Below are 71279 nucleotides of genomic sequence, written 5' to 3' on the forward strand. Positions count from 1 at the left end.
GTTATTGAACAACATAATTTATTAATCTACAACGTGACGGTATTTAAAATCAATTAAATAGTAGCTAAATAACTTAGGATTAGGATAGGATTTCCAAAGCTTGGTTCTATGAAAAATCCGAACAGTTTTCGACCATGGAGGGGGTTGTTTTTCACAATGAAACCTTACATCAGTCGTATTTGAGTTATAAGTAATTACTACCCTTGTAATTTGATGAAGTTTACAATTGGCTTCTGAGTGAAGTTAACAGTTGATCGATCTACTGCACTGATAAATAATAAATTGTTATAACTATTTTCTTCCATTCGTCGCAATAGTCCCAAGAAAACAAATTGTAACCACAATTGCATACTTTCGGGCGTTTATCTTGGAATGCTTCGTAGATGAGCATACGAACACACAACATGATTCATGCAGGGGCAAGTCGTGTTAAACTTGGCGCCGTTACGACACAATCAATCCTCCACTACGAAGCCTCTCGACAGCCGTACCCACGTGGTGGGTATGGCTCAGCCGGACTTACCCACCTTTTGCAACGCAAACCCGGATCCAACCGGCAGCAGGGTTATCGACCGTAGCGCGCTGCACAATTCTCGGCATCAATGGTTGCGATTTGCTCCGGGAAAACCCCCGGACACTACGCTTCAATGTTCACCCACTGACCCAGTGCCCTCCTGTCCGCATGCTGACTTCACGGTCCAACCATACGGAAAATGATTCACACGTTCACATTCAGACAGAGGACGGTCTAGTCCGTGTGGTTTCGTTGCGTCTGTTGCTGGTTGTATTTGCCGGTATTGCATAATCGATTGATGCTTGACGTGTGTGCGGTACGGAGGACGTTCGTACGCGATGGCGCGTTTATGTTTGTTCATGTTGATTTTCGTACTTTCCGATTGCTCGCCGTGCCGTGTCTCTCCTGGGGAACGCTAGTAACGAACGCTGAACTAAATCTTTCCGCTGGCATTGGTTGTGATTGTTGGTCCCGGGATGCTGCAGTACGCTGGTAGGGCTCGCGCGACATTATGCAATCGCAAACCATGGCTTCGGTACGAACAAAACGGGTTCCAACACCAGCTGAATGCGTATCAACGCCAACGCTTCACTGTTGTTCGGTGAAAGCCAACGCCAGTGTTAGGAAGTGAGCACAAAAAATCAACCGCTGGTTGATGTCGACTTTTGGTCCACCCCGTACGTACGTACAATCAGGCAGGCAGGTCAAAAGTGAACCTCCCAGAACGCTCCTTTCGGCATGCGATACGGTTTGCTTTTCATCAGCTGAAATTATTATTCATGAACTGACGAATGGGTGGGTAGAATTTGTTATCAACTTGTCGAATATATTTACCCCGCGACCGAGATCCGACCGAGATTGATTGCGTACGTGCGGCTGTGGGGGTGTGTTTTGCTACTGGACCGCTGATTGAAAAAACGTGCGTCGGAAAAACCAACCAATTGCAACATTACCGTTTGCGGGTTTTGTTTGTATAAATATTGACAATGTATCATTTCGTCGATGTACATCAAATCATTCCGTTCGGTATGACACGCAATTTTGTAGATTCGTTTGTTTACCTTAATATGATCAGAAATTTATTGGAACCATCATGAAGCAGCTACTATTGATTCGCGATATTTCGAAGCCAGAATTACGATATTCGCCCTATATTCGCCCTATTCGATCATCGCCCTAGAGCCAAACGCTCGAAGGATGCTTAGAATGTTAAACAGATCGACTTTCCCCGGAAAGGCGCAAACTTTCACTCTCCGATAAGTCCTGTCCGAAACAAAGATGGTCCCAAATCCTTACGGATTCCAGCGCCAAGATTCGAGCCATGCGGGCCAAGTTGTGCGATGAGTCATCTTTGAACGTGCCAACTATTTACCCATCTCCCTTCTACCGGACCAAGCCGTGACCTACATGACGCGCGCCACTGTTGGCAGCATCTCCCGGTTGGTGCCCAAGCAAAGAACCTTGGCCACACCACCTTCCAAAACCATCGTATGGGACTCCCTCCCGGACGGTGCACACAACCGCCCAATGCAGCGCGTTCATTGACGGCAGCAAACCCGACAACAGCCAAACCGAATGAAGTATAAAACCGAATGAAGTGAACTTTCGACCATTCAGTTTCACTTTCGCTCTCGTTCGCAAAGTCTGGCCAATTTTGCTCTAGTGTGACGGCGGCCCGTAACCCACTCACAGCGCTGGGGTAAGTATTTCATTTGGAAAACGGACTGTAAACTCTGCTACACCTGAGCCGGCCGGGGATGATATATTGTTCGTTGTATTTGGGGATTACCTTTCGACCAAGCGCGGCGAATAATGTGTGGCGAAAAAGGAGCAGTGTAGTGGCATCCACAGTATATTTCCCACGTTCTACGAATTTTCGTGCAAAAAAGGGACATTTTCATGTGTGCGTGTGTGTGAATTTGAGTTATCTCGTCCCAGGGAACCCTAGCGAGGATTGGAACCAGTGCTTTTCTGGTCTGCAACTGATCCCTTCATCGTGAAACTTAATGAAATGAAAATAATAATACAAAAGAAACAGCTGTGAGCAAGGAGACACGAACCGAGTGAAGCAATCCCTTGAGAGGCGAACCCGGGGTGGAAATGAAAAGCATGAACATTAAGGAGCAACAGCTCCCAGTGTACGAAAAAAAAACAACACAAAACAACAACGAAACTGTGTAATAACACACAATGCTGGGGTGGAAAATGTATAGAAATGGCGGGAGAAGAGCAGAAATGAAAAAAAAACAACGAAAAAGCACGCAAAAATATATAAAAAAAAAGAAACACGCGCACCGTTGATGAAACGAACGATACAACAAAACAGAAGCACCAACCACCATTCCCGTGCAAGCTAGTGAAAGATTGATAGCCCAAACGTGACCTTTCCGGGTGGTGCACAACCCGTACGGGTGGGTCGTTTTCAGTGCCCGGTTTCGGTTGTCATTTTTGAACGCACGGAACCATCTTTCGCCACACACACCTAAAGGGGCTCGTAAAGGCCCCACGGGCACTTCATAATGAACCGTGCGGATTGCTCCTTTTTTTTTTGCACCACGGGATAATTAATTTCATCCATCGGTGGCGAACGATCCTTCTTGTCATAGCGCCCAGACGGGCGCTTTCGGTTTGGCGAGTGACCCGGTTGCCAATATCGGGAAAATAGAAACACTCCTGGCGTGGGTGACTCGGAAGCAATGGGAACCCCAGCACAGACGGGGTCGCGTAATTTATGTACTTTAAATTTATCGGTCCACGTTCGAGGGGATGTTTACACTGCTGAAAGCTTTAAGTGGAAAAGCGTTTGGAGGTTTTAGTCGTTGTTTAACGCAACAAACACTGACGAAGCTGTTGCTGAAATCTGGCGAATGGTTTATATTGATTTCTTCGCAGCACTGTGCCCTGTAACCCACTAGCTGTAGCTTCCCTTTCGTAGGTTCCGACACCGACAACCTGCATTTGGCCTAGAAAAGGCACCCACTAAAACAATGCTGACCTTCCCGGCACCTAAGGTGAACGGGCAAAACAATGATAGATTGCAGTCGATGATCATCAAAATTCCGCTCAGCTTTGGGACATGACCGAGAAAACAGTGGCCCATTTATGTTTTTTTTTATTTTTTGCTGTTGATCGGAAGCGTGAGTTTTGGGGCAGTGAAGCGGGCCTAATAAATAGGACAAATCGTTTCACAGTTGTCGTGTGACCACGCACGCTTCTCACGTAATCGCATCGACCGTCGTACGGCATCACACGTACCCCCGTAGGTTAGCCGGCGTTACAGGATGGTCTGAAGAAGGCAAGTGTTGTAATGTTAAGGCGTTGGTGCCAATTGTTACTGCTTCGTTTTGCAGATGAAAACATTTCCGAATGGTGGTGCTTTAAGCGGACATGGAATTGAATTTTTAAATCTGGCGAAAATTTGTTCCCAAAATGATAACAAACCACAACAACACAAAATTTTGCTTGCGGTAGTGTATGAGTTAATAATTCAAATAATTCATAACAAATGAAGCTACTTTGTTGTATTAAGTTAAAAAAAACATTGATGGAGCACCCAATGCTACAAGTGCGTTATTAATTATGCAGACCCATTTTCAGGGTTTTTGAGGTCACGTGATGTGATGTTGGACCCATGTGCTGGGTTACTTGTGGGAATTTGCCATTCGTGGAAATGGATTATGAAGCCTTCACATTTTCGGCAACTCTGGGAAGGTTTTCATCAAACACGCATAACACATTGCGAATGAGTGAAATGAGCAAGTTATTCCCCAGAATTTATTTCCGATAGCCAAACCTACAGTTGCACCTGTACAAATTGAACTCCACAACTCTGAAATCGTTGACAGAGACAGAACAGCAAACTTCAAAGTGACAAAGCACCAGAAAAACGTACTTGCACAACTCGAATAGAATTCGTAAGTGAATCCTCATGCTCCACTGAACTCAAAAACTACGAAATTGTTGTCAATTTCACAAAGTTTTACACATTAAGTGACAACGTTGAAGCAACACAGTTTTAAAATTCTATTCAAATTGAACCTGAGAGTCTGCTTCCATTTTCTGTGACCCTGCAAACTTTCTTGATTAACAGGCAGAAAATTTCACTACCGAGTTAATTTAGATAACTGTAAACAAAAAAAACTGTGGAAAAGGATTCCAGGTCTACCTCCAGAAATTTTAGCTTAACTTGTTTGGAATTCAGAATTGGTTGAAGGTTTATCACTTGAACAAGAAAACTATTTAAATAACACATTTAGAGTAATTTTCGAATAATTATCAAATGTAACTTGAATAAACAGAGGTTAAAGCGAGATCGTTTTCAATTTTCATCAAGAATTTGGTTGATGTTTAAATCGATTTTGTATGAAACATTTCGACTTGACGGACGAGTTAGTGGAGAAAACTTTGCACAAAACAAATTTTAATGTAGAAGAAGATTTTGATAGCTGAAAAACTTTCCCGTATGCTTTAATACATTCCTACAAAATCATAAATAATTGAATCTACTTCTATCACTAGATCACTCATGTAGTCTATCAGATATGCGGCCTGGCCGTTCTACCGATAATAAAAAAAAACAACTTTAGAACCCTAATTGGCCTCATACCCATGGTGAAGGTTTGAGCATTAAATGATTTAATTTCATACAATTAATTATCGTTGATGCGATGCATTGATTGTAGCAAAATGTTACATTTGTTTTCAATTACAACGTACTCCAACGCATCATACCTCAAACCACGTAATGGGACGGAACAATCTGTTAAGCACTCGATCAAAGTTTTCCGCCGTACCGAACATCCCGGCACACATACCGATTCTTGCCGTTATGGAATTATCTGCTCAAACCGGTTTTGAAGCTTTCCCATCTTCTCCATTTGTTTGCCCGTTTCCATCCGATCGTCCGACGGTGGTGCGGAATGCAACGGACCGGCGAAGGAGATGATTGCAACCGGCTCGTTTACGACCGCACACGTGTATTTCGTACCGCTTGTGTTTCTGCGCTTGCATGTGATTGCGCACCGTCTAGAAGCGGCCTGTAGCCAATCGAAACTCAATGAAAATTAATGAAATTAACCAGCTCACTGAGGCCGATTTTCCACCGAATCACTCGCGGAAATAGCTTGCCGGGCTGCGCGGTGGGTAGAGAGTGGCCACCGTCCCTCGCTCCAGCCATCGCATCGGGGCGTGGGTTGGATCGTTGTTTTTAAGGTAGCCCAGAGTTCCTTTCTCCTTCGCAAGCGTGCTACAGCTTTGCGACTCTCTTTGCGACCAGTACCCAGTTGCTCTCTGTCTCTCCCGCGCCATCCGGGACCGAGATCGACCGCGGTGGGGTTGTTTTGGCGCACCCATTCGTGGGGTCTTAGTGCGTCGGTTCAGACACGGCTCCGTCGAGGTCGTCACCAGTTTGCGAGCGTGCGTGCACGTGATGGAGCGCAGGATAAAGCAGCATCAACCGGCGCACCGGATGTGCTAATGCGTACGTGAGACTAGAAGCTCCCGGGAAGTGCATCGATTTGCATCCTTGGGTGTACGGCTTTTGTGCAGACTTTGGTGACCGCGACTTTGCCGATACGCGTGCAAAGGTTGCAAAGCGCAAAACCGATGACAATTCGAAAGTGAGCAAGTGAAAGTGCAGCCAACTTTCGGGCCTGTACGTGACACGTGAGTGTGAGTGTTTGCAGTTTTGTTTCCCCGGGGGGTGATAGTGGGTTGCTTTGACGTGGCGTGAACTTGAGCCGTGTGCCACGTGTCTGCCGAACGGATAGCTGTTAGTGGTTCGCAACCTCCAACCCTTAAGGCGACACATGGAAAGGATGTTCTTGTGAGGCATACGAGTTCTACCGCTCTGTTTGAACCCCTCACGGACACACCTTCCTAGCGGGCGAATGTGGGCAAGTGAAAGTGAATCGTGCTAGATTGGCTGTTTGGTGAGCGGTCGCCGAACGAATGCTCTCGGTATGTGGGCCGTTTTCCATTTCATTTCGTTACTCAATCAACTTGAAGACTGAAGTGTTTGACCGGTAGAAAATAGCCCAGAAACGTTATGGGACAGTATCGAAACAGGGTTACTAGCGTGATAAGGAGTCTCTGCCATGAGTGGTTATGCTATTCCCCAAACACAAGTGCACAAGTTTCGGCAAACATAATCAACTTCATGGACATGGACATTTCACATAACCGATCGAGATAGTTAGTTTTAATCCCATGTGCAACATTGCTTTACAATTTCCGAGCGGAAAAGTTGACTCCGGGCACGTTTTTGATCGACGGTTATAAAGTGAAGGGGTAGTTTCCTTGTGGAAAATAAGGATTATAGAGCAAAAAAGTTCATTACCTCACTTGCGATAAAAATTGTGTGTATAGTAGCAACAACAAAATAAAACCGGTTCGAATCTGGCTATGTAGGTTATGTCATAAACTGTTGAGAGCCGGTGATGTATTTAAAAAATGATCGAAATTTGTAATATCACGAGTTAGGAAAATTCGATTGATTGGCAGCTAAATTGATTTCCAGGTTATTGGCTTCCCCTTTTTTGTTAATTTTTGTATGTTGGTCTTGCTCAGCTTATACTCTTCCAATAGAACTTTTTCCTAGTTTCAAAAATAAAGAAAACGTTATCAGATTGGTAGTTAGTGACGTGGAAACATAGTGACGTCGTCAGAATGACAGTACATCCAGCCGAGCTGATGGGAAATAGGTCCTATCCCGTAGCGATAGATTCCATACAACGTAGTTACCTAAAATAGTTGAAAATGGCTTCATGCGTTAGGGCAGGAATGATGTCATAAAAAAATAACGATGTAACCATATCGACGGAATTCGAGTCGAGTCGTGTCACCATTTTTTATTCATTGTACTCATCTCGTAGATCATTCCACCATGTTGACCTACAGTTGAGCTAAAATGTATGAACATTGTAATACCAATGTTAGATTTTTACCAATCTCCCCAACATGAAACGCAAGTCCACTTTGTTTGAATTTCGGCGCATATTCTCTGAACCTCAAATATGATGTTTGTAACAGCATATCGATACGGGTGCACCGTTATTCCGGTCGGAATCTGCTTGTCTATGACCCTGCGGCGTGAGTAAGACTTTAGCAACGATATTTAGTACTTGTTGACCATTCCATGGAAACGGTGGATATTGCAGCGAAAGGAAAACACGAGCGAATGCGAAGCAAATACCTAAAGCCCACCAATAACTGCGTGTTCGATTTCGGCCAGCACATACACGCACTCCGGGCTCCGGGAAAATGAACACATCATGCTGCTGTCGGTTGATTGCACCTGATGTTGTTAGAATTTTTTTTTTTGCTCTCTTGTTGTCTCCACAAACACGATAACATTTCTCGTTTCGGAACATAATTATGAACCACACATTGCACAACCACACATCGCAAACTTCCACCAATCCACCAACCAAACCGCACACGGTACACTAAATCTGTCCACCGAGTTAGTTGTTGATGCCACCCGTTTAGTTTCCCCTCTCTTCTCGGGCAATGGAACGAGCTCGAGAGAAATTCGTATTTCAAGCACTGCGCTTTCTCGGACACTGCTCCATCGCAGCGCGGCAGCAAACATCTGGATGCGGGGTGGGTGGGTTGGTTGAGCCTTACGGAACGGAATACGACCGATTACACCGATTCCGTTCGTTGCGCGAGGCTCTACGCGTTTTTCCCCCTGCACGTTCCGCTTTTCGCGCTTATCGATCGCGTGTGGATTTGGGTTGCGACCGAGTGCAAGTTTTCCACAACGCTCCACAGCGCACAGTGGGTTACCTCGATCGGTCGATCGGCCGATCGATCGCAAGGGGGATTCGGACGCCTCGGCTGACTCAAATGGCTTGCAGGTTACTGCGTGTTAACAAGTGGTTCATCTTTGCCAGCTCTCACGTGTGCTGTTCGCTATCGTCACGCCTGATGACGTGCGTGGTTGATGGGTTTATCGGAGCATTAAGCTAGGCTGGGCCCTACCATCGAACCTTGTTCGATTGTTGCACTAATCACTAGCTGAGAGTCTCGGAAAGCGAGTGCACAATTGGGGGAGCGAACGAACAGGCTCAAAGTGGACCACCATTCGTCGGGAAGGGACCAAGGGCTTGCCATGGGAAAGTAGGAGACAGTTGATTCGTACGACCCGCACACGACCGATCCATTCGGTACTCACACCGCTCTGCTGTTTGGATGTCCTTTACAGAAATGCATGTCCTCGTGAAGCATTCACATCGGGGCGGAACGTGGCTGGGACCGGTCGGTGTCTTGGCGGTTCTGCTGCTGGCGTTCTGTGTCTCTCCAGGTCTACCGGAGGGCATCAAACTACCGGACCAAACATCCAGAACGAACGACGGTGGGCCATCAGTGCCTGTCCAACAACAGCCGGCGGTTGGTGAGGAACGGAGGCAGGGTAAGAACCTGTTGGACTTCATCGGTCTTGGAACGGGTGGCAATGTGGATCCGTATCTCGCACGCACCAACACCCAATGTTTGAATGGCGAGCTCGCCGAATGCTTCAAGTCCCAGGCACTCAACACTTTCGGCGAGTTCTTCGATAAGGATCAATACCAGTAAGTTATATTGTCAGATTATCCGTTTTTAAATTATGCTTAACCTCAATCCTCATCTCCGTTCTTTACCATGTCACATAGACTTACCAGCGATGCACGCATTATACGACTACCGGAAACACAGCTTCGTTCTCTGGCACAGGAAGGCTACGAGTTTGTAGGCGAGTCCCGTCACAGTGACTCCGAGTGGGAGCTCCTGTACAAGTATGCTCTGCGCCGGTTGGAACGATTCGTCAAGTCCACGGCACTGGAGTTCCAGATGCCCGACCAGCTCACGGAGGAGGGACGATATTCTGCCCGCTTTATCGACGAAATTTCGGACGAAATCGACGTGATCGAAGACAAGAAGGCACCACTGTTTACGCGCCACCGGCTAAAGAAGATCTTCATTCCACTGCTGCTGATACTGAAGGTGTTCAAGCTGAAGCTGCTACTCTTCCTGCCGCTCGTACTCGGCCTGGCCAGCTTCAAGAAGCTGCTCGGTTTTCTCGCCATTATTGTGCCGGGCGTGATCGGCTATCTGAAGCTGTTTAAGCCACACCAGAGCTGCTGTACGAACGATATCTTCTCGGGCGGATATCAACCACAGTATTCGCCACAGGGTCTCGGTTCGATCGGCTACAGTCCGTACAAAGAGTACGCTGGCCAGCACTACTCGCGACCGGACGGAGGTTATGCTTCCCCGTACAGCAACTACTATCGCGAATCGGGACGGACAGATGTTCAGGGAAGCAGTGTGAAGTTTGGAGATGATCTCGCCTACCAAGGCTACTCGGAGTATCGCAGCAGCGGCAAGGATGTAAAGGCAGAGAACTGAGGAATGAGCGCGCAGGGAGAACCGTGTTGTCATATTGTATATCATGCATCCAATCGTGTTCATCCGTGCATGTTAATGCCATGCTAGTGTAAATATTTATGACATGTAAAATAAATTAAATATCCATTCCACGAAGCCGTGTTTGTAATGCTATCCAGCAACATGGGATTGTAAATTTTAGCCCACATTTGATATTTTAACCAACTACAACTTCACCGTCGGCACAATGTTTCAAAAGTGTGTTGTACTTATTAAGACTTAAATACAAATTCAACAATATTTTCATCTATTGGAATTTGGAATTGGAAAACGATTTTGATTTAAAGAGCTACAAAATAGTGCTAGAATTCATGTTTTCCTGAAAGATATTAAAAGCTAGTTCACTTTCGTAGAACCAGGCATGGTTCTTTAGAAAAGTCGGTAAGACACAATGCTACCAAGCACTGCTCCACTGGGAATTCAACGCTAATCTTAATCAGTTCGCAGAAGGAATTTAAATTGAAGCACTTCCATCAGCCACCATTATCGCGGCAAAAAGGTTCGGCAGTAATTGTCCCTTCCATCAGACAGTCTAGCAATTAATCTCGTACCTTAACTCCATTATATTGCAAAAACACACTCCCTTTCCAGCGAATACCGGCTCCCTAATGATCCCCTCATTGTGCCCAAATTTATGACCAAACAATCTACCGGACCGGATGATGAGGTATCTTAGTTTCAGCTCGTAATCGATACCGAGCGCAAATTACATTGATCAAACCTAACCCGGGTGAAGCGAAAAAAACAAAACGCAACCACCCGGTAATCCCATTCAGGGTAAGATTTATTTCTTATTTCCATTTCGATGGTGTTGCGTGGCACGGATAGGTTTCCGGCGAAAGATCTGGGAAATGGATCAAACACGCTAACCCTCCTTTGGCCCCAAAGTCAAAGAAGCGATTCGTATTGCCTCATCCATCTCCAGCCCTCGTCATATTTCCCGATGCCATTTATCCTTGTTTTGGTGTTGGCCATTCGGTTCTTAGCTTTCGGTTTTCAATGCTGACGCTGACGACGTCGGATGCGCCACCATAATCGATCCATCAGCCGTTTTCGGGTTCACCACTCGATTCGTCTATTCCGCCAGAAGGCCAGAAGGATCTGCTCGTTAGTAATGGGGTTTTGCGTTCCGCGTACGCCAAATCAATCAGTCGCACGAATCGATCGATTTGAATCCATTTCATTGCACTGCCATGATTTTGATTTCTGCTCATTCTGCCAAGCTAAGAGAAAACATGCGGCGCGTTGTTGTTGCTGTTGTTGGCACTTTTACAGCGGAAACGATGTCCACTGGGTGTCCATCGAAAGTGGTATCACCGGAACCGGTTGCAGTGAGTGAGGGGAGGGGGAAATGAGTATCTTGTGACTCTGGACCGGGCTGCCCATCCTGCTTCAAGGGCAGCCTCGATTTGTGGACATACGTACGCACCCAGCTCTGGTATTCGTGGTGCAATGGCAACAAGGCGTCTTAAACGAACGCAGAAGAAGTAGTACGAGCGACGATGGTACGCATTAAAATCGTGATTTATCAATGAAAGCTGCGCCACTAGCGAAGCATCATCCACCGTACTGAGCGAAGAAAAAGGGCCCACCGTGTCCCCCATCTCGAGGGCTGGGGGAAAAAGTGAAAAACTCGATCCGTTATTACACGACTGCTCCGGTTGCGCTGTATTCGCTTGGGCTATGGCTTGCCCTCGGACGGAAACTACCGTTTCCAGCACGGGAAATGGTGATGATACTCATGATGGTAACAGAAGGAAAAAAAAAACAACCGAAGGAGTCGTTAAGCATCGCCGTACTGTCAGAAAATGGTTTCGATTGAAGCAAAGTGGTGGAAAACGCGCTAGGGGTTGTGAGAGAAAAACCAATAACGATACAACCCCCGGGCGGGCGATGGCATATCGGAGGGCACTCGACCGTGCTACGGATGGGCAAGGATTGAAGCGCTTTCCCTGGTACAGATTGTGGCTGTTGTTTTTTCTCTTCTCTCGCACATGTTTTTATTCCTGTCGTTCATTTTCCTCGGGTCATACGAACAATTTCGTTGAGCTTTAACACCAACACACCAAGCGTGCTGTGCTGTGGAGCATCTTAACAACGATTATTGCACTGTTTACTGCACTTGCACGTGCACGCGACAGCAACATAAAACTTACGCCATCTTGTCATCCTTGCCTATACACTTTCCTCCCTTTCGTTCACACCGCTAGAAGGGTTTTTCGGATTGTATAAACAAAGAACACCTTCCATGGGTGATAGATGCGACAAACGAATTGACACATTAACCCACCGGTGCAGGGTTTTTCTTCCAGACGCCGTAACGGCTTTATTATGCTTTCAAAAGGTCTGGTTCTCAATCAGAAAACAAGCAAAGAAGTTGAAGGAATAAAAACCATCATTAAATTAGAATCTATCATTAGAAAATAGAAAGCTATCTATTAGTAAATCTTTTCGAGCGATAGAAACAAAAACCAATGCGACAAACCACATAAACGTTAGTGGAGAAGTGACTGAGACTACTTTGCTCTGTGGACTGTTTCGTACGGAGAGAAAGTACCCTTTTTCCGTTGAACGTTGCGGCTTTGCCCGATCTTAATGGAAAAATATTTCCAAGAACTAGAACATACCAGGCGCCATAAAACATGTTTCAAAAAGAATGTTTTATCAGTGTTTTTGCAATGCTTTGTTTTCATCGCGATTGCCCCGAGTTCGTACTTCATATTCCCGTTTTGTGCGCAGTGTGTTGATTTTTAATTAAAAACAAACCGTTCATCTGGTACACGTTGAAGCTGCCAAAGGATAACAATAAAACAGAGATAAGTACGTTCCTAGAAAGCTGGCGTATAAATTCCACTAGAACTAGCTTTAACAAAATGTACTCAATGCAATCGAAAATTGCATACTAATGAACATGGACTCGCTCAGTAATGCGTCACCCATGTATGGGCGAGGCGGAATGTTTTCCCGAGCCAATGTCTACCGATTATGGCTGACGCTCTTGTGTATAATAAATGCAACGTGTAATACATTTTTCATCTGCATTTTTTATATGGAATCAATAGAAAAAGCCACTTAGTGATTCTGGAGATAAGTATTTTATTTTACAAATAAAAATAAAGCGGAGCGCCAATTATCCAGATAATGCAGCTCGGAAATGACAGATCCAAAAGAAATTTGACATATTCCCCAACATAGCAACTTAGTTGACGGAAGGAATGAAAGAGCCAATTTTATAACATAAAATGAGTTCAAACTCTAGAAAAATACAACTACACTTTAATTTTCAACAATTAAACATACAGGAAAAATACGTTACACACCCAAAACCCCTATCCTTGATGGATTATACGGATTATGAATGGATTATAAAATGTATCTTCAAAAGGAGAAGGCTGTTTTAAACGAGTTATCCAGTAATCCGTTAATCGCCGAGTCTCGATGAGAACGGCGCTCCACTGTCGATATTTCGTAAGTTTTAATCGCACGATGTAAAATAAAATCACCACATTTTTGGTATTTATGGTCAGCTACAAAAAGTTATTGGAATAGCGTTGATTTCTTTTGTTCAGATTGAAACGATTTTTTCTATTATTTTAATAACTTAATATATTTTAATATTTTATAAATAATTTTTCGGTATTTATTGCATTTTTTTTATCCGGGAAATTTGTTTTTCTGTGACATCAAACATGAATGCCGATCACATCGTACTACATGACGATCATTTCGTGGAAGTTTCCCGTTTTATTCTTGTAGTTTTGAAGAACAATATAAGCCCAATGGAAATCATTTTTTCTCGATGTAGAAGTATGTATGGTTTTTTTTTATTTGCAAAGGCGATAGTGATGCTGAGCGTGTAAAATATAATTACGTGTATACAAAAACAAACCCGATGTTCTGTTTGATGCAAACGAAAGTGCACCAGCTTGCAGTTATAGAATCGCCCCCGGCAGTGCATTCATCAACCGTTTTCACTTCCATTCTTAGCGACGAAAGGGAAAGATGCGCCGTTCCATTACGCAGAAACGTAATTCCATTCGCTGTAAAACACGCTTTACACACGCGTGCAAACCAACCGGGCAGGGTCCAACTACGGTATGGCGGGCGGACAAAAACAGCAATTTCAACCGCGCTGCACTTTACACGGTGTAGCGCATTAAAAAGCTCACCACGCGAGCATAAGAATTACCGCGAACGTCCCGGATCCCGCGCCGGATGTGATGGAAAGTGGTTCGGTCCGGTTGGGTGTGGGCCTGTTGCACATTTTCCAAACCACACCAGCCGTTCTTGCGGACGATTTCCCAGAAAGGAACACGGTGGATTTCTAAACGAGTTTCCCCGCCCCAACTGGTGGGTTGGCCTTCAGTCCTGGGTGCCCTTTCGCTGCTTCGCGGTGCGTAGCTGGCGAACGAACGGATGCGTAGTGGCATCCGATCGGGCGAGTTCCGCAGGATGTTTGACATGCATTTTTCCGACCCGCAATCCCCCTCATGGCAATGCCGGCAAAGGGAGAGGGGGAGAAAGGCACGAGGGGCAAGGTGTAAGCATAATAGGAAAACAATTTCGCTTCCACCAGGCCGTCGTGCGAGTTGCCGTCTTTCAATCTTCCCATCAGCGACAGATGCAGCCTCCATTTTGCGAGTGTTGTTCGATTTACCTCCAGCAAGGGGGGTTGTTCCTCCTTGCTTCGTCCGGCCCTTTTTTCGCAATGGCCCCGTTTAGCGTGCCTGATCGCGTGAACGCTAAGCCACGAACTGGCTGCTGGAGGAACCGGTATCGGTGAGAAGATTTAAAAAAAAAATGGTCAAACGAAGCAAGTTCTTCTGCCCAGTGGAATACACCACCGTACACACTGTCAGCTACCCGTGTCCTCATCTGCGACGATCGTTAGGCTTATAAATGGGAGACTGCGGCCATGGGGCACAGTTTTGTTTCGTCTCCGTCAAGTTCAAGATGTGCACCGGTTGCCCTGGGTCGTACGAAGACGTGTAAAATTGTGCCTCAACTGGAAGAAAGTGCCAGCAGAAACGTGTCACTAGCGTCACCGAAGGAAACTCACCTTGTTCGCATCGTTCAACTCGTCTCAAGTGCATCGGCTCGAATATGACGTACGTTGTGCGGGTTGTTTTAGTGTGTGTTCTGGTCGGTTTGATCGATTCTAACCCGGCCGTCGATAGTGGCAGCAATGTCAATCATTTGGTGAGTGATGCCGGACGCAAAGCGAACAGCAAAAAACCCAACCTCTAACCTGATTCTAACTACATCTCACGAAAATTCTGTATTGGTGCAACGGGTGAAAACTGCAAAAACAGGAATCGGAACACGGCACGCTCAGCAAGGCGGCGCTAGAGGATAGCTTCATTCGCCGGCTTGGTGGCAAATGCACGCAGAAGGACAACAGTTCCTGCGTGATGCTGAAGTTGGTTACCTACATGAACCGGATGCTGAAAAAGTCCACCATTAACCTCGGGGATAGCTTCGAGCTGATGAAAACACGGTACGTTATGCTTCATGGAGTGCATTTGATATGGGCAGCATCGTTCGTAAACAGATTTAACAGAGCAAACAGACTTAACACATTGACCTATTGAAGATTGGGTTTAACCTAAGTGAAAGATTATACTGTCTTGTTTGTTCCGCGTTGGGGAGATTTTCATTTGTCTCACGTCAACACGTCCGTGGAAATTGTTCCTGATGGCCTGCAGAATGGATGTCATTCAAAACGAAAAATCTAACCTTCCATGTCGTTGGAGTCGTTAGAGTTGGACAGAATTCCCGAGGGGACTGTTGTGGGACTCAAACAAATATGGATCTCTCTCTCCGAATGTTGCCAATCAACCTATTTTCCCCTACAGAATTCAACCTTTTGACAGATTCTTTTCACTTTCGGTAAACCGTTTTCTGTTTTTTGTCTGCTCACAATGGAAACCATCCCTAATGGTCCTTGCTCGAAAGCATGTCCAGGATCAGCATCTAGTATGCCATGCAATGCCGCCCGGGGTCTTTGTGTAGCGAACACAATACACTAACCATGCCGTACGGTCGCTCTCCATTCCAGCTCGGACGAACAGCTATCGGATGCGGACGCGGACGAGCTATCGGTGTTGGCCCGTTCGTCCAGTTCGGACGACCACAAGCTGAGCGTGATGGTGGCAGACAAGATTTGGCGCTTCATCCACAGCCGCAGCCTCCGGTGGCGGGCAACGAGGGCGACGGATGTGGTGGTCGCTTCCGGTGAAGGTGGTAAGCTAAATCTGGGCGTATCGCTCGACACGCGCCGTCTGTTCGAGGAAGGCCGCGGTCGGCTGAAGCAGTACGCACCGATGCTGGCCGCCATCGTCATGAAGGCGGTACTGGTCGGTGCGCTCGTGCTGAAGGGCATCGCACTGCTCGTCGGCAAAGCGCTGCTCGTGTCCAAGCTCGCACTGGTGCTGGCCAGCATACTCGGCATCAAGAAGCTGCTGCACAAGAAGTACGTCACCTACGAGGTGGTTGCTCACGCACCGGAACCGCACCACCACGTCGATACGTACAGCTCCGGGTGGGCCCGTGCGCTCGACGGCTTCGTGGAGTCGTTCTCGAACGAGCTGAACCGGCGGCTGACGGTAGATTCCCACGATCTCGCCTATCAGCAGCAGGCACCCACTCATTAGGGAGGGATCGCGTTGGCGTACTTTCTTCCGTGTCCTATGTACCTTGATCCTTGAGCGCCCGCTAACCGACGGGTGAATCGAATAAATTATTTATTTTACCTAATTGCTAACGGTTGCTTCTGCTTTCCCTCTGCGGCAGGATTATCAATGCCGGTAATCTATCGCTTGGTAGGAAAGAAAAACGTTTCCCTCCCACCTGTTATCTTTTAATTTTTCTTTAGAGAAACTTTCAGTTCGCCTGAAATAAAATATTCCTTTTCTTGATCACCTTCAAGGTTTTTCACCATCGTTTGCGCATATTCCACGCGGTTGAGCGCTCTTTATTGACCAAACCAATCGGCAATCGCAACCGATTGAACAAATTTTAATTATTTCCAAATTTTCTTCGAATGGCAACGAACTGGTAAAACTTTGATTGTCAGTCTTTTTTGCATCAATTTTGCTAGCATCGCCGGTAATGTGCTCGTCAGTAGCGCTCGGATGTCAACCGAGCAACGGGAAGCCATTTCTTTATCTAAGGATTAAACTTCCCTGAGTGAATTGGATCGGAAAAATTTTCTAGCGTAATTTTCCAGAAGTTTTGGGACAGAATAGCAGTGAGTGCCGACGTTAGCGGAAATTCAAAAGTGTGTGGGATTATTCATTTAATCTTTAGCGCAAAGTTGGCTCTACTTTGTGTTATCGTGTCCTATGATACCGTGCGCTGTGAGTAATCATATACTTTTTTGCTTCAATTATAATAAATTCCGCTCCAGGCGATGAATAACTTGTAGGAATTGTTAACTGGAGAACACATCGAATTCGAAATCAAATTAATTGCAGTAAATGCGGACAGCATTTGTGACAAAACTTTTTGTTTTCTAAGCTTGAGATTTGATTAAAAATATTGCTAAAATCTGCCATTAAATCTCTCTCTCTATATTTGGCGTAACGACCTATTAAGGTTATACCTGCCAGTTTTGGAATACTAGACTTAATTATACTACGTAACCGGATAGTCAGTCCGGATGGGATTTTGGTCGTTCGTGTGAAGACCGGCACATGCCACCGGACCGCCCATTCAATATAAGAGATAAAAAGTTCTCCCTTTGAACAAAATTCATTCCTTATCTGTTCAATATTCAAACAATGCTTTGGAAATTAAAAAAAAAAATATCTGTTTATTAAAACAAATAAGTGAAATCTTCGAAATTAAGTTCGTTTTATGGTAGTTTTTTGACGAATAGCCAACGAGTACTACAGCTTGAATATATCTCTTCGAAAACTCATGAAAGGATAAAATTTCTCATGAAGACATTTTCTGTCCAATAATTGATTGTTTTTATTAAAAAAATGACTTATTATTGAACTTTTCAGGGTACCGTTGTCTTCAAGTAAACTGAATATCTTCCTCGATATCTTACATTATTTTCTGTTGTCTGAATAAATAAATCACTTTTGGCGCAGTAATGCAAAGACTAAATATATTAAAAAAGCTTTAATGATTATTTCTCTACTAAAAAATGAAGGAAGTCTCATACAACATCCTTCCGAAAAACAACGCTGCAGACCACCAAACCCATTTCAAATTGTTCCTGCGATTGCATCATTCCGAAAACAAACATTTTGCTGAGTTTCCTGCTACCCGATGCAGCATGAGCACCGATTAGCGAGAGTGCGCCACCATCACGAACGCGTAAGGTATTCCAATTATTTCCATCTTCTAACGTTCACCCATTTTACCGGACCGCACGCGATTCTCTAACGAGAACCTAAGCTGCCGCTCCTGATGCTGGTGCAAAGCAAAATAGTTTGCTCATATTTCTCGCACCGTTGCTAGTTGGCGGAAGCAATTTTACGATTCGTTTATCACGGGCACCGTCCAAAACCGACAGCTATCAGCGTTGACCAACAGCGAAGTAAAAGGGGTCGATTTTGCGCGATAATAACTGGCAGGGAAGGGAAGAAAAAAAAACACGCTCGACCAGATAAGACCCGCTCGGTGGGGAGAGAAACCAAAGCGAATATTTGCATTTGGCACCACCAGCCAGGACCAACGTTCGTGCTGATGTGCAACCATACCTCATTAGGGGCCTCACCCGACTGCACAAACCGGGCAATTGCAATTTCGATGCATCGAGCCGATAAGTTTCACTGGCGCCGGAAGTAGGTCAGTCTGTCAGTAGGTGGGCTGGCCCCAACGCTTGGTTTTGTTGTACTTTTCTTCAGTAAACGTTCTAACTAACCGCTTTCTTTCAACCATAAGCATCGGATGCATCGAAAGGTACAGAACTTACGCATGGTACGCCTTTTTTTCCGTCACAAGTAATAAATAAATAAATATGCTTTATTTTGGGAGATGCTTGGAGTGAGGCTCGCGGAATGATGGATGGGGCAGAAGGATGAGGGCAGGTATTTTTTGGCATACAGAGGGGGGGGGGGGTCATTCGTCAGCATCGCTGTCTTCGGCGCGATCACCACCCGGCCGGGGGTGGGGACCGGGAGACATCAAATTGTTGGGAAACAAATAATACAACAGACACCACCATGGCGGCTAGGGCGATCTTCCATATTGTTGCGATCTTCAACACCGCATCAGTTTCAGTTCTCGAGTGTCGGCGTGGGTGTGAGTGAGTTTGTGTGCTGGTGCATGCAGATCACCTGTTTCGCCTATCTGAAGTATTTGGCTGCCTGCGGCTGGGAGTAGACATCCTGCCGCTTGATCTTGCTGCCGGCGCTGAAATGATGACGGTCGCTACCGCCTGCGACGGCAACGGGCTGTGCCGCGGAGCTGCCCGACTTGTCCGTAGCGGTGGAGGCAGCCGCATCGACGACGGCCGCATTCACGTTGCTGGCCGCTCCGAGGCCACCTTCGGCCGCGTGCAGTGCCGACGGTCCGTCGTGGTGTCCCAAATGGCCGCCCAGTCCCATCGAGTACATGTCGTTGCTAGCACCACCGAACCCATGGTGGAAGTCCATACCGTACGGCATCATGAACGGTTCCGGATGGTCGAAGTAAGGCGCTGGCATGACACTGTCCGGAGATCGGGAGAAAAAGAGATAGAGAGAGTTGGATCAGGATAACTGCCCAGGTCCTCTCCAGGAATTCGCATACTTACGCGACCGGTTCCATGAGCTTCTTGAAGGTCATCATCGCTACGACAATTAGGGCAATTTTAGCGACCAAAAAGGCCTTAATCGCAAGCAGCTTCACGCCGGCGATGGCAAGCGCATACCAGCCGATCTGGCTGAAGACCAGGAACGCGGGCACAAAGAAGCGCATGTGCTTGCGGGTGCGTCCGCGGGCTCCTGCAAGGAAAGCGTACAAAACACGGGTGCTCAGTAATCGAGGCAGCGTTCGTTCGGGTTGCCTTCACCCGACAACCTGCTACCTACCGTCTTCCTTCTTGAGCAGCGACACCTCAACGTAGTTCGGGTAGTCAGCGGAACGCTCAATGTTGAGCACGGTCGGCCCAACCGGGACCTGGAGTGCGTTCGAGCTCAGGAAGTCCAGCGCACGGGACGAACGTCCGTCCACGCTCAGCGGGATCCGCTCGACCGGCTGCACGCTGAACACGCCGAAGTCGATCGAACGGCGTGCCTGCAGCTTCTGGACCACATCCTTCGCCAGTCCCGTCACGCAGTTGATGTTGTTGATGCAGGCCCAGCTCAGCTCGCTGGCCAGGCTCGTGTCCTTCTGCGCCACGCTGGCACCCTGCACGGCGACCACGCAGATCACCAGGATCGACACCACCTTCTTCAAGGACATGTTTGCTACGATGCACAGTTTCCAAACCTTTAGCACTTGCACAACACACAACGGGAAGGATCACCAGCGGGTTATCCTTCGGAGCTGTATCCTTTCGGCTGAATCCCTGCACTAGCTGTTTTGCACACTCCACACTCTGCTGCTGCTGCTGCTGCTTTGCCACACACTCGATCACACGGCACGGACTAGACGCTCATTTGGGGATGGTGCTCTATCCGATGTTATCACTAAACACTAAGAAGCCATAAAATGATAGATTTTGCGAGAATACAACGAGTTTTATTCACTTCACACACTGGTGAGCAGCCATCCCCACCACGCCCACGCAGTTGCAAAGGGAGATGCAACAGAGAGAGAGAGGAAGAAAAAAAAACGCGCTAGGCTCGGTGCGGTGCGGTGAAAGAAAATCCCTCCACAACGGCAACCAGCAACCAAACAAAACAACACCCCGCGCTATCCGCGCTGGGAAGCGAAAAGGAAAATTCTCTCCAACATTCCACCCCTTGTTGCGCCATCCGCGCACACGCGGTACTATCAATCCTCCGGTGTTTTGAAAGCCAAAGCCAAACAGCACACATTTTCCAATTGGATTAATTAACAAGCGCATGGACACGCGAGCTTGCACCACCGTTCCAGCCTGACCGCGCGATCCTTTTCGCCGAGGTGGTGCATGATTTCGCGCGAAAATGGGAACCCGCCCGGCGGGCGGGGATGGCGGTAGAGATCTAGCATGGGATCCATCTTCACGTATCGAACGCCACGCTGCTGTGCGATGAAAAGTGTGCCAGCGGTGCTCCAGTGCTCCGAAACGAGCCACGATCGTTTAGCTGCATGTTGTCTGCAGCTGGCTGCAGGACGCATATTACCCCAAAAAAAAAAGCCGAGGGAAGCGCAGTGTGAAGGGCAGGCATTTTGTGTGTATGTGTGCATTAGGCTAGATAGTTGTGTGTATGTTTAAAATTTTTCACTTTTCATTCGACAACAAATCCGAACACCGGTAACTGTTTGCATACGGGCCCAAACGGTCGGCAGACTGAACCGGTGCATCTGGTAACGGCTTGTTGCGTGGTCGCGCCGCATGACTGGAGGGAAAAGTTTTCAACCAGCCATTTCCTTCGCCAGGCAGGGGTGGACAAGGAAGGCAAGGTACGGGGGTGGGGGGGGGGGGGAAACACACACGCAAGAATGCAACATCCGAATGGGTGCAGAAGCTATCGCTAATTTGGATGTGCATCGGCGGGCGATTTAGCGCGTGTGGCTGATTTTTTCACTTTCCATCAGCACCGTGTTGACGGTGAAGATGGATGAGTTTACATAAGTCACGGCGGCAAATGCCGCAGAACGGGGACGATGGAGGCGCTGGAAGCTGTTAAGCGATACACGTTAGCGTTGAGTGATGGTTAGGGTTTTGATTATAACGATGCGATTTGTCACACCCCCGGCTGGAAGCCATGAGAAAACCACGTGCATTTAATAATAATCGAACGAAAGTACAAATAAAATGTGTTGAAATGACGGTGCGATGCGAGACTAGCGACATGTAGCATATTCTAACATAAAAATCGACGTCCTTGAGAAGTAAATTGTCACTTGCAAATATTGAAAAAAATAATTTTTTATCCTTGTTGTTTCCTTGTGATGCAACCATTTCACAATCAAATTTGGTTACACAATATGTAATGTTTTTATTCGCAAAGCACATGTCATTTTCATGCTAAAGTTTCGTGCTAAAGTTTCGTACGATAGCATGGGACAAGGTATGTATTCAAAGAAAGGACAAGTTTCACCGAATTTCCATACGAGTTCCTTTCCACCTAAAGAAAAAACCGGCACTGTTTCGGCTGTTATAGCTATCATTTTAAACAACAACAATTGTTAAAAAAAAAACAACGAAATTGACAACGAAAAAAAAATTGTAACGTTAACTACAAAATCAGAAAGGCAACTGCTTTACAGACTTTGTTCAAAGGGCACACGTTGTACTACAACGACGAAGTTTGATATGATATTCTTCTCTTCGTATATGCCCGATTTGATCGATTTGGCTTCATTTACAGTCGTTGCCGCTAAATTGTGTCGCGTAGTCACTAATTTTTGACAGTAGCCATATATTTTTGTCACGTGATTACCAATTTTTGACAGTGGGCATCAATTTTAGTCTTCAAGACACGTTTTTTTGTTGCTCATTCATCCATTTGTGTATGTACAGAATATCTTGCGAAATGGACTACGTTTTGTTTTACTGATAAATGAAATTAGATTTATTGTGCATAAAGTATACAATTTTATGACTCTATGCAAAAACATTGAGTTTTGTCGTTAATTTTACGGTACTGAAATAGCCTTGCAACCATGCTTTTCTTTCAAGTTAGCAGGTGAGAACGAATTTAAATTGTCAATTGAATTCTTTTATGCTGAATTCAACAACCTTAAATCAACCAACCTGAAACAACCTTAATTGTTTTTGATGTTTTCTTCATCTTATTCCGTCAAATATTACATACGTGTGAGGTATTCTAGCTTTCTTCCTACGTGGAGTACTTCACGACATGAAACAAAAATTGTTGACTACGAGACAAAAATGCATGCCTTGGAGACAAAGTGTATCGACAACAACTATATGAATTCTCCTAGCTTAAACAAGTTTGGAGTGCCAGAGTGGTAGTCCACAGACACAGTCTACGTCTACCGCACAGAACTCCAGTTATTTTCAAAACTTTGCAAACCTAGTACAGTTTAAGAGACTGATCAGTAATCCTTGTCATTTCGATCATAGAAGATACAAGAAGTTCACATATTTATGGTGAAAGAGACATTGAAACCTAATTGTCCTCTTGGTTAGTTCATTAAGTATCCACGAACTATCACAATAGCATAACAATCTATCCTATACCTATATCCTGTTCAAAATTAAATATTTATTATAATTTATAACGACGACAATAATAACGACAATATTTAAATTAATTTTATTAGTACATAGTGAACATGTTTAAAATATTTTCGCATTCGTAGAAAGCGCGGTTTGGTGGTGGTATTGGTAGCGGCGCCGGTCTTCTCACAAAACCCAGAACCCTATTGCAAGGACTGTCTATTCGGCGACGAGGTAAAAAAATTCGATACGGCCATTTTAAATTAACACTAATGATTCCTCGAACAACATTAGCAATACGGCCATTCCATCCTTACGTCCCATAATAAACAATTACATCGAAATGCGCAGCTAGACAAATGAATGGAAATGAGTGGGTACTACGAAGGGAATCAAATTTATACTAAACGATGGGCCATATAATTAATTTCCATTTTTGGGAAATAAATACCCTCATACCCCATTGGGAACCCATTATGGGGTAATAATATGGAAATGTGTTTTTACCGCTCGTTCGTGGAACACTCGCTTTTAATATCGTTCAGTAAATTACTTGATGGAAAACCGTAAAATACCGTCCATTTATGATTATTTTGCTTATGTCATAGCATAAATTCAGCCATTTTACTGTCCTTCATTCCGTCACTTTTCCTACCAGTTTAGGGAAAACAAATTTCAAGAAAACAAAGCTCAATTGAACAGCGAACAGCGAAGAGAACAGCGCATGAGGTACGAAATCGTTTGCATTTCCAATACTTTCATTCCTAACAGAAATATTGAACTTTAAAAATACAAATACCTATGGGCGTTGCCAAACGTAAATCAACGGAGATCGTTAAACCAACACCACATTGCAATCGAATTTCTCGGTTGGGCACTAACCTGTCGAATATTCCAACGCAACTTGTGTTTAGCAAACCATGGCAACCATCTGGGCAACCAAACAAGCAGTAAAAAGCGCTTCGAAAATCATCTAACTTGTAATGCACTGTATCGTTTGATGCACACCCTTTATTTATCCAACCGTATTCGCAGCAACTTCATAACGTTTTTGTGCTGACTACCGGTACAACCGACAACATCGATAGTGAATGTCGAGCAGATATTCAAAGAAAAGTTCACGTTAAATGTATCAAATAGTGTTAATCAAACGAAACATAAATGGGTTTCCTGTGCTTTAAACAAGCACACTCCAGTTCGTGTCCTGTGGCTCGCATTGGTTTCATAGTCGTTGCGACCCGTATTGCATTATCCTGTGGAAATACATAAAATGAAAGGAAAGGAGGTGTATTTGTTACAAGTGCTTTTGTTCAACCAGAGCCTATTGTGAAGCTCACATTACATTGTAATGATTCCGCCGGGATGTATGCAATCCACATAACATTGAAATGCTTCAAATAGTGTGAAATGATGGAGTCGATACAATGCATCGCAGCTGCCATTCCACAGCATTCCAGTTTTGAAAACATTTTCGATGTACCTCATCGATGGTGCTTACATGTGTAACTGATAAGTATAGCTTAGACATAGCTTAGTTTTGTAGCATATTAAACGAAAACATTCGCAAGTATACACTACGGAGTACAATATGGTTTTATGTAAAAACGCTTAAGTAACCGTAGTATGATGGTGTACGAAATAATGATACAAAACAAAAACGTATTTTCAACATTTCTACCATTTCATGCAAAAGCATATGATATGATGTCAAAATTATTTGTAATTATTGAATATTCGATCCTATTTTAGAATCGGTTAATGTATAAAGGATCGAACATTACTTAAGAGATTTCAATCAGCAAGAATTTTTCATAATATACCATTTACATTGTTTCAATACTGCTTTCGGTAGAGCCAGTGCTACTTAATCATTTACCTTTTTATCAATTTTCTTAACGGTTATGGTAGAGAATTCTTCAACATCTAAATCTGAAACATTCACACATGTTTAATTATGAGAGACAACAGCCCTTTTCCAGAGCCGTTTGTTCTGAGTCGGTTTCGGAAATGTATATTCGGATTATGAATTCCATTTTTGTTGTTATTCCGTAGTGCATGTACTTAACATTAATATGCAGTTGTGTAACAAAACTCAAAGGAATCTCAGCCGAAATCTAGGCCATAGCCAGAGTTGTAGCTGCAATCGGAGCCGGAGCCGGAGGTGAAGCTGAAAATTGAGCTGAAGTTCGAGCTGGAGCTGGGGTAGGAATCGAAATTCTAGCCGGGTACTCGATATGAATTGGATTTCTTGTATTTCTTCTTGATTCTTGAAGTAATTTGATGTGCTGAATCTATTCTTTATAATGAATCTTTAAATACTTGAACAAATACCAATAAAGAAGCGATACTCGGCAACATTCAATGGAAGGTATGAGACTGCATTGTGGTCGACTTTATTATTGAGTTTGCTTTGGAGGTTAGCCCGTATTCAGTTTGGCTCTACACATGTAGTAATAAATTATATTGGACAAATAAATAATTTAATTAACTGTCAATTCCTAACGCCATCCCATCATTCTTTTCACTGAATCAGCTGTGCCCAACCGTTGTAAGCCATCTGATTAGTAGCGGATGCCGTCTCAACAGAGCGGCGCTTTCGTGCACTACCCGCATGTCCATGCTCATTTTCCGCGTGTACTTCGAAATGTTCGTCATTGTGCCGTCCTTTGTGGTCACCGTGTTCGGTAAGCTTCTTCAGTCCCAGGATGGCCGACAGGAGCAGTGCAACCATCGAAACACCGAGAGCCTTCAGAGCGAGCAGTCCAACCCCACCGAATCCGAGTGCTGCCAGCAGCTTGCCCATCATCAGTCCCATCATCATGATAGCACCCAGGCCACCCTTATCCTTCTTGCGAGCCTCTGCAACGTCCGCGATCACCTCCTGATCCATCGCGCCAAATGCCGTCCGGATCGCTTCCTTGATGTCGCCGCGCTGCACCAGCTGGCCGAAGTTGATTTTCAGTTCGTGGCTCTGCAGATACCGAGCAAAGCGCCCAAACATCGTACGATCATCGTCCGCCACCTCATTCAACGAACGTTCCCGTTCCTCTGCATCGTCGTTGGCGACAATTTCCACTCCCGGGAACAGTTTCAGCGCGTCGTCCGGTCCGGAACGTGCCAACCGCCGCACGAGGCTACGCACAATCTTAGCACCGTGGCAGGATAGCCCTCCGTCGATACCACCACAATCCTTAGCACCCTGCGCTGAGAGAGCCGATCCGTATGCCAGCACGCAACCGATCAACACAAAAGCACCGACAAACACTTTCATTGCAATGCTTGCAAATACGCTCGTGATCACAATCACAACCCGAACTGCACTCGAAACTGTAAATCACAACGGCTTTCAACGGAGAGCACCAACGCCGATTCGGCAGTACGGCACAGCTGGAACGGGAATGCTGGAATGCGATGAAGTACTTCCACCGGGAACAGCTGAGCAACGACTGATGTATGGATGGAATTGCGCAAGTTGCTTTTATACAACTAAATCTACCCGGCCCTGGCGTCCGGAGTGCAAGAATGGCCGTGGCCGTGATCGAATTCATTTCCCCACGAGCTTCTCCAACTGCGCACTGGTAAACCCTCCCTTCCCGGGGGAGAAATGATGTTCCCCGGGTTCAGGCAGCCCAATTCGGTTAGCCCAAGCGACGGGAGCTATGGGGCATAATAAGATCAGTCATACGATCAACCGCAGAAATTGATTACTTACAGTTTCTAATGCCAACTGCACTACTTCTCTTAGGGCTTTGTTTTTCACTCGCGATCGTTGCCTTTATGTTGTTGCTGCCGTTGATGAAGGTGCGTTTAGCTGGATGTCTGCTTAAAGGAAAGTAAACTGTTGAATATATGACGCCGAATAATGCAATTTAATAATGGATCGCATTTGGTACATTAGGAACATAATTATTTAGAGTTCCGTTCAAGCATTCCGAATGTTCTATTTTTTCACAAGTAATGCCACCAAATTCACATTGAAAATATTTTTGGAAATATTTTATAAATAGTTATTTTAACATTATCTGCTATTTTTTGCACAAAATATTGAACTCATGATTTGATATCAAATATCAGATATTTGCCTTGTTCTCCATTATGAAAACGAGAGTGGAAGAAATTGATACTCTTCAGAAACTCGTAAAAATTCTAAGCTCGCTAGACTCTTAAAAACTAGATAATAAATTACTTTTCTAAACAAAGTTCATTGCAAAACGGTTTCACAAGATTTGAACGAAATATGTACTCTTTTATAGGAAACGCCGGAAATTTACTGACATGCTTTTGGAATTGAATAACTTTAAAAAAATGTAAAATTAAATATAAATTATTCAACACTTACATTACTTTCAGGAAAGATAGTTCTTCAAGCCTCGTAATTTAGACAGCATCTTATTGCTTGAATTTAAACACAATCTTGGTTATTCGATTGCTGCTTTTTACCTATAAAAAGATTATCAGTAAATAAACATTAATTACATTTTATCTTAATATCATACTTTTTCCGTAAAAGTACTACACGAACTCCCCATCTCGGTGCAATCGTCTAACCCAATATTAGAAAGGTTTATCCGCTCGTTCTTTGTACGACATTGGCCACGTGACACATCGTTTTCCGGGTGACAATTGCCGGCGAGAGAAAATCCGGTCAATAAATTAATGCTTCATTGGTTCCTTTTGTGGCGGAAAAGCCCACCCCATAGCCTGTCACCCGGCAAGACCCACCTAACACCACGTGTTTGTGTTTGTGTGTACCATGGTGCGTGCGAACAAACGATCGCCACAAATCGAACCTAAATGGCACCTTCCAAAAAGGACCGTGCGTATGGTGAAAGCTGCCCAAATGTTAGTCACCACTGGCCAAGATGTTTATGTGTGTTTGGAGCATTTGGGCACCATTCCCGGGGACATAATAATGTTTGTCCTTTTTCCGATCACTTCACGTCCCTGGCCGGTCTTCTCTCCTCGCTCGGATGCATAATTTATCCGATTGCGCACTAATTGAGCTATCAAGTGTTCTGCTCGAATGTGTCCCCACCTTTCGAAATGCCCTGCCGCACCCTCCGTTGGTTAACGCCGTATTCCGTTAGCATTGTTGACGGTGGCCGAGAAACCGACAACAGAAACCCGAAACTCAATGATTAACCCAATTGAGTGTGGTAAGGAACTACTTTACCGGTGTATTCCATTGAATCATTTTCATCGATTTTCTGACGTATCTCGTCTCAACTCAACTCGGGGGGACCTGTGAGGCAAGAAACCGATTCGACTAGCGGGTAACAAGACAAATTTGTCGCTATTACGCTCAAGAGTGGGGAACCTTGGGATCGGTGTAATTCGCTTCGACACCTGCTTCAGTGAAGCGAACCGTAATTCATTCTCCCTGCATCGGACGCCGCACTTTCGGTCCATCGCCCGTGGCCGGTTTCACTTTCACACAGGCCGTCAAAATATAGGCAATGGTCCTCGGTCCCGTATGGTCCTACGCTTCAAACTCTAAGGTAGATCATTCACGCATGACGTTGTGCTTCGGCCCGCAGCCTCAGACCGGAAATCGTCTACACCGGCTTTTACCCAAAATGGGTCAATTTTATGCTTCAGTTCCGTATTGTTGGAGGGTGTTTTCTTTGGGGGGATGTGAAGCGTCTCTGTTAAGAACACTGTTTAACTGTTTGCTATGGAATTATCTGGTAGCAAAAAAAAAAAAAAAGAATCAGCTTAAAATGTCACACAGGCATAGGTTACTGTTTCGGCGGAATACTTGGGCGTTTCAAGGGAAAGCGAAATCACCGGCAGCAGACCCGATCCATTAACCTTTCCAGGGATGATTGATGTGGATGTTTTGCCGGCGAGAATAGAAGCTTTATTTGATTCTAAGAACTTATTTCACTGCGATAAACAGTACCATCACGGTAGCATTTTTGCATGTTATCTTTGCCTGCCTAGCTACAGAAGTTTGGGACTTTCAAGAGAAGTTGAAACGAATATCTCATGTTTCCTAAATGTTTAGTTGATGTACATTTTTTTACTTCGATTATAATCGCTTCTCCAAATGGTTATTACTGAGAAAAACTGTTACTTCTCGAAATAACGTAAATCATATCATCATCAGGTGCACGGCCACGAGAGTTGAAAAAATGCTGACAAATTTGTCAAGTGACAAAACCAGCAAGTCAAAAGCGAAAACCACTATACCGCTGCCGCGCACACAATTGTAATCTTTGAAAAAATACATTGACAAAAATATCCTTAAGATCAAAGCAGCTTTTGACAGTTGTTTCCCAAAAAATTACTTAACTCATAATTTTAGTTTTTTTTGTAAAATTTAAGAGATTGAGGAATAATGATAAAATATAAGTTATAGTTCATTCAAAAATCAAGCTCATGTACTTTGAACGCAAAAAAAAAAAATTCTGATAAAAAAATAATATAAACATAAAGCCTTAAATAGCAGGCCGATCAAGCCAGAAAACACGCCAAAAATGACCAGTTTTTCAAGCTCCTGATACCAGGAGAGCATCCAACGCAGGAGGATGCTTTTCCGTGTCGATCGAGCCAGAAAACGCGCCAAAACTGACCAGTTTTTCAAGCTCCTGATACCAGGAGAGCATCCAACGCAGGAGGATGCTTTTTCCGTGTCGATTGAGCCAGAAAACGCGCCAAAACTGACCAGTTTTTCAAGCTCCTGATACCAGGAGAGCATCCAACGCAGGAGGATGCTTTTCCGTGTCGATCGAGCCAGAAAACGCGCCAAAACTGACCAGTTTTTCAAGCTCCTGATACCAGGAGAGCATCCAACGCAGGAGGATGCTTTTGTCTGTGTCGATCGAGCCAGAAAACGCGCCAAAACTGACCAGTTTTTCAAGCTCCTGATACCAGGAGAGCATCCAACGCAGGAGGATGCTTTTCCGTGTCAATCGAGCCAGAAAACGCGCCAAAACTGACCAGTTTTTTAAGGTTCTGATACCAGGAGAGCATCCAACGCAGGAGCATGCTTTTTCCGTGTCGATCGAGCCAGAAAACGCGCCAAAACTGACCAGTTTTTCATGCTCCTGATACCAGGAGAGCATCCAACGCAGGAGGATGCTTTTTCCGTGTCGATCGAGCCAGAAAACGCGCCAAAACTGACCAGTTTTTCAAGCTCCTGATACCAGGAGAGCATCCAACGCAGGAGGATGCTTTTTCCGTGTCGATCGAGCCAGAAAACGCGCCAAAAATGATCAGTTTTTCAAGCTCCTGATACCAAGAGAGCATCCAACGCAGGAGGATGCTTTTTCCGTGTTGATCGAGCCAGAAAACGCGCCAAAAATGACCAGTTTTTCAAGCTCCTGATACCAGGAGAGCATCCAACGCAGGAGCATGCTTTTTCCGTGTCGATCGAGCCAGAAAACGCGCCATAAATGACCAGTTTTTCAAGCTCCTGATACCAGGAGAGCATCCAACGCAGGAGGATGCTTTTTCCGTGTCGATCGAGCCAGAAAACGCGCCAAAACTGACCAGTTTTTCAAGCTCCTGATACCAGGAGAGCATCCAACGCAGGAGGATGCTTTTTCCGTGCCGATCAAGCCAGAAAACGCGCCAAAAATGACCAGTTTTTCAAGCTCCTGATACCAGGAGAGCATCCAACGCAGGAGGATGCTTTTTCCGTGTTGATCGAGCCAGAAAACGCGCCAAAAATGACCAGTTTTTCAAGCTCCAGATACCAGGAGAGCATCCAACGCAGGAGGATGCTTTTTCCGTGTTGATCGAGCTAGAAAACTCGCCATAAATGACCAGTTCTTCCAGCTACTGATACCAGGAGAGCATCCAACGCAGGAGGATGCTTTTTCCGTGTCGATCGAGCCAGAAAACGCGCCAAAACTGACCAGTTTTTCAAGCTCCTGATACCAGGAGCGCATCCAACGCAGGAGGATGCTTTTTCCGTGTCGATCGAGCCAGAAAACGCGCCAAAAATGATCAGTTTTTCAAGCTCCTAATACCAAGAGAGCATCCAACGCAGGAGGATGCTTTTTCCGTGTTGATCGAGCCAGAAAACGCGCCAAAAATGACCAGTTTTTCAAGCTCCTGATACCAGGAGAGCATCCAACGCAGGAGCATGCTTTTTCCGTGTCGATCGAGCCAGAAAACGCGCCAAAAATGAACAGTTTTTCAAGCTCCTGATACCAAGAGAGCATCCAACGCAGGAGGATGCTTTTTCCGTGTCGATCGAGCCAGAAAACGCGCCAAAACTGACCAGTTTTTCAAGCTCCTGATACCAGGAGAGCATCCAACGCAGGAAGAAGCTTTTCCGTGTCGATCGAGCCAGAAAACGCGCCAAAATTGACCAGTTTTTCAAGCTTCTGATACCAGGAGAGCATCCAACGCAGGAGGATGCTTTTTCCGTGTCGATCGAGCCAGAAAACGCGCCAAAACTGACCAGTTTTTTAAGGTTCTGATACCAGGAGAGCATCCAACGCAGGAGGATGCTTTTTCCGTGTTAATCGAGCTAGAAAACTCGCCATAAATGACCAGTTCTTCCAGCAACTGATACCAGGAGAGCATCCAACGCAGGAGCATGATTTTTCCGTGTCGATCGAGCCAGAAAACGCGCCAAAACTGACCAGTTTTTCAAGCTCCTGATACCAGGAGAGCATCTAACGCAGGAGGATGCTTTTTCCGTGTTGATTGAGCCAGAAAACGCGCCAAAACTGACCAGTTTTTCATGCTCCTGATACCAGGAGAGCATCCAACGCAGGAGGATGCTTTTGTCTGTGTCGATCGAGCCAGAAAACGCGCCAAAAATGACCAGTTTTTTAAGGTTCTGATACCAGGAGAGCATCCAACGCAGGAGCATGCTTTTTCCGTGTCGATCGAGCCAGAAAACGCGCCAAAAATGACCAGTTTTTCAAGCTCCTGATACCAAGAGAGCATCCAACGCAGGAGGATGCTTTTTCCGTGTCGATCGAGCCAGAAAACGCGCCAAAAATGACCAGTTTTTTAAGGTTCTGATACCAGGAGAGCATCCAACGCAGGAGCATGCTTTTTCCGTGTCGATCGAGCCAGAAAACGCGCCAAAACTGACCAGTTTTTCAAGCTCCTGATACCAGGAGAGCATCCAACGCAGGAGGATGCTTTTTCCGTGTTGATCGAGCCAGAAAACGCGCCAAAAATGACCAGTTTTTCAAGCTCCTGATACCAGGAGAGCATCCAACGCAGGAGGATGCTTTTTCCGTGTTAATCGAGCTAGAAAACTCGCCATAAATGACCAGTTCTTCCAGCAACTGATACCAGGAGAGCATCCAACGCAGGAGCATGATTTTTCCGTGTCGATCGAGCCAGAAAACGCGCCAAAACTGACCAGTTTTTCAAGCTCCTGATACCAGGAGAGCATCCAACGCAGGAGGATGCTTTTTCCGTGTTGATTGAGCCAGAAAACGCGCCAAAAACGAACAGTTTTTCAAGCTCCTGATACCAAGAGAGCATCCAACGCAGGAGGATGCTTTTTCCGTGTTGATCGAGCCAGAAAACGCGCCAAAAATGACCAGTTTTTCAAGCTCCTGATACCAGGAGAGCATCCAACGCAGGAGGATGCTTTTTCCTTGTTAATCGAGCTAGAAAACTCGCCATAAATGACCAGTTCTTCCAGCAACTGATACCAGGAGAGCATCCAACGCAGGAGGATGCTTTTTCCGTGTCGATCGAGCCAGAAAACGCGCCATAAATGACCATTTTTTCAAGCTCCTGATACCAGGAGAGCATCCAACGCAGGAGGATGCTTTTTCCGTGTCGATCGAGCCAGAAAACTCGCCAAAACTGACCAGTTTTTCCAGCTCCTGATACCAGGAGAGCATCCAACGCAGGAGAATGCTTTTTCCGCGTCGATCGAGCCAGAAAACGCGCCAAAACTGACCAGTTTTTCAATCTCCTGATACCAGGAGAGCATCCAACGCAGGAAGAAGCTTTTCCGTGTCGATCGAGCCAGAAAACGCGCCAAAACTGACCAGTTTTTCAAGCTCATTATACCAGGAGAGCATCCAACACAGGAGGATGCTTTGTCCGTGTCGATCGAGCCAAAAAACGCGCCAAAAATGACCAGTTTTTCAAGCTCCTGATACCTGGAGAGCAACCAACGCAGGAAGATGCTTTTTCCGTGTCGATCGAGCCAGAAAACGCGCCAAAACTGACCAGTTTTTCAAGCTCCTGATACCAGGAGAGCATCCAACGCAGGAGGATGCTTTTCCGTGTCGATCGAGCCAGAAAACGCGCCAAAACTGACCAGTTTTTCAAGCTCCTGATATCAGGAGAGCATCCAACGCAGGAAGATGCTTTTTCCGTGTCGATCGAGCCAGAAAACGCGCCAAAACTGACCAGTATTTCAAGCTCCTGATACCAGGAGAGCATCCAACGCAAGAGGATGCTTTGCCACGTCGATCGAGCCAGAAAACGCGCCAAAACTGACCAGTTTTTCAAGCTCCTGATACCAGGAGAGCATCCAACGCAGGAGGATGCTTTTCCGTGTCGATCGAGCCAGAAAACGCGCCAAAAATGAACAGTTTTTCAAGCTCCTGGTACCAGGAGAGCATCCAACGCAGGAGGATGCTTTTTCCGTGTCGATCGAGCCAGAAAACGCGCCAAAACTGACCAGTTTTTCAAGCTCCTGATATCAGGAGAGCATCCAACGCAGGAAGATGCTTTTTCCGTGTCGATCGAGCCAGAAAACGCGCCAAAACTGACCAGTATTTCAAGCTCCTGATACCAGGAGAGCATCCAACGCAAGAGGATGCTTTGCCACGTCGATCGAGCCAGAAAACGCGCCAAAACTGACCAGTTTTTCAAGCTCCTGATACCAGGAGAGCATCCAACGCAGGAGGATGCTTTTCCGTGTCGATCGAGCCAGAAAACGCGCCAAAACTGACCAGTTTTTCAAGCTCCTGATATCAGGAGAGCATCCAACGCAGGAAGATGCTTTTTCCGTGTCGATCGAGCCAGAAAACGCGCCAAAACTGACCAGTATTTCAAGCTCCTGATACCAGGAGAGCATCCAACGCAAGAGGATGCTTTGCCACGTCGATCGAGCCAGAAAACGCGCCAAAACTGACCAGTTTTTCAAGCTCCTGATACCAGGAGAGCATCCAACGCAGGAGGATGCTTTTTCCGTGTCGATCGAGCCAGAAAACGCGCCAAAAATGAACAGTTTTTCAAGCTCCTGGTACCAGGAGAGCATCCAACGCAGGAGGATGCTTTTTCCGTGTCGATCGAGCCAGAAAACGCGCCAAAACTGACCAGTTTTTCAAGCTCCTGATACCAGGAGAGCATCCAACGCAGGAGGATGCTTTTTCCGTGTCGATTGAGCCAGAAAACGCGCCAAAACTGACCAGTTTTTCAAGCTCCTGATACCAGAAGAGCATTAAACACAGGAGGATGCTTTTCCGTGTCAATCGAGCCAGAAAACGCGCCAAAACTGACCAGTTTTTCAAGCTCCTGATACCAGGAGAGCATCCAACGCAGGAAGATGCCTTTTCCGTGTCAATCGAGCCAGAAAACGCGCCAAAACTGACCAGTTTTTCAAGCTCCTGATACCAGGAGAGCATCCAACGCAGGAGGATGCTTTGCCGTGTCGATCGAGCCAGAAAACGCGCCAAAAATGACCAGTTTTTCAAGCTCCTGATACCAGGAGAGCATCCAACACAGGAGGATGCTTTTCGAGTCAATCGAGCCAGAAAACGCGCCAAAACTGACCAGTTTTTCAAGCTCCTGATACCAGGAGAGCATCCAACACAGGAGGATGCTTTTCCGTGTCAATCGAGCCAGAAAACTCGCCAAAACTGACCAGTTTTTCCAGCTTTTGATACCAGGTGAGCATCCAACGCAGGAGGATGCTTTGCCGTGTCGATCGAGCCAGAAAACGCGCCAAAACTGACCAGTTTTTCAAGCTCCTGATACCAGGAGAGCATCCAACACAGGAGGATGCTTTTCCGTGTCGATCGAGCCAGAAAACGCGCCAAAACTGACCAGTTTTTCAAGCTCCTGATACCAGGAGAGCATCCAACGCAGGAGGATGCTTTTGTCCGTGTCAATCGAGGCAAATAACGCGCCAAAACTGACCAGTTTTTCAAGCTCCTGATACCAGAAGAGCATCCAACACAGGAGGATGCTTTTCCGTGTCAATCGAGCCAGAAAACGCGCCAAAACTGACCAGTTTTTCAAGCTCCTGATACCAGGAGAGCATCCAACGCAGGAAGATGCCTTTTCCGTGTCAATCGAGCCAGAAAACGCGCCAAAACTGACCAGTTTTTCAAGCTCCTGATACCAGGAGAGCATCCAACACAGGAGGATGCTTTTCCGTGTCAATCGAGCCAGAAAACGCGCCAAAACTGACCAGTTTTTCAAGCTCCTGATACCAGGAGAGCATCCAACGCAGGAGGATGCTTTTCCGTGTCGATCGAGCCAGAAAACGCGCCAAAACTGACCAGTTTTTCATGCTCCTGATACCAGGAGAGCATCCAACGCAGGAGGATGCTTTTGTCTGTGTCGATCGAGCCAGAAAACGCGCCAAAACTGACCAGTTTTTCAAGCTCCTGATACCAGGAGAGCATCCAACGCAGGAGGATGCTTTTTCCGTGTCGATCGAGCCAGAAAACGCGCCAAAACTGACCAGTTTTTCAAGCTCCTGATACCAGGAGAGCATCCAACACAGGAGGATGCTTTTCGAGTCAATCGAGCCAGAAAACGCGCCAAAACTGACCAGTTTTTCAAGCTCCTGATACCAGGAGAGCATCCAACGCAGGAGGATGCTGTTCCGTGTCGATCGAGCCAGAAAACGCGCCAAAACTGACCAGTTTTTCAAGCTCCTGATACCAGGAGAGCATCCAACGCAGGAGGATGCTTTTGTCTGTGTCGATCGAGCCAGAAAACGCGCCAAAACTGACCAGTTTTTCAAGCTCCTGATACCAGGAGAGCATCCAACGCAGGAGGATGCTTTTCCGTGTCGATCGAGCCAGAAAACGCGCCAAAACTGACCAGTTTTTCAAGCTCCTGATACCAGGAGAGCATCCAACGCAGGAGGATGCTTTTTCCGTGTCGATTGAGCCAGAAAACGCGCCAAAACTGACCAGTTTTTCAAGCTCCTGATACCAGGAGAGCATCCAACGCAGGAGGATGCTTTTCCGTGTCGATCGAGCCAGAAAACGCGCCAAAACTGACCAGTTTTTCAAGCTCCTGATACCAGGAGAGCATCCAACGCAGGAGGATGCTTTTGTCTGTGTCGATCGAGCCAGAAAACGCGCCAAAACTGACCAGTTTTTCAAGCTCCTGATACCAGGAGAGCATCCAACGCAGGAGGATGCTTTTCCGTGTCAATCGAGCCAGAAAACGCGCCAAAACTGACCAGTTTTTCAAGCTCCTGATACCAGGAGAGCATCCAACGCTGGAGCATGCTTTTTCCGTGTCGATCGAGCCAGAAAACGCGCCAAAACTGACCAGTTTTTCAAGCTCCTGATACCAGGAGAGCATCCAACACAGGAGGATGCTTTTCCATGTCAATCGAGCCAGAAAACGCGCCAAAACTGACCAGTTTTTCAAGCTCCTGATACCAGGAGAGCATCCAACGCAGGAGCATGCTTTTCCGTGTCAATCGAGCCAGAAAACGCGCCAAAACTGACCAGTTTTTCAAGCTCCTGCTACCAGGAGAGCATCCAACGCAGGAGGATGCTTTTTCCGTGTCGATCGAGCCAGAAAACGCGCCAAAAAGGACCAGTTTTTCAAGCTCCTGATACCAGTAGCAGCGGCGGATCAAACGGTAGGCGGAGTAGGCGGTCGCCTAGGGCCTCGCCGTGTTGGGGGTCCCAAAAAATTTGTGCCGATTGTGCGATTTTTGGAAATTTAGCAGCAGAGTTTATTTATAGCACAAAATCTAATTTAAAAGGAAACAATTTGATCGAAAATATCCTTAGATTTTATATATCTGTGGTCAGATAATTTTTTTTTATTTGATTAGGCTCGATTTGATCGGCCTGATTACACAGCTACGCAAGAGAAGTATGCAGTGTACTCAAACCCCCGTGCCGATAAAGAGGCACGACATCTTTAGGATGTTTAAGCCTACCATTTCTGGCTTTTTTTGCTTCATTTACCCGTAGGATAGTCAATGCTGCGTACGGAGGTTTGGTGGTCCAGATGAAATTTTTCCGTGGTCCTGTCTTTTGCCGGTCTGGCTGCGCTACCAATACACCATCTGGCCGCCCCGTGAACCCTTATATTCCCTTTTGCTTCAACCTATTCATGTACTCTATTTTTTGAACGGGTTTTTCGATCTCAAGATTTTCATATTTTTTCATCTGTTCGTAAATAATTCTACCGTTAGATGCTAGAATGGAAACCATGCTTGTTTTCACTTCCGCAATACTCGCAAGCTATTGCCATTGCGATACTCGTGGTGTGATATCTTTCACTGATTGAACCGTGCAAATGTCCTGCCTGCGTATTTCGGAACAGTATTGTGGTGGATTATTGTGTTTAGTATTTCGATTGTCACAATTTCTGCAAGTTTGCAAGCCGGTAATGATGTTACATCCGACACAATCTGTCAGTGTACTACGACATAGCTAGCATTATCATAGATTATGAATAAAATCATATTGCAATTATTAGAACTATCTTTTTCGTTTGATATTACAATTACTATTTCTGTCTGTCTGGAATACTATTTCTGTCTTTCTTGATTATTTCTTATTCGAAGGTGGATTGTAGGTCCAGCTTATGTCCACCCATCCCAAACTGTCCAAATTCTTCATCATATCCCCTTGTAGAACTACATTGTTATAATCTCGGTAACATTTGCATCGTTGTTAGACTGAAATCGTTTTAATTTCTATTTCTAAATTCATATGGTTTAAGATCATGGCCGCGAAATTAAAATTAAAAAAAGAGCACGAAAAAAGATAATTGAAGAAATCAAGTATGCATTGATATAAAAACGATATATTTAGTCAAGAACCTATCATAGTAGTCTTGCTAAAACATTGTCGTGCGTGCTGAAAGCGGTCCCCTTTTTTTGCATTAAAAACTCAGTTTGTTTGAGAAAAATTAGTGAGTGCTCTGTGGTGTTATATCCCTATAATTGGCTACTGACTATCAAATTGTGCATGAGGAGCACGTAGTCTGTTTCATACTGATGTAAATGTGACGAAATGATCGCAAGTGTCTTCACAATGACCGAAGAGATTGGCCCAGAAATTCTTGTATTTCTTGACGCACGGACAACCGACCTAAAATTGGAGCATCAAACTTAATACGCGAAAATCAAGCGAACGATCGAAATTCACATTAATATGTGCCACTAGAGTTGACAAAATGCTGACAAATTTGCCCAATGACAGAATCAGCTGGGCAACTGTGAAAACCACTATACCGTAGCCGCGCACACAATTGTTTTCAGATTTTCGATACCAGGAGAGCATGTTTTTCCAGAGGTGACATCTGCAGCTTGGAACAAATTTGCCCATCACAATTGCTATTGCATACTATCAAACACGCGAGAACGATCGCTAATAAGTAATATCAATAAAACGGAAAGCATCCCTCATCTCGCTCAAAATTGAAAGCCCGCGAGAAAGGACATACACACCACGGATAAATCACACTATTGGCTACGTCACATCCTATCGGTCTAATCTAATCGGTCGTGGTAATAGAGCTAACCTATTCGCGGCTCGTGTTATTGCTTTTCCCCCGGCTGTGCGCAACGTAACTACGCGTGTGATTCCGTCCTTGCCAGGGTGTAGCGCTGTAATGCGTCCCAGCGGCCACACGGTCGGGTGGAGATTGTCCTCCTTTATGATCGCGAGCTGATTGATCTCCAGCTCAACCGGCGCGTTGTTGTAGTGCTTAGCTCGAGCCTGAAGCTGCTGCAGATACTCCGGATACCATCGTGACCAGATTTGCTGGACTTGCTTCTGCACGAGTTGGTATTCCTTTAGGCGGTTGCTCGGAATGTGCCTCATGTCAACCTCTGGTACAGCCTGCATATTGCTTCCTACAAGAAAATGACCAGGAGTTAGTGCTTCAGTGTCTGAGGGTTCGTCCGATAACGAAATTAGAGGGCGAGAATTCAGACATTGCTCGACCTGAGCAAGAAGGGTGAGCATATTCTCCTGCGTTATGCTAGTAGTGCCAATTATCTTCATCATATGCTTTTTAGCCGACTTCACCGCCGCTTCCCAAAGTCCTCCAAAATGAGGTGCCCGTGGAGGTATGAACTTCCAATCCATCTCATTGTTGGCACACCAGTCGACTATGCTCCTGCGGTCCTCATCGTTGGTCTTCAGCATCTCGTAGAGACGACGTAGTTCGTTGGCAGCTCCCTTGAACGTTGTCGCGTTGTCTGAGTGTAACTCACACACCTTGCCACGGCGGGCAACAAATCGACGTAGTGCTGCCAAGAACGCTGTTGTTGTCAAATCACTGACCAACTCGATGTGAACTGCCCTGGTCGCAAAACAAACGAAGATAGCAATATATGCTTTCGTAGGACTTCGGTTTCGGACTGTTGACTTGATCATGAATGGGCCACAGTAGTCCACTCCGCTGATCGAGAAGGGTCTATTCGGAGAAACCCTTGATGTCGGCAAATCAGCTATGGCTTGTTTTATCAGTGTGGGCTTGTTTTTGAAACAAACCTGGCAGCGATGGAAAACAGCCTTTGAAAGGTTTCTACCACCAATCATCCAAAACCTTTGGCGAAGTGTGGCTAGTAATAGCTGGGGACCAGCATGTAACAACTTTACATGATACGCCACTGCCAGTAAAACACTCAATGGATGCTTCGACGATAGCATAATTGGGTGTTTGCCTTCTTCTGGTAATTCAGCATTACCAAGCCGGCCACCGATGCGTAACATACCGGTATGATCGAGGTAAGGTGACAACCATTTCAATTTGGAGCTCGATGAAATCTGTTTTTCCTTTTTCAGGTATGTTATCTCATCGGCAAATGAGTCCTGTTGAGCCAAGAAGCATAGCTTCAACTCCGCTCTTCGCAGTTCCAAAGCCGTAAGCGGTGGAATAGTGTTCTCAAGCTTCCCGATGATAGTCTGCTTCTTGCACCTGACCATTGATGCATTGCGAAGACAATCAATGAATCGTAGACAGTATGCCATCACACGTCTCATTCTGTTGTAAACGGAGAACCGCTTGAAGAAGGTGCCACGGAATTCACACTTCGTAGAAACTGTTACGATCCGTGACGCAGCTACTCGTTCTTCAATGTCCCCGTCGTGCTTCTTTGGGATTGGTGCCGATTTTGGCCATTTGTCTTGGCCGTAAGCCAACCACTGAGGCCCACGCCACCAACGATTACACTCCAACAGTTCTTCCGGCTTTAGTCCTCGTGATATGTCGTCCGCCGGATTGTCACTACCAGGGACATGACGCCATTCTGCCACTCTTATCTCTTCCTGGATCTGTGCCACCCTGTTGGCAACAAACGGGTTCCACCGACGTGGTGGGGAATTCAGCCAGTATAACACCGTCATCGAGTCTGTCCAGCAAACGGCTATCGTAGAAGTCGTAAGAGCCCGACTCACCTTCTGGTACAATTGAATTGCCAATCGTGCGGCACAGAGCTCCAACTTGGCAATTGAGTGCGTATTTGCCAATGAAACTACCTTGGATTTGGCAGCCAATAGTTTCACTGAAGTTGTGTGCATCGACTCTGCACGCACATAGCAGCAAGCTCCATAAGCAGTTTGTGACGCATCAGCAAAAACGTGCAGTTGTAGGTTGACCGTCTTTGGCTGAGCAACAAATCGAGGCACTCGGAGTTTGCGTAGCAAATATAAGGTAGAGTGAAACTTTCTCCACTCTTCTTGGAGGTCGTTGGGTAGTGCACGATCCCAATCGTACGCCTTTCCATCATGCCTTAAACACCACAACCGCTGCAGAAAGACTTTCGCCAGGATGATGGTCGGACCCAGTAGGCCAATAGGGTCAAAAATGCTTGCGGTATACGACAATACAAGGCTCCTTGTTAATACTTCTGCCGGTGATGGAAGATCGACCTTGAAGCAAAACATATCGTTTCCGGGTTCCCAAACTAACCCTAATGTGCTGACTGCTTGTCCATCCTTCCACTCGTGCAAGGATTGAATCGCAAGATCCTCCTGTGGCACGTCTCGTAGTGACTCCGGAACGTTAGAAGCCCATTTCTTCAAAGTGAAGCCAGCTGAATTCAGCATAGCTGAAATTTGCTTCCGAACTGCTATGGCTTCGTTTATATCGGTCGCTCCGGTAAGCAGATCGTCAACATAAAAATCATGTAGGACGGGATTTACAGCCTTCGGGAACTTGTCCTTATGGTCATGGGCTATCTGCTGTAGTGTTCGAGTGGCTAGAAACGGAGCCGACGCCGTACCGTACGTGACTGTTGTCAGCTCATACGTTGCTATGGGATCTACTTGGCTCTCTCTGTATCGTATACGCAAAAGATTCCGGTCCTGATCACTGTGGAGAATCTGACGATACATTTTCTCTACATCCGCAACGATTGCTATGGCATGAGACCGGAATCGCAAGATGATCGACAAGAGATCCTCTTGAACGATTGGCCCAACTAACAGGGTATCATTGAGGGAGTATCCAGAAGTCGTTTTGCAGGATGCATCAAAAACGACTCGTACTTTGGTGCTTGTGCTGGATTCCTTCAGCACTGCATGATGAGGTATGTAACAATGTGTTATGCTGTCATCCACCGGTTCTGTAAGTTTCCTCATATGCCCCAGCTCCTCGTACTCTCTCATGAACCGTTTGTATTCAATATCCATTTCAGGATTGCTCTTCAAACGACGTTCCACACCTAGCAGTCGACGATCGGCGATCGCCCTTGATAGTCCAAGCACACGGGATGAACTTAGATTCTGAGGTAGAGAAACGACGTACCGACCTTGTGCATTACGATGAGTAGTGGCAACGTAATGTTTTTCACACATGTTCTCTTCCAATGACATAGCTGGACCCTCCATGATGCTCTCTGTCTCCCAAAACCGTTGTAGCATCCCATCAAGCGTAGCTTGAATGGTCGTTGTGTGACATGACCGCTGAATGGATGTCGATACAAGGGAGGTATTGCCAGCAACTGCCCAACCGAAGGGAGTTTCAACCAGCCACGGTTTGCCCTTTCCCAATGAAAGTTTCCTACCGGTGTGCATCTCCCAATATGCTTCACTTCCTATCACAACATCGATTTTGGCAGGGATGTTGAATGCCTCATCTGCTAGATTGTCTGTTGGGAATTTCCACGCAGTCACATCTATCGGTTCCGTAGGAATGTCCATTACTGGATTTTTCAGTACGAGGAACTCAAGCTGACTCGAAAATTGCTGCGATTTCGACTCTACGGTGGCTACAATGCAGCCCTTAATCTGCTGTGATGCCTGCCCGATACCCGACACCGTGACGTTAACTTTTGACTGCGTTGATAACATTCGCCTTGCCAATGAATCCGAAATCAAATTACACATGGACCCAGAGTCCAACAATGCTCGAGCTTCGTATCTGAATCCATGATCATCTACTAGGTTGAGAACGACCGTTTCGAGGCATACTGCATCGACATCCGCATGAACACTCAATATAGCTTTCGGATGTAGATGATCATGCAACATGCTGTGGTGACGTGCATTGCATGTATTGCATCGATGGCTCGAGCTGCAGGATTTTACTTGATGCCCTCTGTTCAAACAATTCCAGCACAACCGTTCACTAACGATGATTTGTCGCCGCTGATGTAGTTCTTTCTTTGCAAATTCCGGACAGGTCCGGAGATTGTGCATTTCTGCACAACCTAACGGACACGACGACGATGGTACGGTTGCTGGATTGGGTTGCGGCCTCCGTGCCGTTGCTGCATTCACCCCAGCCTTTAGTCTCATTTTCTGTTCACTGCCGGTCATTTTTCTCGAATGCAACTCCGTTTCCTGCGCATATGTCCTCGTCGACCGAAGGATTCGGACGCGATCCTGTAGGAAATCTATCAATTGTTTGTACTTATCTTTTTCATGATGCGCAGAAAATTTTTCCCAGGCAAGGATGGTGCTCGAATCCAGCTTCAGGAACAGCATATTCGTCAACGGGGTGTCCCATGTCTCGATCGGCTCGTTCAGCTTCCTCAATCCGTTGACATGCCGCGTGAATTCATCGACTAGCTGCGCGAGTTCATCCACGTTCTCCGACTGCACAGCGGGAAGATAGTGAATCTTCCTGTAATATTCACGGGTCAGCATTCGCGGGTTGTCATAACGTTTCAGCAGGGAGTTCCAAGTGACGGCGTAATTATCTGCCGTCAGAGTGGTATGCTCGAAGAGCAAACCGGCATCACCCTTCAGTGACGACAGCAAATACTGTAGCTTCATAATTGACGGGATGTCCACAGAAGAATCAATCATAGCCACGAATCTGTCCCGGAACGTCAACCATTTTGTCGAATCACCGTCGAACGTTGGTAATTCGATTTTCGGTAGGCGGAGATTAATCGACCCAGTATGGCTGGTCGACAAGGCACTCGCGTTGGCATACAGAAGAGAAGCATTAAGGGGGTTAGCCTCCGTAGGCTGTTGCTGAAGAAAGAAACCCTTTAAGCGTCGGAAACGCGAATCCATATCGCACCGTTCCTGTATGTAACCGTCGATGGCTTCGGGACGGTCATCTAACTCTTCCAGCTTAGAGATAGCATCCATAAAATCCGCCTTGTGGCATTCCAACTGTTCCAAGCATACCGGAATATCGCCACTATCCCTAGCCGTGTAGGAATCCTTAAACTGTTCCAGGTTTTGTATTAACGCATGCGCTTGGCGCTTTTTCAATTGCGCGGCTTTGATCTTCTTCTCCATTTTCAAATCAGGACGCTTTATCACTCACACTTGAACACGTATTACACCAATCGTCGCGCACTTAAAGTCAAGTCCTGGTGTATGTAGTAGTGAGCACGGTCACGTATTGCACTCGGGCGCGGGAACGTTGCACACAACTTGCGCACAAGATAGAGTTCACGGGAGTTTAACGCGGGAAACCACAAGTTCAAAATGGGCACATGCGTCGCTGGCTGTTGCCAAAGGAACGCTAAGCTTGCGGGACGCGAAGCTAACGATACACGAATGTTATTGATACGGAGTATCTAATCACACACGACAAACTGTGCCCTTGCGTAGCAAGTAACACAAAACTTCAATGTAAGTACTTTTAATGTTTAAGGCAATATTCGATTAGCAACGAACGTTATGCCTTACACATACACACACACACGAGCACACACGGAACAAATTGACGAAGATCAAATTCCGTTCTTCACGTAATGAAGATATCACACTGCAAAATAGCACCCTTTAAAATCCGGTTCGAAGGACCAAAATGTAAGAAATTTCCACTGGCAGGATGCTAGGATGTGGCGTAGCCAATAGTGTGATTTATCCGTGGTGTGTATGTCTTTTCTCGCGGGCTTACAATTTTCAACTGTTTATTCGATCGTTCCATAAATTCATTTTACATGTAGTTCATTCGTTTCATTTCTCTAGTGTTCCTAATCTGTCATGACGCGTCCGTTTATACTGCTAGCTCGTAGTGTTGTCAAAGGGTAACAAATACAACACATAAATTCATGAAATCTTTCCTAATCTTAACGTATAAATTCCAACACTTTCCGTCGGTTGGTACGAAATTCCATACAAAACCAACTGTTTTCCGATTTCCGATACCAGGAAAGCATCCACGGAAGAGGTAGCACTTTGAACAGCAATTTTGGTCGAAAACCGCCGAAAGGTATTCAATATTTAAACACTAACTTTTCCGTTGGTCGAGTAAAATTTTGCAGCAATTTTGCTCGAAAACCGCCGAAAGGTATGCAATGTTTAAACACTAACTTTCCCGCTGGTCGTGAAAAATTTCTTCGAAAACTACCAGTTTTCGAATGTATTGTACCAGGAGAGCATCCACGGAAGAGGTAGCTCCTGGTACTGCGCCGGAAGGTATGCAATCAACTAGCAATTTAATGCGCCGTAAGGTATGCAATGTTTATACACTAACTTTCCATACAAACCAGCTGTTTTCAGATTTCCGATACCAGGAGAGCATGTACTTCAAGAGGTGACATCTTCCTTCCTCCTCCCCCCCTTCCCCCTCACCCAAAATAGCGGTCAAGATGGCGGCCAATATGGCGGCCAAGATGGCGGACAAGATGGTGGCCAAGATTGCGGACAGAAGATGGCGGACAAGATGGCGGACACAAGATGGCGGACAAGATGGCGGCCAAGATGGCGGACAAGATGGCGGACAAGATGGCGGACAAGATGGCGGACACAAGATGGCGGACAAGATGGCGGACAAGATGGCGGACAAGATGGCGGAAAAGATGGCGGACAAGATGGCGGACAAGATGGCGGACACAAGATGGCGGACAAGATGGCGGACAAGATGGCGGACAAGATGGCGGACACAAGATGGCGGACAACATGGCGGACAAGATGGTGGAAAAAATGGTGGACAAGATGGCGGACAAGATGGCGGAAAAGATGGCGGATAAGATGGCGGACAAGATGGCGGACATAAGATGGCGGACAATATGGCGGACAAGATGGCGGACAAGATGGAGAACACAAGATGGCGGACAAGATGGCGGACAAGATGGTGGAAAAGATGGCGGACACAAGATGGCGGACAAGATGGCGACCAACATGGTTGACACAAGATGGCGGCCAAGATGGCGGACAAGATGGCGGACAACATGGCGGCCAAGATGGCGGACAAGATGGCGGACAACATGGCGGACAAGATGGCGGCCAAGATGGCGGACAAGATGGCGGCCAAGATGGCGGACAAGATGGCGGCCAAGATGGCGGACAAGATGGCGGACAACATGGCGGACAAGATGGCGGACACAAGATGGCGGAAAAGATGGCGGACACAACATGGCGGCCAAGATGGTGGTCAAGATGGCGGCCAAGATGGCGGACAAGATGGCGGACACAACATGGCGGCCAAGATGGCGGCCAAGATGGCTGACAAGATGGCGGACACAAGATGGCGGCCAAGATGGCGGCCAAGATGGCGGACAAGATGGCGGACACAAGACGGCGGACAAGATGGCGGACAAGATGGCGGACAAGATGGTGGACAAAATTGTGGACAAGATGGTGGACAAGATGGCGGACAAGATGGCGGACAAGATGGCGGACAAGATGGCGGACACAAGATTGCGGACAAGATGGCGGACAATATGGCGGACAAGATGGCGGACAAGATGGCGGAATAGATGGCGGCCAAGATGGCGGACAAGATGGTGGACAAGATGGCGGCCAAGATGGCGGCCAAGATGGCGGCCAAGATGGCGGACAAGATGGCGGACAAGATGGCGGACAAGATGGCGGACAAAATGGCGGACAAGATGGCGGACAAGATGGCAGCCAAGATGGCGGACAAGATGGCGGACAACATGGCGGACAAGATGGCGGCCAAGATGGCGGACAAGATGGCGGACAAGATGGCGGACAAGATGGCGGACACAAGATGGCGGACAAGATGGCGAACAAGATGGCGGACAAGATGGCGGACAAGATGGCGGACAAGATGGCGGCCAAGATGGCGGACAAGATGGCGGACAAGATGGCGGACACAAGATGGCGGACAAGATGGCGGACAAGATGGCGGACAAGATGGCGGACAAGATGGCGGACAAGATGGCGGACAAGATGGCGGACAATATGGCGGACAATATGGCGGACAAGATGGCGGACAAGATGGCGGACAAGATGGCGGACATAAGATGGCGGACAATATGGCGGACAAGATGGCGGACAAGATGGCGGACACAAGATGGCGGACAAGATGGCGGACAAGATGGTGGAAAAGATGGCGGACACAAGATGGCGGACAAGATGGCGACCAACATGGTTGACACAAGATGGCGGCCAAGATGGCGGACAACATGGCGGACAACATGGCGGCCAAGATGGCGGACAAGATGGCGGACAACATGGCGGACAATATGGCGGCCAAGATGGCGGACAAGATGGTGGCCAAGATGGCGGACAAGATGGCGGCCAAGATGGCGGACAAGATGGCGGACAACATGGCGGACAAGATGGCGGACACAAGATGGCGGAAAAGATGGCGGACACAACATGGCGGCCAAGATGGTGGTCAAGATGGCGGCCAAGATGGCGGACAAGATGGCGGACACAACATGGCGGCCAAGATGGCGGCCAAGATGGCTGACAAGATGGCGGACACAAGATGGCGGCCAAGATGGCGGCCAAGATGGCGGACAAGATGGCGGACAAGATGGCGGACACAAGATGGCGGACAAGATGGCGGACAAGATGGCGGAATAGATGGCGGCCAAGATGGCGGCCAAGATGGCGGACAAGATGGTGGACAAAATGGCGGACAAGATGGTGGACAAAATTGTGGACAAGATGGTGGACAAGATGGCGGACAAGATGGCGGACAAGATGGCGGACAAGATGGCGGACACAAGATTGCGGACAAGATGGCGGACAATATGGCGGACAAGATGGCGGACAAGATGGCGGACAAGATGGCGGACACAAGATGGCGGAAAAGATGGCGGACACAACATGGCGGCCAAGATGGTGGTCAAGATGGCGGCCAAGATGGCGGACAAGATGGCGGACACAACATGGCGGCCAAGATGGCGGCCAAGATGGCTGACAAGATGGCGGACACAAGATGGCGGCCAAGATGGCGGCCAAGATGGCGGACAAGATGGCGGACAAGATGGCGGACACAAGATGGCGGACAAGATGGCGGACAAGATGGCGGAATAGATGGCGGCCAAGATGGCGGCCAAGATGGCGGCCAAGATGGCGGACAAGATGGCGGACAAGATGGTGGACAAAATTGTGGACAAGATGGTGGACAAGATGGCGGACAAGATGGCGGACAAGATGGCGGACAAGATGGCGGACACAAGATTGCGGACAAGATGGCGGACAATATGGCGGACAAGATGGCGGACAAGATGGCGGACAAGATGGCGGAATAGATGGCGGCCAAGATGGCGGCCAAGATGGCGGACAAGATGGTGGACAAGATGGCGGCCAAGATGGCGGCCAAGATGGCGGACAAGATGGCGGACAAGATGGCGGACAAGATGGCGGTCAAGATGGCGGACAAGATGGCGGACACAAGATGGCGGCCAAGATGGCGGATAACATGGCGGACAAGATGGCGGACAAGATGGCGGACAAGATGGTTGACAAGGTGACAGCCAAGATGGTGGACACAAGATGGCGGACAAGATGGCGGACAAGATGGCGGCCAGGATGGCGGTCAAGATGGCGGACAAGATGGCGGACAAGATGGCGGACAAGATGGCGGACACAAGATGGCGGACAAGATGGCGGACAAGATGGCGGACAAGATGGCGGACAAGATGGCGGACAAGATGGCGGACAAGATGGTGGACAAGATGGCGGACAACATGGCTGACACAAGATGGCGGACAAGATGGCGGACAAGATGGTGGACAAGATGGCGGACAAGATGGCGGACAAGATGGCGGACAAGATGGCGGACAAGATGGCGGCCAAGATGGCGGCCAAGATGACGGCCAAGATGGCGGACAAGATGGCGGCCAAGATGGCGGCCAAGATGGCGGACAAGATGGCGGCCAAGATGGCTGACAAAAGATGGCGGACACAAGATAGCGGCCAAGATGATGGACAAGATGGCGGACACAAAATGGCGGACAACATGGCGGACAAGATGGCGGCCAAGATGGCGGACAAGATGGCGGACACGATGGCGGACAAGATGGCGGCCAAGATGGCGGGCACAAGATGGCGGACAAGATGGCGGACAAGATGGCGTACAAGATGGCGGACAAGATGGCGGACAAGATGGCGGACAAGATGGCGGACAAGATGGCGGACAAGATGGCGGACAAGATGGCGGACAAGATGGCGGACAACATGGCGGCTGAGATGGCGGACAAGATGGCGGACAACATGGCGGACAAGATGGCGGCCAAAATGGCGGACAAGATGGCGGACAAGATGGCGGACACAAGATGGCGGACAAGATGGCGGACAAGATGGCGGACAAGATGGCGGACAATATGGCGGACAAGATGGTGGACAAGATGGCGGATTAGATGGCGGACAAGATGGCGGACAAGATGGCGGACAACATGGCGGACAAGATGGCGGCCAAGATGGCGGACAAGATGGCGGCCAAGACGGCGGACAAAATGGCGGACAAGATGGCGGACAAGATGGCGGCCAAGATGGCGGACAAAATGGCGGACAAGATGGCGGACAAGATGGCGGACAAGATGGCGGACAACATGGCGGACAAGATGGCGGACAAGATGGCGGACAAGATGGCGGACAAGATGGCGGACACAAGATGGCGGACACAAGATGGCGGACAAGATGGCGAACAAGATGGCGGACAAGATGGCGGACAAGATGGCTGACAAGATGGTGGCCAAGATGGCGGACAAGATGGCGGAAAAGATGGCGGATAAGATGGTGGACAAGATGGCGGACATAAGATAGCGGCCAAGATGGTGGCCAAGATGGCGAACAAGATGGCGGACAAGATGGCGGACACAAGATGGCGGACAAGATGGCGGCCAAGATGGCGGACAAGATGGCGGACAAGATGGCTGACACAAGATGGCGGACACAAGATAGCGGACAAGATGGCGGACAAGATGGTGGCCAAGATGGCGGACAAAATGGCGGACAAGATGGTTGACAAGGTGACAGCCAAGATGGTGGACACAAGATGGCGGACAAGATGGCGGACAAGATGGCGGACAAAATATTGGACAAGATGGCGGACAAGATGGCGGCCAAGATGGCGGACAAGATGGCGGAAAAGATTGCGGATAAGATGGCGGACAAGATGGCGGACAAGATGGCGGACAAGATGGCGGACAAGATGGCGGACAAAATGGCGGACAAGATGGCGGACAAGATGGCGGACAAGATGGCGGCCAAGATGGCGGACAAGATGGCGGACAAGATGGCGGACAAGATGGCGGCCAAGATGGCGGCCAAGATGGCGGCCAAGATAGCGGACAAGATGGCGGACAACATGGCTGACACAAGATGGCGGACAAGATGGCGGACAAGATGGCTGACACAAGATGGCGGACACAAGATAGCGGCCAAGATGGCGGAATAGATGGCGGACACAAGATGGCGGACAAGATGGCGGACACAAGATGGCGGACAAGATGGTGGACAAGATAGCAGACATCATGGCGGCCAAGATGGCGGACAAGATGGCGGACACAACATGGCGGCCAAGATGGCGGTCAAAATGGCGGACAAGATGGCGGACAAGATGGCGGACACAAGACGGCGGCCAAGATGGCGGACAACATGGCGGACAAGATGGCGGACACAAGATGGCGGACAAGATGGCGGACAACATGGCGGCCAAGATGGCGGACAAGATGGCGGACAAGATGGCGGACAACATGGCGGCCAAGATGGCGGACAAGATGGCGGACAAGATGGCGGACTCAAGATGGAGGCCAAGATGGCGGCCAAGATGGGATGGTGACCTGCGGGAGGTGGGTGGAGACCCGTGTGAGGTGGGTGGTGACCCGTGGGAGGTGGGTGGTGACCAATGGGAGCGACCCATACATCCAATCAAATTACTCCACGCAAATATGCCGCGTATGTATTGCATATCGTGGCGGGAGATCGCGCATTCTCTGATGCATTGTGAGGGGTAGTCACCTGTCAATCTTTTTGCAATACAGAAGGAGCGAGTTACTTAGTTGTGACTCTCGATTTTTTTTTATTTATTGGATTGTTTAACATTGTGTATCCCATTAAACAAACAACGCAAATTTTATATAATAATATTAATATGTGTTATGCACAGTGGGTTAGATTTGCGTAGCTTTTAGCATTTGAAAACTAAAATGCTAGGTCATGTTTTTGAGTTGAAAGACTACCTCCATGATCATTCGCTCACATCGATGTTTTAGGCGATGAACAAAAATTAACGGTTGATTTCTGTGGTGAGCTTCTACTTACTGAACTTTTTCAACAATTGAATGTGTTTTATAGCATTCTTTGATCCATTAGGTGCAGGGCCACGAGAGTAGACAAAATGCTGAAAAATTTGTCCAATGACCAAATCAATTGGTCAACTGTGAAAACCACTATACCATAGCCGCGCACACAATTGTACGCACACGATCCACCACCAGATTTCCGATACCAGGAGAGCATGTTTTTCAAGAGGTGACATGCAGCTGAAGATGTATGAAACGGAAAGCATCATTCATCTCGCTCAAGCCTTCCATCGACTGGTTCAAAATTACATACAAAACCAGCTGTTGTTTTGCAAGGGGTGACACCTGATACCAGCCGAGCAAGATGGCGGCAAGATGACGGTAGATTGCGCGCTACTTCGTATGCAATTCCAAACGAAATTCCATACAAAACTAGCTGTTTTCAAATTTCTGATACCAGGAAGGCACATTTTTCAAGAGGTGACCTGGTACCAGCCGAGCAAAATGGCGGAAGATGGCGCGCAACTTCTTACGCAATTCCATGAAAATTAGCCGGCACCACCAACCTCTCACGAATAACCACTTACCTCCCACGTGTGACCACCCACCTCCCACTGTTCAACACCCACCTCCCACGGGTCACCATCCACCCCTCACGGGTCACCACCCACCTCCCACGGGTCACCTCCCACCTCCCACGGGTCATCTCCCACCTCCCACGGGTCACCACCCACCTCCCACGGGTCACCACCCACCTCCCACGATTCAACACCCACTTCTCACGAGTCACCATCCACCCCCCACGGGTCACCACCCACCTCAAACGTGTCACCACCCACTTCCCACGGGTCACCACCCACCTCCCACGTGTCACCAACCACCTCCCACAGGTCACCACCCACCTCCCACGGGTCATCTCCCACCTCCCACGGGTCACCACCCACCTCCCACGCGTCACCACCCACCTCCCACGGTTCAACACCCACCTCCCACGGGTCACCACCCACCCCTCACGGGTCACCGCCCACCTCAAACGTGTCACCACCCACTTCCCACGGGTCACCTCCCACCTCCCACGGAACACCATCCACCTCACACGGGTCACCACCCACCTCCCACGGGTCACCTCCCACATCCCACGGTTCATCTCCCACCTCCCACGGGTCACTACCCACCTCCTACGGGTCACCATCCACCTCCCACGGGTCACCACCCACCTCCCACGGGTCACCATCCACCTCCCACGGGCCACCACCTTCCTCCCACGGGTCAACACCCACCTCCCACGAGTCACCACCCACCTCCCACGGGTCACCACCCACCACCCACGGGTCACCACCCGCCATCTTGTCCGCCATCTTGGCCGCCATCTTGTCCGCCATTTTATCCGCCATCTTGGCCGCCATCTTGGCCGCCATCTTGGCCGCCATCTTGTCCACCATCTTGTCCGCCTTCTTGTCCGCCATTTTGTCCGCCATCTTGTACGCCATCTTGTCCGCCATCTTGTGTCCGTTACCTTGTCCGCCATCTTGTCCGCCATCTTGTGTCCGCTACCTTGTCCGCCATCTTGTCCGCCATTTTGTCCGCCATCTTGTCCGCCATCTTGTCCGCCATTTTGTCCGCCATCTTGTCCGCCATCTTGTCCGCCATCATGTCCGCCATCTTGTCCGCCATCTTTTCCGCCATCTTGTCCGCCATCTTGTCCCCCATCTTGTCCGCCATCTTGTCCGCCATTTTGGCCGCCATCTTGTCCGCCATCTTGTCCGCCATCTTGGCCACCATCTTGTCCGCCATCTTGGCCGCCATCTTGTCCGCCATTTTATCCGCCATCTTGGCCGCCATCTTGGCCGCCATCTTGTCCACCATCTTGTCCGCCTTCTTGTCCGCCATTTTGTCCGCCATCTTGTACGCCATCTTGTACGCCATCTTGTGTCCGTTACCTTGTCCGCCATCTTGTCCGCCATCTTGTGTCCGCTACCTTGTCCGCCATCTTGTCCGCCATTTTGTCCGCCATCTTGTCCGCCATCTTGTCCGCCATTTTGTCCGCCATCTTGTCCGCCATCTTGGCCGCCATCTTGTCCGCCATTTTGTCCGCCATCTTGTCCGCCATCTTGTCCGCCATCATGTCCGCCATCTTGTCCGCCATCTTGTCCGCCATCTTGTCCGCCATCTTGTCCCCCATCTTGTCCGCCATCTTGTCCGCCATTTTGGCCGCCATCTTGTCCGCCATCTTGTCCGCCATCTTGGCCACCATCTTGTCCGCCATCTTGTGCCCGCCATCTTGTCCGCCATCTTGTCCGCAATCTTGGCCACCATGTTGTCCGTCATATTGTCCGCCATCTTGTCCGCCATCTTGGCCGCCATGTTGTCCGCCATATTGTCCGCTATCTTGTCCGCCATCTTGGCCGCCATCTTGTATCAACCACATTGGTCGCCATTTTGTCCGCCATCTTGTCCGCCTTTTTTTCCGCCATCTTGTCCGCCATCTTGTTCGCCATCTTGTCCGCCATTTTGTCCGCAATCTTGGCCGCCATCTTGTCCGCCATGTTGTCCACCATCTTGTCCGCCATCTTTTCCGCCATCTTCTCCGCCATCTTGTCCGTCATCTTGGCCGCCATCTTTTCCGCCAGCTTGTCCGCCATCTTGTCCGCCATCTTGTGTCCGCCATCTTGTCCGCCATCTAATCCGCCATCTTGTCCACCATCTTGTCCACCATCTTGTCCGCCATCTTGTGTCCGCCATCTTTTCCGCCATCTTGTGTCCGCCATCTTGTCAGCCATCTTGTCCGCAATCTTGTGTCCGCCATCTTGTCCGCCATCTTGTCCGCCACCTTGTCCGCCATCTTGTCCGCCATCTTGTCCGCCATCTTGTCCACCATCTTGTCCACAATTTTGTCCACCATTTTGTCCGCCATCTTGTCCGCCATCTTGTCCGCCATCTTGTGTCCGCCATCTTGTCCGCCATCTTGGCCGCCATCTTGTCCGCCATCTTGTCCGCCATCTTGTCCGCCATCTTGTCCGCCATGTTGTCCGCCATCTTGTCCGCCATGTTGTCCGCCATCTTGTCCGTCATCTTGTCCACCATCATGGCCGCCATCTTGTCCACCATCTTGGCCGCCATCTTGTCCGCCATCTTGTCCGCCATCTTGTCCGCCATCTTGTCCACCATCTTGTCCGCTATCTTGTCCGCCATCTTGTCCATTATCTTGTCCGCCATCTTGGCCGCCATCTTGTCTGCCATGTTGTCCGCCATCTTGTCCGTCATCTTGTCCACCATCTTGGCCGCCATCTTGTCCGCCATCTTGTCTGCCATCTTGTCCGCCATCTTGTCCGCCATGTTGTCCGCCATCTTGTCCGCCATCTTGTCCGCCATCTTGTCCACCATCTTGTCCGCCATCTTGTGTCCGCCATCTTGTCCGCCATTTTGGCCGCCATCTTGTGTCCGCCATCTTGTCCGCCATCTTGGCCGCCAACTTGTCCGCCATCTTGTCCACCATCTTGTCTACAATCTTGGCCGCCATCTTGTCCGCCATCTTGGCCACCATCTTGTCAGCCATCTTGTCCGCCATCTTGTCCGCCATCTTGCTCGCCATCTTGTCCGCCATCTTGTGTCCGCCATCTTGTGTCCGCCATCTTGTCCGCCATCTTGTCCGCCATCTTGTCCGCCATCTTGTCCGCCATGTTGTCCGCCATCTTGTCCGCCATCTTGTCCGCCATCTTGTCCGCCATTTTGTCCGCCATCTTGGCCGCCATCTTGTCCGCCATCTTGTCCGCCATTTTGTCCGCCGTCTTGGCCGCCATCTTGTCCGCCATCTTGGCCGCCATCTTGTCCGCCATGTTGTCCGCCATCTTGTCCGCCATCTTGTCCGCCATCTAATCCGCCATCTTGTCCGCCATCTTGTCCGCCATCTTGTCCGCCATGTTGTCCGCCATCTTGTCCGCCATGTTGTCCGCCATCTTGTCCGTCATCTTGTCCACCATCATGGCCGCCATCTTGTCCACCATCTTGGCCGCCATCTTGTCCGCCATCTTGTCTGCCATCTTGTCCACCATCTTGTCCGCCATCTTGTGTCCGCCATCTTGTCCGCCATTTTGGCCGCCATCTTGTGTCCGCCATCTTGTCCGCCATCTTGGCCGCCAACTTGTCCGCCATCTTGTCCACCATCTTGTCTACAATCTTGGCCGCCATCTTGTCCGCCATCTTGGCCACCATCTTGTCAGCCATCTTGTCCGCCATCTTGTCCGCCATCTTGTTCGCCATCTTGTCCGCCATCTTGTGTCCGCCATCTTGTGTCCGCCATCTTGTCCGCCATCTTGTCCGCCATCTTGTCCGCCATCTTGTCCGCCATGTTGTCCGCCATCTTGTCCGCCATCTTGTCCGCCATCTTGTCCGCCATTTTGTCCGCCATCTTGGCCGCCATCTTGTCCGCCATCTTGTCCGCCATCTTGTCCGCCATCTTGTCCGCCATGTTGTCCGCCATCTTGTCCGCCATCTTGTCCGCCATCTTGGCCGCCATTTTGTCCGCCATGTTGTCCGCCATGTTGTCCACCATCTTGTCCGCCATCTTGGCCGCCATTTTGGCCGCCATCTTGTGTCCGCCATCTTGTCCGCCATCTTGTCCGCCATCTTGACCGTCATCTTGGCCACCATGTTGTGTCCGCCATCTTGTCCGCCATCTTGTCCGCCATCTTGTCCGCCATCTTGTCCGCCATCTTGTCCGCCATCTTGTTCGCCATCTTGTCCGCCATCTTGGCCGCCATCTTGTCTGCCATGTTGTCCGCCATCTTGTCCGCCATGTTGTCCGCCATCTTGGCCGCCATCTTGTGTCCGCCATCTTGGCCGCCATCTTGGCCGCCATCTTGTCCACCATCTTGTCCGCCATCTTGTCCGCCATCTTGTCCGCCATTTTGTGTCCGCCATCTTGTCCGCCATCTTGTCCGCCATCTTGTGTCCGCCATCTTGTCCATCATTTTGTCCGCCATGTTGTCCGCCATCTTGTCCGCCATTTTGGCCGCCATCTTGTGTCCGCCATCTTGTCCGCCATCTGGACCGCCATCTTGGCCGCCATGTTGTGTCCGCCATCTTGTCCGCCATCTTGTCCGCCATCTTATCCACCATCTTTTCCGCCATCTTGTCCGCCATTTTGTCCGTCATCTTGTCCGCCATCTTGTCCGCCATCTTGTGTCCGCCATCTTGTCCACCATTTTGTCCGCCAAGGTTTCCGCCATCTTGTCCGCCATTTTTGCCGCCATTTTTGCCGCCATCTTGTGTCCGCCATCTTGTCCGCCATCTTGGCCGCCATGTTGTGTCCGCCATCTTGTCCGCCATCTTGTCCGCCTTCTTGTCCGCCATTTTGTCCGCCATCTTGTACGCCATCTTGTCCGCCATCTTGTGTCCGTTACCTTGTCCGCCATCTTGTCCGCCATCTTATGTCCGCTACCTTGTCCGCCATCTTGTCCGCCATTTTGTCCGCCATCTTGTCCGCCATCTTGTCCGCCATTTTGTCCGCCATCTTGTCCGCCATCTTGTCCGCCATTTTGTCCGTCATCTTGTCCGCCATCTTGTCCGCCATCTTGTGTCCGCCATCTTGTCCACCATTTTGTCCGCCAAGGTTTCCGCCATCTTGTCCGCCATTTTTGCCGCCATTTTTGCCGCCATCTTGTGTCCGCCATCTTGTCCGCCATCTTGGCCGCCATGTTGTGTCCGCCATCTTGTCCACCATCTTGTCCGCCTTCTTGTCCGCCATTTTGTCCGCCATCTTGTACGCCATCTTGTCCGCCATCTTGTGTCCGTTACCTTGTCCGCCATCTTGTCCGCCATCTTGTGTCCGCTACCTTGTCCGCCATCTTGTCCGCCATTTTGTCCGCCATCTTGTCCGCCATCTTGTCCGCCATTTTGTCCGCCATCTTGTCCGCCATCTTGTCCGCCATCATGTCCGCCATCTTGTCCGCCATCTTTTCCGCCATCTTGTCCGCCATCTTGTCCCCCATCTTGTCCGCCATCTTGTCCGCCATTTTGGCCGCCATCTTGTCCGCCATCTTGTACGCCATCTTGTCCGCCATCTTGTGTCCGTTACCTTGTCCGCCATCTTGTCCGCCATCTTGTGTCCGCTACCTTGTCCGCCATCTTGTCCGCCATTTTGTCCGCCATCTTGTCCGCCATCTTGTCCGCCATTTTGTCCGCCATCTTGTCCGCCATCTTGTCCGCCATCATGTCCGCCATCTTGTCCGCCATCTTTTCCGCCATCTTGTCCGCCATCTTGTCCCCCATCTTGTCCGCCATCTTGTCCGCCATTTTGGCCGCCATCTTGTCCGCCATCTTGTCCGCCATCTTGGCCACCATCTTGTCCGCCATCTTGGCCGCCATCTTGTCCGCCATTTTATCCGCCATCTTGGCCGCCATCTTGGCCGCCATCTTGGCCGCCATCTTGTCCACCATCTTGTCCGCCTTCTTGTCCGCCATTTTGTCCGCCATCTTGTACGCCATCTTGTCCGCCATCTTGTGTCCGTTACCTTGTCCGCCATCTTGTCCGCCATCTTGTGTCCGCTACCTTGTCCGCCATCTTGTCCGCCATTTTGTCCGCCATCTTGTCCGCCATCTTGTCCGCCATTTTGTCCGCCATCTTGTCCGCCATCTTGGCCGCCATCTTGTCCGCCATTTTGTCCGCCATCTTGTCCGCCATCTTGTCCGCCATCATGTCCGCCATCTTGTCCGCCATCTTGTCCGCCATCTTGTCCGCCATCTTGTCCCCCATCTTGTCCGCCATCTTGTCCGCCATTTTGGCCGCCATCTTGTCCGCCATCTTGTCCGCCATCTTGGCCACCATCTTGTCCGCCATCTTGTGCCCGCCAACTTGTCCGCCATCTTGTCCGCAATCTTGGCCACCATGTTGTCCGTCATATTGTCCGCCATCTTGTCCGCCATCTTGGCCGCCATGTTGTCCGCCATATTGTCCGCCATCTTGTCCGCCATCTTGGCCGCCATCTTGTATCAACCACATTGGTCGCCATTTTGTCCGCCATCTTGTCCGCCTTTTTTTCCGCCATCTTGTCCGCCATCTTGTTCGCCATCTTGTCCGCCATTTTGTCCGCAATCTTGGCCGCCATCTTGTCCGCCATGTTGTCCACCATCTTGTCCGCCATCTTTTCCGCCATCTTCTCCGCCATCTTGTCCGTCATCTTGGCCGCCATCTTTTCCGCCAGCTTGTCCGCCATCTTGTCCGCCATCTTGTGTCCGCCATGTTGTCCGCCATCTAATCCGCCATCTTGTCCACCATCTTGTCCACCATCTTGTCCGCCATCTTGTGTCCGCCATCTTTTCCGCCATCTTGTGTCCGCCATCTTGTCAGCCATCTTGTCCGCAATCTTGTGTCCGCCATCTTGTCCGCCATCTTGTCCGCCACCTTGTCCGCCATCTTGTCCGCCATCTTGTCCGCCATCTTGTCCACCATCTTGTCCACAATTTTGTCCACCATCTTGTCCGCCATCTTGTCCGCCATCTTGTCCGCCATCTTGTGTCCGCCATCTTGTCCGCCATCTTGGCCGCCATCTTGTCCGCCATCTTGTCCGCCATCTTGTCCGCCATCTTGTCCGCCATGTTGTCCGCCATCTTGTCCGCCATGTTGTCCGCCATCTTGTCCGTCATCTTGTCCACCATCATGGCCGCCATCTTGTCCACCATCTTGGCCGCCATCTTGTCCGCCATCTTGTCCGCCATCTTGTCCGCCATCTTGTCCACCATCTTGTCCGCTATCTTGTCCGCCATCTTGTCCACCATCTTGTCCGCCATCTTGGCCGCCATCTTGTCTGCCATGTTGTCCGCCATCTTGTCCGTCATCTTGTCCACCATCTTGGCCGCCATCTTGTCCGCCATCTTGTCTGCCATCTTGTCCGCCATCTTGTCCGCCATGTTGTCCGCCATCTTGTCCGCCATCTTGTCCGCCATCTTGTCCACCATCTTGTCCGCCATCTTGTGTCCGCCATCTTGTCCGCCATTTTGGCCGCCATCTTGTGTCCGCCATCTTGTCCGCCATCTTGGCCGCCATCTTGTCCGCCATCTTGTCCACCATCTTGTCTACAATCTTGGCCGCCATCTTGTCCGCCATCTTGTCCACCATTTTGTCCGCCATGTTGTCCGCCATGTTGTCCACCATCTTGTCCGCCATCTTGGCCGCCATTTTGGCCGCCATCTTGTGTCCGCCATCTTGTCCGCCATCTTGTCCGCCATCTTGACCGTCATCTTGGCCACCATGTTGTGTCCGCCATCTTGTCCGCCATCTTGTCCGCCATCTTGTCCGCCATCTTGTCCGCCATCTTGTCCGCCATCTTGTTCGCCATCTTGTCCGCCATCTTGGCCGCCATCTTGTCTGCCATGTTGTCCGCCATCTTGTCCGCCATTTTGGCCGCCATCTTGTCTGCCATCTTGGCCGCCATCTTGTGTCCGCCATCTTGTCCGCCATCTTATCCACCATCTTTTCCGCCATCTTGTCCGCCATTTTGTCCGTCATCTTGTCCGCCATCTTGTCCGCCATCTTGTGTCCGCCATCTTGTCCATCATTTTGTCCGCCATGTTGTCCGCCATCTTGTGTCCGCCATCTTGTCCGCCATTTTGGCCGCCATCTTGTGTCCGCCATCTTGTCCGCCATCTTGGCCGCCATCTTGTCCGCCATCTTGTCCACCATCTTGTCTACAATCTTGGCCGCCATCTTGTCCGCCATCTTGTCCACCATTTTGTCCGCCATGTTGTCCGCCATGTTGTCCACCATCTTGTCCGCCATCTTGGCCGCCATTTTGGCCGCCATCTTGTGTCCGCCATCTTGTCCGCCATCTTGTCCGCCATCTTGACCGTCATCTTGGCCACCATGTTGTGTCCGCCATCTTGTCCGCCATCTTGTCCGCCATCTTGTCCGCCATCTTGTCCGCCATCTTGTTCGCCATCTTGTCCGCCATCTTGGCCGCCATCTTGTCTGCCATGTTGTCCGCCATCTTGTCCGCCATTTTGGCCGCCATCTTGTCTGCCATCTTGGCCGCCATCTTGTGTCCGCCATCTTGTCCGCCATCTTGGCCGCCATCTTGGCCGCCATCTTGTCCACCATCTTGTCCGCCATCTTGTCCGCCATCTTGTCCGCCATTTTGTGTCCGCCATCTTGTCCGCCATCTTGTCCGCCATCTTGTGTCCGCCATCTTGTCCGCCATCTTGGCCGCCATGTTGTGTCCGCCATCTTGTCCGCCATCTTGTCCGCCATCTTTTCCGCCGTCTGGTCCGCCATCTTGTCCGCCATCTTGGCCGCCATCTTGGCCGCCATGTTGTCCGCCATCTTGTCCGCCATCTTGGCCGCCATCTTGGCCGCCATGTTGTCCGCCATCTTGTCTGCCATCTTGTCCGCCATCTTGTGTCCGCTACCTTGTCCGCCATCTTGTCCGCCATTTTGTCCGCCATCTTGTCCGCCATCTTGTCCGCCATTTTGTCCGCCATCTTGTCCGCCATCTTGTCCGCCATCATGTCCGCCATCTTGTCCGCCATCTTTTCCGCCATCTTGTCCGCCATCTTGTCCCCCATCTTGTCCGCCATCTTGTCCGCCATTTTGGCCGCCATCTTGTCCGCCATCTTGTACGCCATCTTGTCCGCCATCTTGTGTCCGTTACCTTGTCCGCCATCTTGTCCGCCATCTTGTGTCCGCTACCTTGTCCGCCATCTTGTCCGCCATTTTGTCCGCCATCTTGTCCGCCATCTTGTCCGCCATTTTGTCCGCCATCTTGTCCGCCATCTTGTCCGCCATCATGTCCGCCATCTTGTCCGCCATCTTTTCCGCCATCTTGTCCGCCATCTTGTCCCCCATCTTGTCCGCCATCTTGTCCGCCATTTTGGCCGCCATCTTGTCCGCCATCTTGTCCGCCATCTTGGCCACCATCTTGTCCGCCATCTTGGCCGCCATCTTGTCCGCCATTTTATCCGCCATCTTGGCCGCCATCTTGGCCGCCATCTTGGCCGCCATCTTGTCCACCATCTTGTCCGCCTTCTTGTCCGCCATTTTGTCCGCCATCTTGTACGCCATCTTGTCCGCCATCTTGTGTCCGTTACCTTGTCCGCCATCTTGTCCGCCATCTTGTGTCCGCTACCTTGTCCGCCATCTTGTCCGCCATTTTGTCCGCCATCTTGTCCGCCATCTTGTCCGCCATTTTGTCCGCCATCTTGTCCGCCATCTTGACCGCCATCTTGTCCGCCATTTTGTCCGCCATCTTGTCCGCCATCTTGTCCGCCATCATGTCCGCCATCTTGTCCGCCATCTTGTCCGCCATCTTGTCCGCCATCTTGTCCCCCATCTTGTCCGCCATCTTGTCCGCCATTTTGGCCGCCATCTTGTCCGCCATCTTGTCCGCCATCTTGGCCACCATCTTGTCCGCCATCTTGTGCCCGCCATCTTGTCCGCCATCTTGTCCGCAATCTTGGCCACCATGTTGTCCGTCATATTGTCCGCCATCTTGTCCGCCATCTTGGCCGCCATCTTGTCCGCCATCTTGGCCGCCATCTTGTCCGCCATCTTGGCCGCCATCTTGTCCGCCATCTTGGCCGCCATCTTGTCCGCCAGCTTGGCCGCCATCTTGTCCGCCATCTTGTCCGCCATCTTGTCCGCCATCTTGTCCGCCATCTTGTCCGCCAGCTTGGCCGCCATCTTGTCCGCCATCTTGTCCGCCATCTTGTCCGCCATCTTGTCCGCCATCTTGGCCGCCATCTTGTCCGCCATCTTGTCCGCCATCTTGTCCGCCATCTTGTCCGCCATCTCTTCCGCCATCTTGTGTCCGCCATCTTGTCCGCCATCTAATCCGCCATCTTGTCCACCATCTTGTCCACCATCTTGTCCGCCATCTTGTGTCCGCCATCTTTTCCGCCATCTTGTGTCCGCCATCTTGTCAGCCATCTTGTCCGCAATCTTGTGTCCGCCATCTTGTCCGCCATCTTGTCCGCCACCTTGTCCGCCATCTTGTCCGCCATCTTGTCCGCCATCTTGTCCACCATCTTGTCCACAATTTTGTCCACCATCTTGTCCGCCATCTTGTCCGCCATCTTGTCCGCCATCTTGTGTCCGCCATCTTGTCCGCCATCTTGGCCGCCATCTTGTCCGCCATCTTGTCCGCCATCTTGTCCGCCATCTTGTCCGCCATCTTGTCCGCCATGTTGTCCGCCATCTTGTCCGCCATGTTGTCCGCCATCTTGTCCGTCATCTTGTCCACCATCATGGCCGCCATCTTGTCCACCATCTTGGCCGCCATCTTGTCCGCCATCTTGTCCGCCATCTTGTCCGCCATCTTGTCCACCATCTTGTCCGCTATCTTGTCCGCCATCTTGTCCACCATCTTGTCCGCCATCTTGGCCGCCATCTTGTCTGCCATGTTGTCCGCCATCTTGTCCGTCATCTTGTCCACCATCTTGGCCGCCATCTTGTCCGCCATCTTGTCTGCCATCTTGTCCGCCATCTTGTCCGCCATGTTGTCCGCCATCTTGTCCGCCATCTTGTCCGCCATCTTGTCCACCATCTTGTCCGCCATCTTGTGTCCGCCATCTTGTCCGCCATTTTGGCCGCCATCTTGTGTCCGCCATCTTGTCCGCCATCTTGGCCGCCATCTTGTCCGCCATCTTGTCCACCATCTTGTCTACAATCTTGGCCGCCATCTTGTCCGCCATCTTGTCCACCATTTTGTCCGCCATGTTGTCCGCCATGTTGTCCACCATCTTGTCCGCCATCTTGGCCGCCATTTTGGCCGCCATCTTGTGTCCGCCATCTTGTCCGCCATCTTGTCCGCCATCTTGACCGTCATCTTGGCCACCATGTTGTGTCCGCCATCTTGTCCGCCATCTTGTCCGCCATCTTGTCCGCCATCTTGTCCGCCATCTTGTCCGCCATCTTGTTCGCCATCTTGTCCGCCATCTTGGCCGCCATCTTGTCTGCCATGTTGTCCGCCATCTTGTCCGCCATTTTGGCCGCCATCTTGTCTGCCATCTTGGCCGCCATCTTGTGTCCGCCATCTTTTCCGCCATCTTGGCCGCCATCTTGGCCGCCATCTTGTCCACCATCTTGTCCGCCATCTTGTCCGCCATCTTGTCCGCCATTTTGTGTCCGCCATCTTGTCCGCCATCTTGTCCGCCATCTTGTGTCCGCCATCTTGTCCATCATTTTGTCCGCCATGTTGTCCGCCATCTTGTCCGCCATTTTGGCCGCCATCTTGTGTCCGCCATCTTGTCCGCCATCTTGGCCGCCATCTTGTCCGCCATCTTGTCCACCATCTTGTCTACAATCTTGGCCGCCATCTTGTCCGCCATCTTGTCCACCATTTTGTCCGCCATGTTGTCCGCCATGTTGTCCACCATCTTGTCCGCCATCTTGGCCGCCATTTTGGCCGCCATCTTGTGTCCGCCATCTTGTCCGCCATCTTGTCCGCCATCTTGACCGTCATCTTGGCCACCATGTTGTGTCCGCCATCTTGTCCGCCATCTTGTCCGCCATCTTGTCCGCCATCTTGTCCGCCATCTTGTCCGCCATCTTGTTCGCCATCTTGTCCGCCATCTTGGCCGCCATCTTGTCTGCCATGTTGTCCGCCATCTTGTCCGCCATTTTGGCCGCCATCTTGTCTGCCATCTTGGCCGCCATCTTGTGTCCGCCATCTTGTCCGCCATCTTATCCACCATCTTTTCCGCCATCTTGTCCGCCATTTTGTCCGTCATCTTGTCCGCCATCTTGTCCGCCATCTTGTGTCCGCCATCTTGTCCACCATTTTGTCCGCCAAGGTTTCCGCCATCTTGTCCGCCATTTTTGCCGCCATTTTTGCCGCCATCTTGTGTCCGCCATCTTGTCCGCCATCTTGGCCGCCATGTTGTGTCCGCCATCTTGTCCGCCATCTTGTCCGCCATCTTTTCCGCCGTCTGGTCCGCCATCTTGTCCGCCATCTTGGCCGCCATCTTGGCCGCCATGTTGTCCGCCATCTTGTCCGCCATCTTGGCCGCCATCTTGGCCGCCATGTTGTCCGCCATCTTGTCTGCCATCTTGGCCGCCATGTTGTGTCCGCCATCTTGTCCGCCATCTTGTCCGCCATCTTGTCCGCCATCTTTGCCGCCATCTTGTCCGCCATCTTGGCTGTTAACTTGTCCGCCATCTTGCCCGCCATCTTGTCCGCCATCTTGTCCGCCTCTTGTCCGCCATCTTGGCCGCCATCTTGGCCGCCATCTTGTCCGCCATCTTGTGTCCGCCATGTTGTCCGCCATCTTGTCCACCATCTTGGCCGCCATGTTGTCCGCCATCTTGTCCGCCATCTTGTCCGCCATTTTGTCCGCCATGTTGTCCGCCATCTTGTCCACCATCTTGTCCACCATCTTGTGTCCGCCATCTTGTCCGCCATTTTGGCCGCCATCTTGTGTCCGCCATCTTGTCCGCCATCTTGGCCGCCATCTTGTCCGCCATCTTGTCCACCATCTTGTCCACAATCTTGGCCGCCATCTTGTCCGCCATCTTGTCCACCATTTTGTCCGCCATGTTGTCCGGCATGTTGTCCACCATCTTGTCCGCCATCTTGGCCGCCATTTTGGCCGCCATCTTGTGTCCGCCATCTTGTCCGCCATCTTGACCGTCATCTTGGCCGCCATGTTGTGTCCGCCATCTTGTCCGCCATCTTGTCCGCCATCTTTTCCGCCGTTTGGTCCGCCATCTTGGCCGCCATCTTGTGTCCGCCATCTTGGCCGCCATCTTGGCCGCCATGTTGTCCGCCATCTTGTCCGCCATCTTGGCCACCATCTTGTCCGCCATGTTGTCCGCCATCTTGTCCGCCATCTTGGCCGCCATGTTGTGTCCGCCATCTTGTCCGCCATCTTGTCCGCCATCTTGGCCGCCATCTTGGCCGCCATCTTGGCCGCCATCTTGGCCGCCATCTTGGCCGCCATCTTGGCCGCCATCTTGTCCGCCATCTTGGCTGTTAACTTGTCCGCCATCTTGTGCCCGCCATCTTGTCCGCCATCTTGTCCGCCTCTTGTCCGCCATCTTGGCCGCCATCTTGTCCGCCATCTTGTCCGCCATCTTGTGTCCGCCATGTTGTCCGCCATCTTGTCCACCATCTTGGCCGCCATGTTGTCCGCCATCTTGTCCGCCATCTTGTCCGCCATCTTGTCCGCCATCTTGTGTCCGCCATCTTGTCCACCATCTTGTCCACCATCTTGTCCGCCATCTTGTCCACCATCTTGTCCACAATCTTGGCCGCCATCTTGTCCGCTATCTTGTCCACCATTTTGTCCGCCATGTTGTCCGCCATGTTGTCCACCATCTTGGCCGCCATCTTGTCTGCCATGTTGTCCGCCATCTTGTCCGTCATTTTGTCCACCATCTTGGCCGCCATCTTGTCCGCCATATTGTCTGCCATCTTGGCCGCCATCTTGTGTCCGCCATCTTGTCCGCCATCTTGGCCGCCATCTTGGCCGCCATCTTGTTCACCATCTTGTCCGCCATCTTGTCCGCTATCTTGTCCGCCATCTTGTCCGCCATCTTGTCCGCCATCTTGTCCGCCATCTTGTCCGCCATCTTGTGTCCGCCATCTTGTCCACCATTTTGTCCGCCATGTTGTCCGCCATCTTGTCCGCCATTTTGGCAGCCATTTTGGCCGCCATCTTGTGTCCGCCATCTTGTCCGCCATCTGGACCGCCATCTTGGCCGCCATGTTGTGTCCGCCATCTTGTCCGCCATCTTGTCCGCCATCTTATCCGCCATCTTGTCCGCCATCTTGTCCGCCATTTTGTCCGTCATCTTGTCCGCCATCTTGTCCGCCATCTTGTGTCCGCCATCTTGTCCACCATTTTGTCCGCCAAGGTTTCCGCCATCTTGTCCGCCATTTTGGCCGCCATTTTTGCCGCCATCTTGTGTCCGCCATCTTGTCCGCCATCTTGGCCGCCATGTTGTGTCCGCCATCTTGTCCGCCATCTTGTCCGCCATCTTTTCCGCCGTCTGGTCCGCCATCTTGGCCGCCATCTTGTGTCCGCCATCTTGGCCGCCATGTTGTCCGCCATCTTGTCCGCCATCTTGTCCGCCATCTTGTCCGCCATGTTGTCCTCCATGTTGTCCGCCATCTTGTCCACCATCTTGTCCACCATCTTGTCCGCCATCTTGTCCACCATCTTGTCCACAATCTTGGCCGCCATCTTGTCCGCCATCTTGTCCACCATTTTGTCCGCCATGTTGTCCGCCATGTTGTCCACCATCTTGGCCGCCATCTTGTCTGCCATGTTGTCCGCCATCTTGTCCATCATTTTGTCCACCATCTTGGCCGCCATCTTGTCCGCCATATTGTCTGCCATCTTGGCCGCCATCTTGTGTCCGCCATCTTGTCCGCCATCTTGGCCGCCATCTTGGCCGCCATCTTGTTCACCATCTTGTCCGCCATCTTGTCCGCTATCTTGTCCGCCATCTTGTCCGCCATCTTGTCCGCCATCTTCGCCGCCATCTTGTCTGCCATCTTGTCCAATATTTTGTCCACCATCTTGTCCGCCATCTTGTCCGCCATCTTGTGTCCACCATCTTGGCTGTCACCTTGTCAACCATCTTGTCCGCCATTTTGTCCGCCATCTTGGCCACCATCTTGTCCGCCATCTTGTCCGCCATCTTGTCCGCCATCTTGTGTCCGCCATCTTGTCCGCCATCTTGTCCGCCATCTTGGCCGCTATCTTGTCCGCCATCTTGTCCGCCATCTTGTCCGCCATCTTGTGTCCGCCATCTTGTCCGCCATCTTGTCCGCCATTTTGTCCGCCATCTTGGCCGCCATCTTGGCCGCCATCTTGTCCGCCATGTTGTCCGCCATTTTGTGTCCGCCATCTTGTCCATCATCTTGGCCGCTATCTTGTGTCCGCCATCTTTTGTCAGCCATCTTGGCCGCCATCTTTTCCGCCATCTTGTCCGCCATCTTGGCCACCATCTTGTCAGCCATCTTGTCCGCCATATTGTCCGCCATATTGTCCGCCATCTTGTCCGCCATCTTGTCCGCCATCTTGTCCGCCATCTTGTCCGCCATCTTGTCCGCCATCTTGTGTCCGCCATCTTGTCCGCCATCTTGGCCGCCATCTTGTCCGCCATCTTGTCCGCCATCTTGTCCGCCATCTTGTCCGCCATCTTGTTCGCCATCTTGTCCGCCATCTTGTGTCCGCCATCTTGTCCGCCATCTTGTCCGCCATCTTGTTCGCCATCTTGGCCACCATCTTGGCCGCTATCTTGTGTCCGCCATCTTGTCCACCATCTTATCCGCCATCTTTTCCGCCATCTTGTCCGCCATCTTGGCCACCATCTTGTCAGCCATCTTGTCCGCCATATTGTCCGCCATATTGTCCGCCATCTTGTCCGCCATCTTGTCCGCCATCTTGTCCGCCATCTTGTCCGCCATCTTGTGTCCGCCATCTTGTCCGCCATCTTGTCCGCCATCTTGGCCGCCATCTTGTCCGCCATCTTGTCCGCCATCTTGTCCGCCATGTTGTTCGCCATCTTGTCCGCCATCTTGTGTCCGCCATCTTGTCCGCCATCTTGTCCGCCATCTTGGCCGCCATCTTGTCCGCCATGTTGTCCGCCATCTTGTCCGCCATCTTGGCTGCCATCTTGTCCGCCATCTTGTCCGCCATTTTGTCCGCCATCTTGGCCGCCATCTTGTCCGCCATCTTGTCCGCCATTTTGTCTGCCGTCTTGGCCGCCATCTTGTCCGCCATCTTGGCCGCCATCTTGGCCGCCATCTTGTCCGCCATGTTGTCCGCCATCTTGTCCGCCATCTTGTCCACCATCTTGTCCGCCATCTTGTCCGCCATCTTGTCCGCCATATTGTCCGCCATCTTGTCCGCCATCTTGTCCGCCATCTTGTCCGCTATCTTGTGTCCGCCATCTTGTCCGCCATCTTGTCCGCCATTTTGGCCGCCATCTTGTCCGCCATCTTGTCCGCCATCTTGTCCGCTATCTTGTGTCCACCATCTTGTGTCCACCATCTTGTCCACAATCTTGGCCGCCATCTTGTCCGCCATCTTGTGTCAGCCATGTTGTCCGCCATCTTGTCCGCCATCTTGTCCGCCGTCTTGTACGCCATCTTGTCCGCCATCTTGTCCGCCATCTTGTCCGCCATCTTGGCCGCCATCTTGTCCGCCATCGTGTCCGCCATCTTGTCCGCCATCTTGGCCGCCATCTTGTCCGCCATGTTGTCCGCCATCTTGTCCGCCATCTTGTCCATCATCTTGGCCGCTATCTTGTGTCCGCCATCTTTTGTCAGCCATCTTGGCCGCCATCTTGTCCGCCATCTTGGCCGCCATCTTGGCCGCCATCTTGTCCGCCATCTTGGCCGTCATCTTGGCCGCCATCTTGGCCGCCATCTTGTCCGCCATCTTGTCCGCCATCTTGTCCGCCATCTTGTCCACCATCTTGTCCGCCATCTTGTCCGCCATCTTGTGTCAGCCATGTTGTCCGCCATCTTGTCCACCATCTTGTCCGCCATCTTGTCCGCCATCTTGTCCGCCATCTTGTCCGCCATCTTGTCCGCCATCTTGTGTCCGCCATCTTGTCCGCCATCTTGTCCGCCATCTTGTCCGCCATCTTGACCGTCATCCTGGCCGCCATCTTGTCCGCCATCTTGTCCGCCATCTTGTGTCCACCATCTTGGCTGTCACCTTGTCAACCATCTTGTCCGCCATCTTGTCCGCCATCTTGTCCGCCATGTTATCCGCCATCTTGGCCGCCATCTTGTGTCCGCCATCTTGTCCGCCATCTTGACCGCCATCTTGTCCGCCATCTTGTCCGCCATCTTGTCCGCCATCTTGGCCGCCATCTTGACCGCCATTTTGTCCGCCATCTTGGCCGCCATCTTGTGTCCGCCATCTTTTCCGCCATCTTGTGTCCGCCATCTTGTCAGCCATCTTGTCCGCAATCTTGTGTCCGCCATCTTGTCCGCCATCTGGTCCGCCATCTTGTCCGCCATCTTGTCCGCCATCTTGTCCGCCATCTTGTCCGCCATCTTGTCCACAATTTTGTCCACCATCTTGTCCGCCATCTTGTCCGCCATCTTGTCCGCCATCTTGTGTCCGCCATCTTGTGTCCGCCATCTTGTCCGCCATCTTGGCCGCCATCTTGTCCGCCATCTTGTCCGCCATCTTGACCGCCATCTTGTCCGCCATCTTGTCCGCCATGTTGTCCGCCATCTTGTCCGTCATCTTGTCCACCATCATGGCCGCCATCTTGTCCACCATCTTGGCCGCCATCTTGTCCGCCATCTTGTCCGCCATCTTGTCCACCATCTTGTCCGCTATCTTGTCCGCCATCTTGTCCACCATCTTGTCCGCCATCTTGGCCGCCATCTTGTCTGCCATGTTGTCCGCCATCTTGTCCGTCATCTTGTTCACCATCTTGGCCGCCATCTTGTCCGCCATCTTGTCTGCCATCTTGTCCGCCATCTTGTCCGCCATGTTGTCCGCCATCTTGTCCGCCATCTTGTCCGCCATCTTGTCCAAAATCTTGTCCGCCATCTTGTGTCCGCCATCTTGTCCGCCATCTTGTCCGCCATCTTGTGTCCGCCATCTTGTCCGCCATCTTGGCCGCCATCTTGTCCGTCATCTTGTCCACCATCTTGTCCACAATCTTGGCCGCCATCTTGTCCGCCATCTTGTCCACCATTTTGTCCGCCATGTTGTCCGCCATGTTGTCCGCCATCTTGTCCGCCATCTTGGCCGCCATTTTGGCCGCCATCTTGTGTCCGCCATGTTGTCCGCCATGTTGTCCACCATTTTGTCCGCCATGTTGTCCGCCATGTTGTCCGCCATCTTGTCCGCCATCTTGGCCGCCATTTTGGCCGCCATCTTGTGTCCGCCATCTTGTCCGACATCTTGTCCGCCATCTTGACCGTCATCTTGGCCACCATGTTGTGTCCGCCATCTTGTCCGCCATCTTGTCCGCCATCTTGTTCGCCATCTTGTCCGCCATCTTGGCCGCCATGTTGTGTCCGCCATCTTGTCCGCCATCTTGTCCGCCATCTTATCCGCCATCTTTTCCGCCATCTTGTCCGCCATTTTGTCCGTCATCTTGTCCGCCATCTTGTCCGCCATCTTGTGTCCGCCATCTTGTCCACCATTTTGTCCGCCAAGGTTTCCGCCATCTTGTCCGCCATTTTGTCCGCCATTTTTGCCGCCATCTTGTGTCCGCCATCTTGTCCGCCATCTTGGCCGCCATGTTGTGTCCGCCATCTTGTCCGCCATCTTGTCCGCCATCTTTTCCGCCGTCTGGTCCGCCATCTTGGCCGCCATCTTGGCCGCCATGTTGTCCGCCATCTTGTCCGCCATCTTGTCCGCCATCTTGGCCGCCATGTTGTGTCCGCCATCTTGTCAGCCATCTTGTCCGCCATCTTGTCCGCCATCTTGGCCGCCATCTTGGCCGCCATCTTGGCCGCCATCTTGGCCGCCATCTTGTCCGCCATCTTGGCTGTTAACTTGTCCGCCATCTTGTGCCCGCCATCTTGTCCGCCATCTTGTCCGCCTCTTGTCCTCCATCTTGGCCGCCATCTTGTCCGCCATCTTGTCCGCCATCTTGTGTCCGCCATGTTGTCCGCCATCTTGTCCACCATCTTGGCCGCCATCTTGTCCGCCATCTTGTCCGCCATCTTGTCCGCCATTTTGGCCGCCATCTTGTGTCCGCCATCTTGTCCGCCATTTTGGCCGCCATGTTGTGTCCGCCATCTTGGCCGCCATGTTGTGTCCGCCATCTTGGCCGCCATCTTGTCCGCCATCTTTTCCGCCATCTTGTCCGCCATCTTGTGTCCGCCATCTTGTGTCCGCCATCTTGTCCGCCATCTTGGCCGCCATCTTGACCACCATCTTGGCCGCCATGTTGTGTCCGCCATCTTTTCCGCCATGTTGTGTCCGCCATCTTGTCCGCCATGTTGTCCGCCATCTTGTCCGCCATCTTGGCCGCTATCTTGTCCGCCATCTTGTCCGCAATCTTGGCCGCCATGTTGTCCGCCATGTTGTCCGCCATCTTGTCCGCCATCTTGTGTCAACCA

General features: G+C 49.8%; 5 protein-coding genes across 5 annotated transcripts; 2 read left to right on the forward strand and 3 right to left on the reverse strand.

Moving 5' to 3' along the window:
- Positions 1-8722: 8722 nt before the first annotated feature.
- Positions 8723-9904, forward strand: LOC128298294 (uncharacterized). The gene is made up of 2 exons (XM_053034039.1): positions 8723-9087; positions 9169-9904. Exons 1-2 carry the CDS (start codon positions 8723-8725, stop codon positions 9902-9904), a joined length of 1101 nt encoding a protein of 366 aa, XP_052889999.1.
- A 5142-nt stretch (positions 9905-15046) lies between these two features.
- On the forward strand, positions 15047-16596 carry LOC128298519 (uncharacterized). Its single transcript, XM_053034271.1, has 3 exons — positions 15047-15142; positions 15256-15440; positions 16002-16596. The coding sequence occupies exons 1-3, from the start codon at positions 15047-15049 to the stop codon at positions 16594-16596; spliced, it is 876 nt and encodes a 291-aa protein (XP_052890231.1).
- A 2649-nt stretch (positions 16597-19245) lies between these two features.
- On the reverse strand, positions 19246-20344 carry LOC128298576 (uncharacterized). Its single transcript, XM_053034345.1, has 3 exons — positions 19972-20344; positions 19695-19884; positions 19246-19609 (listed from the first exon to the last, which is right to left on the reverse strand). Exons 1-3 carry the CDS (start codon positions 20342-20344, stop codon positions 19246-19248), a joined length of 927 nt encoding a protein of 308 aa, XP_052890305.1.
- Positions 20345-25737: 5393 nt separating this feature from the next.
- Positions 25738-26514, reverse strand: LOC128298559 (uncharacterized). Its single transcript, XM_053034326.1, has one exon. It carries the CDS (start codon positions 26485-26487, stop codon positions 25738-25740), a length of 750 nt encoding a protein of 249 aa, XP_052890286.1. The 5' UTR covers positions 26488-26514.
- Positions 26515-38851: 12337 nt separating this feature from the next.
- LOC128299453 (uncharacterized) lies at positions 38852-44074 on the reverse strand. Its single transcript, XM_053035429.1, has one exon. The coding sequence runs from the start codon at positions 44072-44074 to the stop codon at positions 38852-38854; it is 5223 nt and encodes a 1740-aa protein (XP_052891389.1).
- Between the last annotated feature and the right edge of the window lie 27205 nt (positions 44075-71279).

The sequence above is a fragment of the Anopheles moucheti genome, chromosome 2 (assembly GCF_943734755.1).
Source record: "Anopheles moucheti chromosome 2, idAnoMoucSN_F20_07, whole genome shotgun sequence".
Lineage (NCBI taxonomy): Eukaryota > Metazoa > Arthropoda > Insecta > Diptera > Culicidae > Anopheles > Anopheles moucheti.

Bases quoted from the DNA above. Each gene is read 5' to 3' on its own strand.
- LOC128298294 (XM_053034039.1), top strand. From the start codon at position 8,723: ATGCATGTCCTCGTGAAGCATTCACATCGGGGCGGAACGTGGCTGGGA. The intron at 9,088-9,168 runs GTAAGTTATATT...CATGTCACATAG, and splicing joins TTCGATAAGGATCAATACCA to ACTTACCAGCGATGCACGCA.
- LOC128298519 (XM_053034271.1), top strand. From the start codon at position 15,047: ATGACGTACGTTGTGCGGGTTGTTTTAGTGTGTGTTCTGGTCGGTTTG. The intron at 15,143-15,255 runs GTGAGTGATGCC...CTGCAAAAACAG, and splicing joins GCAGCAATGTCAATCATTTG to GAATCGGAACACGGCACGCT. The intron at 15,441-16,001 runs GTACGTTATGCT...TCTCCATTCCAG, and splicing joins TTCGAGCTGATGAAAACACG to CTCGGACGAACAGCTATCGG.
- LOC128298576 (XM_053034345.1), bottom strand. From the start codon at position 20,344: ATGTCCTTGAAGAAGGTGGTGTCGATCCTGGTGATCTGCGTGGTCGCC. The intron at 19,885-19,971 runs GTAGGTAGCAGG...CTTTCCTTGCAG, and splicing joins GCTGCTCAAGAAGGAAGACG to GAGCCCGCGGACGCACCCGC. The intron at 19,610-19,694 runs GTAAGTATGCGA...ATCTCCGGACAG, and splicing joins AAGCTCATGGAACCGGTCGC to TGTCATGCCAGCGCCTTACT.
- LOC128298559 (XM_053034326.1), bottom strand. From the start codon at position 26,487: ATGAAAGTGTTTGTCGGTGCTTTTGTGTTGATCGGTTGCGTGCTGGCA.
- LOC128299453 (XM_053035429.1), bottom strand. From the start codon at position 44,074: ATGGAGAAGAAGATCAAAGCCGCGCAATTGAAAAAGCGCCAAGCGCAT.